We start from the raw sequence: 72089 nt of genomic DNA on the forward strand, positions 1-72089 counted from the left end.
CTAGCATCTCCCTTCTCCTTCTCCTCTCCTCCTTACATAAAATCTTATGAGCAGCAAATGTCATCTGATATCTCAGTAATGGGATAATCTGTCACCACTAAATACAGATTTTATCCCAGATAAAATTCAGAGCGAAAGATGAGTCGAGAAGAAGAAATACGTAGATCTCTCTGATAAGATATATTACAAAGTTACTTATATTCATGTGTACTATTGAATTATGAAATAAACATTAGAACGATGGTTACTCTTTAGAGTCATGTTCACACAAAGCAGAAAAGATGCATCTCCCCCCCCCACCCTTACATTTTCCTTTTGTGGTATTTAAGGCCTCATTCAGACATGCCTTTTTCACATACAAGGGCTATCCCTGTTTTTGACGGATAGCACTTTTACCTGTGATAGTCTATAGGGTCATTCACATGTCCGTGATTTCTCACGGACCAAGTGGAAAATCACAGAGACATGTCTGATTTTGATCCGAGGGTCAGATCAAAAATCAATAAGTCTATGGGTCCATGAAAAAAAATTGGACCGCACTCGGATGACATCTGAGTGCGGACCGATTTTCGCGGACTGTCAGGATGGAAAAGGTGGAGGATTTTTTTTTTCTCCATATACGAGAAAAACTGATGATACAACGACCAAAGTCTGATCCAAGTGAAAAAAACGGACGTCTGAATGCCGCCTGACAGTTCAAGCAAAGTGGAAGTGATTTTATCAAAAACTCCTGTCCTCCGTGCGTTTAATGACCCTGTTGAACTGTGCAATTTTTTTGGGTGCATTTTTTTTTTCCCCTATAGGTTTCTATGTAGAGCCTGAAAAAATGCATTTAATAAACGCAGTTGTGTTTTTAATTGCAGAATCCCAGCGTTTCTGCACTAAAAAAAAAAAAAAAAAGTGCTTTTAAAAAAACGCTGCATTCAATCTGCACCGAAAATTAAATAAAAGGGGAAATGCATAAAAAAAAAATGCAGCAAAAAGTCACTGATCAAAGCAGATTGCTATTGTGTCTTTTGGCGATGGACACCTACAGAAAAAAGCAGAGGAAGAAAAGCAGGGTGGGAACATGGCCTGATACATAATATGGGTGAAGCAATAGTATTAAGCAGCTGATTTTGGGGTCTTTTCCTAGCAGAAGGTATTCAGGTGCAAACGTTTTACATTAGATACTACGGGAGCAGCTATCGCCGCAATGTATTGCATTTTAACTCAATTACGACAAAACAGCGGGCAGCGACGTATTTTGAATTTTCGGAAGGTTTTAATAATAATTTCCTAAATTGTAAGCTTTTTGTATCACAGAATTTTTTTTTTTATTTCTACACTTCTAATATATCCCCCCTATTCATCCTATTAGTTGTACTCTGTTCTAGCAGTTGCTGGTGTTTTGTAGAAGCATGTGATTTCTAACCCCCTTCCCCCAGCAAAAAAAAAAAAAAAACATGGATCCACTGCTCCCCCTCCTGGATTGTGGAGGAATGGTTCAGTCCGGCAGGCTGCTGGATGTTGCTAGAATTAAGCATCATTGCTGCTTGTCCAGAGCTGAGCGGAGCGTCCGGCACACGGAGGTACCCCGGAGCGCAGCATCATGACCCAGGGAAAGGTAATAATCAGTGCGTTATACCATATACAGCTTAAATAGTGCACGGATCACCGTCACTGTATATACACACAGCTGCACGCCTTACATAAGCCATTATATATCTGACAATCTATAGACATTCTGCCAAACTATCATTTCATTTTGCAGCCGGAGGATGTCGCTTATAATCAGATATATTTCATTAATTAATATTGGATAAAACAGCTGCTGCTGAAATGGGGTAACTTAAGAGGAGCTGAATGCATGAATTATGCAATATATAGTCACTTCTAGAAAGGTGCTGGAGAGGACAGTAATACTGCGTCACACAGAGGACTACAAGACGGGATACAGAGGCCCAAAATACAAGGGTTAACCCTGTCGTGGCACAGTAACCCCTTTATTGGAATTAGCATTTATACCAAATATTTTACGATGAATGTAATGAACGTGGAATCTATATTAATATCTATCTATTATCTACCTATCACATATCTATCTGTCAGTCTATCATCCTTCTATCTATCTGTACAAACTTGCATACATTCTAAAAATATGTTTAATATTTTCATCCACAAAAAAAACAAAAATCAAAAAATGTGCCACAATCGACAGTTTCTACACTGACCCATTTTATTCTAAGTGTAACAATATCATCTACTTTGGGATCCCAGAGCCCCCGCTACACAACAAAAATGGGTCCTATGTAAAGCTGTAGGATTTTGCATTGTAGGATTTCTATGCTAATAATTATTCTAAATTTGAGACCACTTAGGCCTCCTTCACACGTCCGTATAAAAAGTATATGTGAAAAACAGGTACCGGTGTCAGTGTCCGTTTTCACTATCAGTATGTCATCCGTGTGTCCATTTTTACCATCCGTGTGTCCGTTTTTACCATCCGTGTGTCCGTTTTTACCATCCGTGTGTCATCAGTGTGTCCGTTTTTAGCACCCGTGTGTCATCAGTGTCCGCTTTCACTATCAGTGTGTCATCCGTGTGTCCGTTTTTACCATCCGTGTGTCATCAGTGTGTCCGTTTTTACCATCCGTGTGTCATCAGTGTGTCCGTTTTTAGCACCCGTGTGTCATCAGTGTGTCCGTTTTCACTATCAGTGTGTCATCCGTGTGTCCGTTTTTACCATCAGTGTGTCATCCGTGTGTCCGTTTTCACTATCAGGCTGTGTGCCCACGTAGCGTTTTTCAAGCGTATATGCTGCGGAATTTCCGCAGCGTAAACGCTTGAAAAACGCATGTATATCCGCACCCCATGGTCCCCAATGGCATTCCGCAATGTCAATGCCCATGCTGTGGATTTTTCCGCAGCGTATATGCTGCGGTCAAAAATCCGCAGCATGTTCATTAATTTTGCGGAAGCGCAGCGGAATCAATGTGCGGATGGTACCCAAGTCTGGATGAGAGGAGACTCTCCTCCAGACCTGGGTACCAAAGAACCTGTAAAAAAAAGAATAAAATAAAGTTTATACTTATCTTCTGATGTTTTCCCTCCGTCGCACTGTTGTCTGAAGGACCTGCCACGTCATTGAGTCATGTGACCCAAAACATGACTCAATGACGTCACCGCAGGTCCTGCACACAACAGCGTGAGCCGCTCAAGACTCCGGACGGGGCAGAGAATGCATCGGAAGGTGAGTATAAAGTTTATTTTTTTATTTTTTACCATTCTGAACAAGTTGTCAAGCACTTTTCCAAGTGATGCTTGGAGAAGTGCTTGATAACCCGCATGCGGAAATGCATGCAAAGACGCCTCACAAACGCTTCTACCTGGCGGGAAAACCGCATGTAATATCCGCATGCGATTTTCCCGCCAGGGAGAAGCGTAAAAAATATGCTTCATTTCCGCAACGTGGGCACATAGCCTCAGTGTCCGTTTTTACCATCCGTGTGTCCGTTTTTACCATCAGTGTCATCAGTGTTTTCCGGTATGGATAAAGAAAGAAATAAATGATAAAGCTTCTACTATACAATGTTAAACATGGACAGCAGACATATTGTACACTGACGCCATCCGTGCGCTGTATGTGTCTTTTACGACCCATAGACTTGTCATTCGTGCAGCCGGAAAAAAGCAGACATGTCTCCGTGTGGTTTACACAGACTCACGGTCTATGTATAACCATGGACACGTGCATAACAGCATAGGTTATAAAAGGTACGTGTGGTATCCTTGAAAAGAAATGGATACTACACCTACTGAAAACACGGATGTGTGAAGGGGGCCTTACGCCGGTTTCACATATTCGACATTCACAATCTGAGTAAGGGCAGATGCAGACGACCGTATTTTCGCTCCAAGTGCAATCCGACAAAACATTGGATTGCACTCGGACCAAAGTTTGTCCATGAGGTTGTGCACATGTCCGATTTGTTGCATGCCTGGGTTTGATCCAAAATTCAGATTGCACTCAGCCATGCAAGTCAGTGAGTGCATGGGAAACACTGGACTGCACTCGTATGACATCTGAGTGCAGTCCGATTTTCACTTCCGATTTCCATTTTTTTTCCCATTTTCTCCTCATCCGAGAGAATCAGATCACACTATGCTCGCACTCTGATCAGAGTTTAATCAGAGTGTCATTTGCATAATTGGCCCTATTCTCTTGGGCCCTAAGGACGGCAATGTCTGAACCAGTCACGGGTCTCCTGCTCTAATCACACCAGCTTCATAGACACATGTGAGGGTGTGACTTTTGGGTCAGAAGACCCGTGGCCAGTCTGGACATTGTGGTCTATATTCAGATAGTGTATGTTGGACATGTAAAATTGACTTTGGGGAATATTTAAGGGAAACCTGTCAGCTGATTCATGCTGCCCGATCAACGGACTGCAGGAGTGAGACACTGCCTCAGATAGACCTATCAGTCATGAGCGGAGCGGGAAGAAGCCACAGGGGACCTGTCTTGGACCAGTCAGCCGAGACGCATAGTCCTTAGTCGGGTTTTCAAGATATGTTTCATCTGATGTAGGTACATCTTTCTGATGTAGGTACTTCTAGTAACTAGTGGGCAGTCGCAGTAAGAGAGTTCCAGGACCCTCATCAGCCTGGTGAAGACATCTGCATCCTTCTAGGTTGCTCTCCAACTCATCACTGACCCTACCCAGTCCAACTGGGGCAGGCCTGAGCACTCCCCTTAGCTGCACCCTATTAACCCCTCTAGTTGCTGGATGCTTAACAACATCATATGCATTATGCAGTATCTACCAGTCACAATGATCTATCCTTTTGCCTTCAGGGGAATAAGTTGCGGTTAGAGTTGTCCGGCAGTAACTCTCCCCAATTCAAAGCACATGCAAACTCGGCTCAGCCTAGTGTATGTGTGGGTCAGGAGAGACAGCTCATAGCTATTTAATGTGTATGACCAGCCTTAGATTTCAGTCATCCAACTATACTTTTGGAAGAACATTACGAATGTTTCCAAATATTCTTTTTAAAACATTTGTTAGTAAATGGAAATTTCCATTCAGGACCCTCATCCATTACCTAGAGCGCAGCTGTCTCTCTCCTTGGATGTCTTTGCATTACTTTCAATAAAATTGATTTCAATGAGAAATGTGTAATACTTCACTGTGATATCGCAAGAGGGAAAGTCAACACTCACTACTGAGTTCCTGCACCATTTACAGGTGATCACTGGCTAACAGTACGTATTGTAACCACTTATCTGAACCCGCGTGCTCCTTTTTGTAGTAGTAGTTCTACTTGAGCAATAAACACTTTCCCTGAAGTTAAAGTCTCCATACTCATTAGATAAAATTTGGCCAAACCCATTGATTTCATTTGGATCCACCAATCTACCATGTTTCCCCAAAAGTAAGACAGGGTATTATATTATTTTTTGCCCTGAAAGATGGATTAGGGCTTATTTTTAAAGGATGTCTTATTTTTTTTCCATGAGGAACAATCCACATTTATTCTTGAACAAAAAAAAATCAACATTCATTCAAATACAAACATGTTATCTCACACACACTGCACATACACATGTATCTACACACACACTGCACATACACATGTTATCTCACACACACTGCACATACACATGTATCTACACACACACTGCACATACACATGTATCTCCACACACACTGCACATACACATGTATCTCCACACACACTGCACATAGACATGTATCTACACACACACTGCATGTACATGACGCGCCCCTGGGCCTGTGTCGCGCTGCGTTGCGCACGCGGGAGCTTACCCGGAGCCGGATCTCTTGAGGGTTGTAGTCTCGTGGCGGTGACCCGGTCCGTGCCCAGGGAGTCAAACTGAGCGGCGATGTAACAGCGGTAGATGTAGGACGACTACACCACCCGTTGAATGCAGCTATGGAGCTGCCGCTGCAAGACAGTCCGCTGAGGCCGGTGGATGGATGGTGCAGCGTAGATAGTATAACCCCCAACGGGAGGGGTATGGCCTCAGGGCAGCAGATGTGGATGATGGGGGTAGCAGGAACCACTCAGAGACGGTGCGGTGTAATTCAGGGTCTTTACTGGTAACAACGATAGACCCTCCCGGAGTACTTGCTAGTGAACGGGGCCTGGTCAGTCCTTGAGCAGATGGGATCTCCCCTGGCCAGGCGGAGTTGTAGGCCTCCCAAACTGACTGTACTCTTCTGGCTACCTTGCTAGAAGCGGATATAAGTAGCCCACGTCCCTGAGTGTACCGTGTGGTGCTCACCCGTATGGCCGGTGACTCGGGGCCTTCTAATGGCTTCCGCTCCACGATGGCGGTGCTGGTCCCACGCGTGTGACCGTGCCTTCGGGTTTCTGGGCCAGAGGACCTGAAATCCCCTGCCGGTCGGCTTCTGCTGCTGGGTAAGAGTTAGTCCCCACAGCCTCGGACGCCGGGTCCGGTAAGAAAGCTTCTCAGTCAGGGCGAGCTCTGCAGCTGCCAGCCCCTGACTCGTAGTAGTATTGCTTCTGCTGTTTCTTGTCTCTACTCTCCTTGACTGCTAACCCTGCTTCAGCCCCGGGTTTATCTAGGGGAAGTTCTTCCCCTCCCAAGACTGGGCAGGAGGTGTGGCATGCACAGGATCCCTGACCAAAGGACCTCCCACCTGCTCTCAGACATAATATCTCTATCACTGTGGCAACCAGACCCCTGGGGTGTCACATACACATGTATCCACACACACACACACACACACACACACACACTGCACATACACATGTATCTACACACACACACACTGCACGTACACATGTATCTACACACACACACACACACACACACACACTGCACATAGACATGTATCTACACACACACTGCATGTACACATGTATACACACACACACACACGTATCTACACACACACTGCACATGTATACACACACTGCACATACACATGTATCTACACACACACACACACTGCATGTACACATGTATCTTCACACACACACACGTATCTACACACACACTGCACATGCACATGTATCTCCACACACACACACTGCACGTACACATGAACTACACACACACACACTGCATCTACACATGTATCTACACACACACACACACACTGCACATGCATCTACACACACACACTGCATGTACACATGTATCCACACACACACACACACACACGTATCTACACACACACACTGCACATACACATGTATCTACACACACACACACTGCACACACACACTGCACATACACATGTATCTACACACACACACACACTGCACATGCACATGTATCTACACACACACACACACTGCACATAGACATGTATCTACACACACACACTGCATGTACACATGTATCTCCACACACACACACACACATGTATCTCCACACACACTGCACATACACATGTATCTCCACACACACACACACTGCACATACAGTACAGACCAAAAGTTTGGACACACGTTCTCATTTAAAGATTTTTCTGTATTTTCATGAGTATGAAAATTGTACATTCGCACTGAAGGCATCAAACTATGAATTAACACATGTGGAATTATATACTTAACAAAAAGGTGTGAAACAACTGAAAATATGTCTTATATTCTAGGTTCTTCAAAGTAGCCACCTTTTGCTTTGATGACTGCTTTGCACACTCTTGGCATTCTCTTGAAGAGCTTCAAGAGGTAGTCACCGGAAATGGTTTTCACTTCACAGGTGTGCCCTGTCAGGTTTAATAAGTGGGATTTCTTGCCTTATAAATGGGGTTGGAACCATCGGTTGTGTTGTGCAGAAGTCTGGTGGATACACAGCTGATAGTCCTACTGAATAGACTGTTAGAATTTGTATTATGGCAAGAAAAAAGCAGCTAAGTAAAGAAAATCGAGTGGGCATCATTACTTTAAGAAATGAAGGTCAGTCAGTTCGAAAAATTGGGAAAACTTTGAAAGTGTCCCCAAGTGCAGTTGCAAAAACCATCAAGAGCTACAAAGAAACTGGTTTACATGAGGACCGCCCCAGGAAAGGAAGATCAAGAGTCACCTCTGCTTCTGAGGATAAGTTTATCCGAATCATCAGCCTCAGAAATGGCAGGTTAACAGCAGCTCAGATTAGAGACCAGGTCAATGCCACACAGAGTTCTAGCAGCAGACACATCTCTACAAAAACTGTTAAGAGGAGACTTTGTGGAGCAGGCCTTCATGGTAAAATAGCTGCTAGGAAACCACTGCTAAGGACAGGCAACAAGCAGAAGAGACTTGTTTGGGCTAAAGAACACAAGGAATGGACATTAGATCAGTGGAAATTTGTGCTTTGGTCTGATGAGTCCAAATTTGAGATCTTTGGTTCCAACCACCGTGTCTTTGTGCGATGCAGAGAAGGTGAACGGATGGACTCTACATACCTGGTTCCCACCGTGAAGCATGGAGGAGGAGGTGTGATGGTGTGGGGGTGCTTTGCTGGTGACACTGTTGGGGATTTATTCAAAATTGAAGGCATACTGAACCAGCATGGCTACCATAACATCTTGCAGCGGCATTAGGTTCCATCCGGTTTGCATTTAGTTGGACCATCATTTATTTTTCAACAGGACAATGACCCCAAACACACCTCCAGACTGTGTAAGGGCTATTTGACCAAGAAGGAGAGTGATGGGGTGCTACGCCAGATGACCTGGCCTCCACAGTCACCAGACCTGAACCCAATCGAGATGGTTTGGGGTGAGCTGGACCGCAGAGTGAAGGCAAAAGGGCCAACAAGTGCTAAGCATCTCTGGGAACTCCTTCAAGATTGTTGGAAGATCATTTCCGGTGACTACCTCATCAAAGCAAAAGGTGGCTACTTTGAAGAACCTAGAATATAAGACATATTTTCAGTTGTTTCACACTTTTTTGTTAAGTATATAATTCCACATGTGTTAATTCATAGTTTTGGTGCCTTCAGTGTGAATGTACAAATTTCATAGTTATGAAAATACAGAAAAATCTTTAAATGAGAAGGTGTGTCCAAACTTTTGGTCTGTACTGTACACATGTATCTCCACACACACACACACTGCACATACACATGTATCTCCACACACACACACACTGCACATACACATGTATCTAACACACACACTGCACATGTATCTACACACACACACACACACTGCACATGCACATGTATCTCCACACACACACACACACACGTATCTCCACACACACTGCACGTACACATGTATCTCCACACACACATGTATCTCCACACACACACACACACCCACTGCACATGCACATGTATCTCCACACACACACACATGTATCTCCACACACACACACTGCATCTCCACACACACTGCACATACACATGTATCTCCACACACACACTGCACATACACATGTATCTCCACACACACACTGCACATACACATGTATCTCCACACACACACTGCACGTACACATGTATCTCCACACACACACACTGCACGTACACATGTATCTCCACACACACACTGCACGTACACATGTATCTCCACACACACACTGCACATACACATGTATCTCCACACACACACTGCACGTACACATGTATCTCCACACACACACTGCACATACACATGTATCTCCACACACACTGCACATACACATGTATCTCCACACACACACTGCACGTACACATGTATCTCCACACACACACTGCACATACACATGTATCTACACACACACACACGTATCTCCACACACACTGCACATACACATGTATCTACACACACACACACATGTATCTCCACACACACTGCACATACACATGTATCTCCACACACACACACTGCACATACACATGTATCTAACACATACACATGTATCTACACACACACACACACACATACACACACACATACACACACGTATCTACTGTAAGGCAGCGCTAGTCATCACGCTGCGGGACACTCGCTTCACCGGGTCAATTTAAGCACACATGCAACGTCTTTCCGGTATTTCACAATCCAGCAGTTTATTATTTATCATAAACCGCTCATAACCGAGTCCATCTCAGTGGCTCGCCGACATACTACACATATAATGTCCAAGAGCCTTTCCAGTGACAGACATGTCCACTTGGCTCCAGATACAGCCTTCAGCAAGGTGCAAGGTAACAATATAAATGTCCACATCAATCAGTGTTTTTACCTTTGCCGGGTTTTAGCTGCTTCAGTCAGATTTGTTCTGCCACCGCTGTGGCTTTACGGCTTCCCAGGTGGGGGTCTCCAGCCCTCGTACCTTCAAAGGCTACTGGTATGTTTACACACATAACATCCAGCCTCTGCCTTTCAGGCTTCACCAGGCCTCTCCAGGCCAACGGTGTCCCACACAGGGAACAGGCCTCACGCCTTACACACCTGTCTCAAAACTACCAGGGTTTATATATCTTCCAGTGCACACAGGACCTGTGCTGATGTCACAGTCATGTGATCAGTCACCTGAGGGGGAGGTACATGGTCAGCCAAAACACACCCTGGACCATTACAGTAATGCCGCAAGCCACTGCATTACACTACACACACATACTGCATGTACACATGTATCTACGCACACACTGCACATACACATGTACAGTCATGGCTAAAAGTGTTGGGACCCTTGAAATAGTTCCAGAAAATGAATTATTTCTCCCAGAAAATTATTGCAATTACATGTTTTATTATAGACGTTTATTTCCTTTCTGTGTATTGGAACAACACAAAAATGCAGAGAAGAAAAGGTAAATTGCACATAAATTCACACAAAAGCCCAAAAATGGGCCGGACAAAATTGTTGGCACCCTCAACTTAATATTTGGTTGCACACCCATTGGAATAAATAACTGCAATCAATCGCTTCCTATAACCATGAACAAGCTTCTTACATCTCTCAGCTGGAATTTTGGAGCACTCTTCTTTTGCAAACTGCTCCAAGTCTCTTATATTTAGTGGGCGCATTCTCCCAACAGCAATTTTAAGATGTCTCCACAGGTGTTGAATGGGTTTTAGATTCGGACTTATTGCTGGCCACTTCAGAACTCCCCAGCGCTTTGTTTCCATACATTTCTGGGGGCTTCTTGAAGTACATTTGAGGTCATTGTTCTGCCTGGAGACCCATGATCTAGGATGCAAAAGTAGTTTTTCGACACTGGGCACTACATTACTACGACCCAAAATCCTTTGGTAATCTTCATCTTTCATAATGTCTTACAATCAAGGCACCCAGTGCCAGAGGCAGCAAAAGAAGAAAAAAACATCTTTGAACCTCTACCTTGCCTAGTTCCTCTAAAACTCCTGCAGTTAAAGGACCTTTGGTGACATCATGGTCACATGACTGTGATGTCACCAAAGGTCCTTAAGCAGTCTTATACTCGTAATAGAAATGCTGGGGACTCCTAAGAGAGTGGGGGTTCTGAAAAATTTCTCAGTACTATCCCCTCTAACGCCGGCCTTGCAAACCAGCCTGTCTCCTTTTCCGTTCCTCTAGACTCCCGCACAAGTAAAGGAACTCTGGTGACATCATTGTCACAAATCATTAAGCAGTCTTAATCTCGGAAAAGAAACGCTAGGGGCTCCTAAGACAGTGGGGGACCAGGGCAATTGCTTTGTTCCATCCCCTAACACAGTCCCTGGCTGTAACCAGGGCTTATTTTTGAAGTAGGTCTTATATTTCAAGCATACTCCAAAAATACTGTAAAAATCACACTAAGGCTTATTTTTAGGGTAGGTCTTATTTTTGGGGAAATGTGTATGGGGCCTCATCACTCTCCGCCAACATCATCTGAGAAGAGAAGAAATTGGAATTTCAATGAATGATCTTTTTGTTCCTTACGGAGAAGAGTCTGATGATGACTCTCATTGAGAACACAGAACTGAGCAGGCCTGTGTATGGGAGAGTTGGGAGATGTTACCGTGTAATGTGTATGGGGCCTTTAGCTTGGGATGGTTCAGGCATTTTCTGTGGTGGGTCAGAAAGCTTTGCTTAAATTTCTATGGTTGCCGTGTCACTTCTTTCATGTTCCCTTACTAAATGTGAAATACTCACTCTTAATAATTGGTTTAGCAATAAGAGGCGGCACAAATTTGTACTTTTTGGCTTGTAAGATTGCAATTTCAGACCTCAATGGCCAAACACTGTGCTTCCTGTCATAAGATCTCCTCTACGTTTCCTCCATCTGTAGAGCGATAATGATTGCCACAGCTTTACTTTAAATGACTCTTAACATAATGTTTTATCCAAAATGCTGTATCCATGGATATGACGGCCTGTGACTAACAGCTCGGCTTCTGTGCAGAGGGGAGATAGTAATGTGTTTTTTGTGCCATATGACAACCACTCATTTTGTACTGTCTAAGACTTGTTTTGTGCTGTGAATTCGGCAGCCAACTTTATTTTGCTTATGTTTTATAATTTTATAATACTTGTTTATATATTATTCATTTACAGTCCTTTAGTGATTACATCATGTATATCATTCAGGTGACCGCTGCAGCCAATCACTGGTCTCAGCGGTGATGCTTGAATGTACAGCACATGATCATTAGAGCCAGAGCGGTCTCGTACGAGATGTTTGTGCCATCATCAATACAGAACAAACCAGAGCAGTAAGATGGAATATGAAAGCAAAGGCTACTTTATTATCTTAACACATTCCCTGCCAGTGCCCTTAACTCATTTTTTAAAAATCCTTGAATCCCCTTTAATATTTGTGTGTGATATAAAAACAAGAGAATGCCCATATGTCCCAGTTTCTGTGCCTCCCATAGTCGTTAGTGGGCCCAGACTCTGGATCGGTGGAGGCCACAGTAGTGGTAACACCACTATTCAGGCTATGGACATACAATAAGCATATGTACCTGGAAAACCCGTGTAAGTGGCTCTAGAACTGGATATTGAAGCATATGTTGCAGTCCCCAACTTTCTCAATGCCGCAGTTGCAGAAGTCCAGTGCTGAAATAGTTCCACCTTGTCTCAGTCATGTCTACTGTGTTTGGTTAGATTATTCCACCAATTGTATTTTTTTCTGAAGGTCTCTGTCAATAACAAGCCACCAGAGAGTGGAGGAGGTAGTATGGACGTGCAGCCAAGTACGCTGGCTCCCTCAGCACCTCCATCCTATGAGGAGGCAACAGCAGAAGATGGAAAGAAGGCTGGTTTTCTTACCACATCTCCAACTGTGACCCCATATCCCAACTGGATGCCGCAAGATGCCGGTAAATCTACATCCTTACCCATTAGAAATCACCTGTAATATTCTATTATTCTTTTTGCATTTTCTTTTAAACCTTTCAGGGTTCCCTCTCTTACGTATACTTATTTTAAACAGTATAACAAGTTTTTTTATTTTTATGACCTGTCAATTAGGTCAATTGGGTTTTCTACCACTGTCACCTCCTCTGTGTTACATTCCGCCCCAGCTCTGCTCCAGTGACTTTTGTCATATTTACCCTGCAGGCAGCACTGGTTGTAGAGGAGACATCACTGGAAGCCACATGTGCTGTCCAGCCAGGTATACTAGTGTGGCTGGGACCTATGGTACCTACAGTATCTATCTTTGCTGCAGACTTGCTCCTTCCGCCAGCAGCTACTCCGTGGACGCAACTCAGAGGGCCCCATTGTAAGTCCAGATCCTTGTAAAGAGGTCTAAGGGTAGAGGCAGAGATTCCCCTGGGACTTGCTTTACGAAATGGCTAGTGGCAAGTCTGTCAAAAGTAGGCTCTTTGAGCTGATGACATCTGACAGACAGTTAAAAAAAACAAGGGGCCCCCAATTTTTTTTTTTCTCGGCCAAAGAGTTTTTTTTTCTTTTGTTGCATATTAGTGAATAAAAGTACTTAAAAACTGTAGACTTCCAATCCTCATTTTGACAGTAGTTTCCATGTAAATTTGCCGTGTATGTACGGCCAACTCACCTTTTAAGGCCTCATTCATATGTCAGTTATTTTATTTGTATATTCAAAAAACAGACCGATTTTCATCAATATTTTGGATCGGATTTTCATCAGTGTTTTTAACAAAAAAAAAAAAATAATAATAATTATATATATATATAAAGCCCACCATTATATATATACACAAACATACACACACATACAGCTGTGCTCAAAAGTTGGTTTACATGCCCCGGCAGAATTTTTCCTTTCTTGGCCTTGTTTCAGAGAATATGAATGATAACAAAAAAATTTTTTCTCCTCTCATGGTTATTGGTTGGGTGAAGCCATCTATTGTTAGACTACTGTATTTTCTCTTTTTAAATCTTAATGACAACCAAAAACATCCAAATGACCCTGATCAAATGTTCAAATACCCAGGTCATTTTGGCCTGATAACATGCACAGAATTGGAGACAAATAGGTTTGAATGGCTACTAAAGGTAACATCCTCACTTGTGACCTGTTTGCTTGTAATCAGGGTGTGTGCATAAAAGCTGAGTGAGTTTCTGGGATCCAGACAGACTCTTGCATCTTTCATCCAGCCACTGACGTTTCTGGATTGTGAGTCATGGGGAAAGCAAAAGAATTGTCAACGGATCTACCGGAAAAGGTAGTTGAACTGTATAACACAGGAAAGGGATACAAAAAGATATCCAAGGAATTGATAATGCCAGTCAGCAGCATTCAAACTGTGATTAAGGCTATGTGCCCACAATGCAGAAATGCTCCAAATTTTTCCTGAGCGTTTCTGCATCTCCCTGGCAGAAAAAACGCATGCAGATTGTACATGCGTTTTTCCTGCCAGGGACAAGCGGATGTGAAGCGTTCTTCACATGCATTTCCGCATGCGGGTTGTCAAGTGCTTTCCAAGCAATTTTAGCATCACTTGGAAAGTGCTTGACAACTTGGTCACACTATATAAATCCATGCAAACAGCATGGATTTATATAGTGTGACAGTAAAGAATGGTAAAAAATAAAAAATAAATATCATACTTACCTTCTGATGGCCCCCGGCGTCTTTATCCGATGCGTCTTGGCTTGCCGGCAGCTCGCGGTACACTGAAGGACCTGCTGACGTCAGCGTCGCGTGACCCGTCACATGATTAAATGACGTCAGCGCAGGTCCTTGAGTCCACCGCGATCTGCCGGCAAGCGAAGACAAGCACTCCGCGGGCCATGAGAAGGTAAGTATAATATTTATTTTTTATTTTATTCTTTTTTTTACAGGTTCTATGGTACCCGGGTCCGGAGGAGAGTCTCCTCTTCTCCAGACCCGGGTACCATCCACACATTGAAACGCATGGAATGCGCATCTACAGATCCAGTGATGCGGATTCCATGCGTTCCAATGCAAGTCAATGGCGGCAAAAACGCAGCTCATCCACAAAATAATTGGTAGTGCTGCGTTTTTTTCCATAATGATAATCCGCAGCGGAAATTTCCGCAGCATGTGCACAGCACATGCGGATTATCATTGGGGAACATGGCAGGCTTTCTACCAAGTGTTTTTTAAGTGTTTCCGCAGCGGAATTGCCGTTTCAGAAATGCTTAAACAGGCATCGTGGGCACACAGCCTAACAGATGAAAAATTAGGGGCCCTGTAAAAACCAAACAATGGTCAGGTAGACCAACAAAAATTTCGGTCACAACTGCCAGGAAAATTGTTCGGGATGCTAAGAAAAACCCACAAATAACATCAGCTGAAATTCAGGACTCTCTGAAAACTAGCGGTGTGACTGTTTCAAGATGCACAATAAGGAGGCACTTGAAGAAAAATGGGCTGCATGGTCGAGTGAACAGAAGAAAGTTATTACTGTGCAAATGCCACAAAGTATCTCGCCTACAATACGCCAAACAGCACAGAGATAAGCCTCAAAACTTCTGGAACAAGGTAATTTGAGTGAGACCAAAATGTAACTTTTTGGCCACAACCATAAACGTTACATTTGGAGAGAGGTCAGCAAGGCCTATGATGAAAGGAACACCATTCCTACTGTAAAGCATGAAGGTGGGTCGCTGATGTTTTGGGGATGTGTGAGCTACAAAGGCCCAGGAAACTTGACAGATAAATGACCGTATCTAAAAAGGGCTGGATGATTTTCTCACAACAACTGGCATTGTAGGTTGTAAATAATCTAGCAATAGAGATTGTATAACTGCTGGAGACAGCTAGAACTTGATGGACCTGTGTCTTTTTTTCAGTCTGTATAACTATGTATTATATGTATATAGGCCATCTTCATATGTACAGCATTCTGGCATTAATGGTGCTCTAAAGAGAACCTGTCAGCAGCATTTTACTACGCAAGTACAAACAGGGCCACATTGGAGCTGTCATACTGATTAAAATAATACAGGTGAAGAAATACGTTTTGGAGATTTTCTTTACTCTCTCTTTAAAGTTTCCTTGTATTCATATCTTTGCTCATCGGGACGGGCCTGTGGGTGGGACTGAGGGTAGGCTCTTCAGCTTTGTTCCGTCACCACAGGCGGAGGTTGCGCAGACTGAGCTCTTGGAAGTCTTCAGTAAGATGGCGCCGGTAGCTGCACATGCGTAAATTGCTCAGTGCCACTGGCACCATTTTACTGAAGCCCACCATTAGATCAATCTGTGCAAGTGGCTAGGACTCACTCTGCGCAAGCGCTGCCCATGGCTGGGATGGCGCTGTCAAGACATTTTAAATAAAGAAGAAGAAAAGACACAGCGAAGAGGACAGAACAAAGCTCAAGACCCTACCCACAGGCTCGCCCACAGTTCCGCCAACAGTTCCGCCCACGAATATATGAATACAAAGACACTGCAAACAAGGATTTAAGAAAAATCTACAAAACTGATTTCTTCTCCTGCGGTATAATTTTAATCAGTATGACAGCGCAAATGTGGCCCGGTCTGTACTTTACTTAGTAAAATGCTTCTGACGGGTTCTATTTAAGATAAATAATAATAATGCGATTGCATGCTCGGTTCGGCAGAGCGTGCATGAATTTTCAAAGGGGAGAAGGGAATAAGCTGCAGCAGGACATCTCTTGTGGCGGCTTGTAGAACAAAAGGATAGAAGAAGCTGAAGTCCAACAGATTGATCCTTCTTTTCACCTGACATCTGCCATAGAGAAAAGTCAGGACACCAACATACACATTAAGTCAGCTGCTCCTGAGCATATGTCTGCTCCGTTAACATTACTGTAAAGCTGGGTTATCTGTCTCGTCTCAGCTTCTACAATTACACAAACTGGTTATTATCAAACCTCTCTCTGATCAAACACTGGGCTTCCCACAGTATCTCCTCTGGCCCCGTCCCCCTGTGCTGTGGGTCTATGTGATGTGCATATGACAGGTTCCCACAGTAACAGCAAACAAATAAGGGAAAAATATCCTGAGGTTCATCGCACCTCTCACTTATGCAAAGTTTCTTCGCAACAAACACTGGGATCCTTTTTCTCAAGGAATTAAGAGGAGTTCACCAGCAAACTAGGCCTTTTTAGTTTTTGCCATTGGGGCCTTAAAGGGAACCTGTCACCAGCAAAAACGCCATTAACCTGCAGATTTGGGATTAATCTGCAGAGTAATAGGATTACTAACCTGTCCGGCGCTTGCATGTAGCCAAACTCTGCTGGGAGAAAATAAACTTTATTCCGCCCAGCAGCATTCCGGTTTCAGTCACATAGGCGGCTACGGCGCTTGTTCAGTCACTGCTCTGAGTACAGAGAGCAGCAGCTGTAACCACTCCCCGGCCCTGACTGATACTTGCTCTGCATTGGGGCCGGCTGTCAGTCAGGGCCGGGGGCGCAGATACTGCCGCCGCTCTGTATACTAACAGCGGTGACTGAAACAGGGCCTGCGCCGCTCCCGTAGCTGATACCAGAACGTTGCTGGATAGAATGAAGTTCATTTTCTCCCTGCAGCGTTCGGCTAAGTGCATACGTCGGGTAGGTTAGTAATGCTATTAACCTTCAGATTAACCCCATATCTGCAGGATAATAGCGTCTTTGCTGATGACAGGTTCCCTTTAATGGTTTTTGTCACAGTACTGTCACATTTAACAATAAGTGCAGCTTTGATGGTAGTTGTATCAGAAATTATGTGGATCATAAACGTAAAGGGAACTTGTCACCATGAAATTCAGTCTAAGCTGCAGGCACCATGTTATAGAGCAGGAGGTGCGGAGAAGACTGATATGTAGTTTTGTGGGAAAAGATTCAGTATAAGCCATGGTTTCATCATTTAATCCCCTGCTCTTCCTGGGATTCTGGGTCCAGTGGGCGGGACTATCAGCGACTGACAGCAATCTCTGTATGTACTCTCATACAAAAAAGATGTCAATCACTGACAAGACCGCCTTCTGGACCCAGAATCCCAGGAAGAGCAGAGGATTTGTTTCAATAACCTTTGTCTCATCTTATGGCCAAACAATAACTAACGAAATTGTTAGTACCGGTACTTCAACCTAAAAAATCCCTGGAACTAAGTTTCTCTCTTCTGTCTAAATCGCTGTCCACGGCCTGCTGTCAAGCGTAATTGGTCTTTGGCATCGAAGAAGAATTACATGTACTGGGTGCTGGTCTTTGTCTCTCTGCGGTCAAACTGCATACAGGCATCGCAGAGAGGCAGGGCAAGCATTGAACAATGGCAGAGGCTACTGTATACGCTGGGAGGTAATGAAAGGAAGTTCCAGCACCTACATTTCTAACAGAAAGCTAATGAAGAGGAACAGTTCACTAAAAAAAAAAATTGGATAGCAGGTTACGGGACAGTTCCTGAACAAATTACTCTGGTATGTGCACCAAAAACAGTTAGAAAATGGATCTGTCAGCTCAGAATAACTGTTCAAAGTACAGGCATTCGGTGCACCCTTGGTGTGGCCAAACATTTAAGTACCTTCCCACCTATCTCCACCACCTTCTTCTTTGATTAACAGCTCTAGCTTCATAGAGCCTGAGAAGGGCAGAGATAGATAAAAACAAGTAGGTGGGGAGGAGCACTTATGTTTGGTCATGCGAAGGGTGCAACGAATCCTGTGCTTTGTTTGAACAGTTATTCTGTCCCTTTATCTTGTTGAAGAGAATGTGAACTGCAAGGCCATGATGTTACCCTGGTTTGAGTGAATTGACAGAGATGTTTTAACCTGTCTTCACTGGTTGATTTTTAATTTATGTTTTTTCGTACTATTTTTCCAAGAGCCATAACTTTTTTTTTTTTCCCCCATCAACATAGCAGTGTAATGGCTTGATGTTTTTGCAGGGCGTTGCAGTTTTGAATGACACAATCTATATAACCATACTAAAAAATGAGAAAAAAATTCCAAGAGGAGGGGTGAGATGGTGAAAAAAAAAAAATCAATTCCGCCACTGTTTCGTATTTCATGGAAATACGATTTTTCAGATCAGTTTGATTACAGCAATACCAAACTTATATAGTTTTTTATATATATTTTTGCAGCTGAAAAAAATCTCTAAGACAAAACTTTTCCGTTGCCATTTTTATTGTGTGAGGGTTCGTTTTTTTGAGTGCTGAGCTGCCGTTTTTATTGATACCATTTTTGGATAAATATGAAGTTTTGATTGCTTTTTATTGCAATTTTGGTGGACCTGTGGCCACCAAAATTTTTTTTCTCTTTATTATTATTATACGGGTCAATTAATTTTATGTTTTTATAAGTCAGACTTTTATAGTTGCAGCCATATCAAGTATGTTTATTTTATTACTTCTTTAGTTTTTAACTTGTAAGAGGGGGTTCATTCACACTTTGAAACATGTTTTGATCGCTACAGAATTGCAGTATACAGTAAAAAAGTCAGCTTCTGAGCCCGCTGCATACTCTGGCATTCGAATTGTGACTTACAATACGTCACATCTGGAAGAGGCTAAATAAGTGTAGAGAATGCATCCGAATGTTACCACTTGAGATAGCTGATGGCGAAACGCATGTCTGGATCTGAGGTGGAAGCCTTTTACTCTTTGGGTTTAGATCATAATTACTTAGTCTGGTTGGTACTATTGCCCCGATTCATCAAGGAATTTCTCCAAAATCCTTGAGGTTGTCCATAAATGTTCTGACTTTTGACGTCAGCTATGCCAAAGTCGACACAGCTGGGGTGTGATGGGACATGGCAAGGCACGTCCAACAAATTCACCATAACCAACACCAGAAGAGTGGCACATAAATTGAGTCAGAAATGTACGCCAGACCCTGACTGGAGAAACATTTCTGGCAGAGGCGCACAGTAGTTGTACGATGCACCAAATACATTTAAGGGTGCCCACTGCCCACCTCTTAACAAATTTGGTGCATTTTACTCTTCATCAAGGCTTTGTAGAAAATGCTAGTCTTAATGAATTATTGCCTAGATGTTCAATGTAAAAAAAAAAAGCTGGACAGGCACATCCAATAATAAAACTTCTTCAAGCTTTATTACAAATACATATTTTAAAAATCCATACAAGGTATCATGCAAGTTGAGGGAAAAACTAAGTGCAACATGAAGAGAGGAGGGAAAGAGAGCCCAGACACAAGGGAAAGGGGGAGTGGAGATCCCTAGATTGATCAGATATCACCCTGTCTCCCCTATCGTCCCTATATTGGTTCCTCACCAATCGCCGCACAGGAACCTAAACCCTGTATTTCCTTAGAGCTTGGCCCTACATAGGTAAGTGGGAGATATGAGCACTAGTCAGTCCCCACTAACAACTAAAGAAAACAAGGGAGACAAACATGGGGGAAAGTAATTTCGCTTGAGCCAGCTTCAAAGAGATTACACCACACATCCTCTTAGCACCAGAGAGAAAGCAGACTGCAATAGCTCCAAGCCTTCACAAGGGAACAGGTGAATATCACCGGCACCTCCCTGTAGGAAACAGAAAGTATTTAAACACCCAAGCCTGGGTGTCAATTAGCAGGAGGGAGGTAGCCGCTGGGTCGTAGAGTGAGACAGATCTAATAAGGTGTCTATAATGCCAAACAAAAAGATCTTTTGCAACCTACTACAGGGCGACTGTCTGTCACATCTGACACACCCGTGACACAAGGATGATGTGGTACATGAACCGCTCTGACGCGTTTCTGGCGCCTACTGCGCCCTTAGTCACAGAGCATTGAATGCTAGTCTTGAACTATTGCCTAGATGTGTTGAGGGTTCTTTAGATTTGATTGTTCTTCTAATCTCTGATGTATATTCATCTTGACATTTTATTTTCTCACTTTGTCATTGTTTCTGACCTATAGTTTTATATGGGCAATACTCATGTGTTACTGAACCGTCTTGGTATGTGCTATACTTTTATTTTTGTATGATTTTAGGTCGTATTGTTCAGTGTATTGCAGTAAATGATGATATTGACGATGTGTATATTTTCTGCTCATGGTGTACACGGCAGGATTTGTTACATACAGACAATAGAAGAAGGAATTTGATTTATTTCTGTACCACTGCGGCCTGGCAGACGTAGGCCTTTACATGCTTGGTCAGTGCAACAATGGATAGTAAACTGGCACTTCTCATACAGGCAGCAGCCCAGGCTACGGCAGCGGAGCTTATTCTGGAGACACCGAAATGCTGACCTCGATGAGCTGGGAGGACGACAGAGTGCGGCGGTCATTCGTTAGGAAGGTAAGTGTGAGGTCAGAGATGTTCACTGTAAAGTGATGTTGAGACGAAAATATATTTGGGAGGGGGAGGAAGACGAAGCTGTGTGCGGCCTGAACACAGGAGCCATTGTTCTGGTGGAGAGAACGTGACAATGGTGATATCATGGGCTTGTATCTGCGCTGTCAAGTGAACTATTGTTTTCTTCTTATCTTTCAGGTGTATTCAATCCTGTCCTTACAGCTGTTGGTGACTGTGGCAATTGTGGCTCTTTTTACCTTCTGGTGAGATAGTTTAGGATCACTGATCTTAACCATGAGATCATGTTTACTCTCAGTATTTTACATCAGTATTTGTTAGGCTATGTTCACACATCATGGTATTTTGAGCGTTTTTTGATGCGTTTTCGATGCAAATTTTCAGCTGCATAGCAGCAAAGTCTATGAGATTTCGGAAATCTCATGCACACATCGTGTTTTTTTTTGTTCAGGATTTTGTGGTTTGCATGTCATTTCTTTCAGCGTTTTTTCACCCATTGGAAGTAATGGGTGGTGAAAAAAAACCTGAAAAAACACATCAAAAACGCAGGTGTCAAGTTTTCAGCGTTTTGTTCAGCGCTTTTTGTGCATAAACCCTAATGAGACTTTTTTTTCACTGAATTTTATGTACATGCATAACGGAGACAAAAGGACAGTGAAAAAAAAAATGCTGAAAAAACGCACCAAAAAAAACAAACAAAAACGCAAGAAAACAGCAACATAAATCCGGAACATCCTCCTGGCAAGAGATCAGGTTTTGCTGCAGAAAATGAATGCTAAAAAAACCATGATGTGTGAACATAGGCAAAATCAAAAATGGAACAATTAGAGGAAAAGTAGAATAGAAACATGTCCTCATTTCTGCATTTATCACCCACTCCTGGCTTTGGCTTACAAATACTGATGTAAAATACTGAACAAATCAACGTGGCTTAATAAAGACAAACAGAGCTAAAATAAGCACACATATGGGTGAAAACCGCTTTCCATACAAATGTACAAACACATCAGTTTTTAGTATAAAAAAAATCAGCCATGTGAATAAGGCCTAAGAATCAGTACAAGTTTAAGCTTGTACAGAGCCACATTAATTGCAGTGTGCATGAGTCTTTTAACTAACGCACATAGACACATGAGCAGTCCCACAAGTAGGGAAGAAAAGAAGCCCCTTTGTGATTTATAGTAATTTGTGAGACACAATGTTTCTGCGTCTTGGTTTCCCATTTTCTAGCATTATTGAGGACTATGATATTAGGTAGAGTCGTAGACAATCCAAGGTATCAAGTTCACGACATCAATATATATTATAACACATAATTGTATCCTCTTGTCTTTTAGTGACCCGGTGAAGGAATATGTTCAAGAAAACCCTGGCTGGTACTGGGCTTCCTAGTGAGTAGAAGACCTCAGCTCTTATGCCACAGATCGTCATCAACTGAGTTTTGTTCTTCTGCCCTGAAGAAGTAACATCTCTCCCAACCACATTTTACAGTCATATAAAACCTAAGTAACTGGAAATAATTTGCTTTACTGTTAAAGATTTTTAACCATTTCATGCCACAATCTACAATAAACTCTTTCGAACTGGATATTTTGTAATCAACCTATAAGAAGTACACCCTTTACCGGCAGCTGGACTGTTTTCAGTTGGCCCTTTTGGGGGCCCATATTTGTGAGGACGCTCTTGTACTATGGGGGGGCTAAAAGGATGCTGCCCAATTTTTTTGAGTTATATGATTCACTCCTTCAAATGCCAAAATAGTGCCAAATATGGCTGCAAGCTGTAAAGGATTGTTATTAATAAATATAATAACATTCAAAAAAATGGTTCTCTGTCCATATTCAGATTATTGAGAAACTCTTGCTTTTTTTTTATCTTTAGTGCTGTCTTCTTCACAACATATCTGGTTCTTGCCTGCTGCAGTGGACCAAGGTAGGATTCATTTTCTGGAATCAGAGGAAGTTAAATTATATTAAGCTCAGAAAATGATGTCTGACGAGGTAGGAACAAAGGGAACCACTGTATGAAAGAGAAATGTGTTCAATCTAAATTGTGTCCCGACTTCTCTAACGTTATGGTATTGGTTACTTAAATATACAGGTACTTTCTGTATTTTCCACAGAACTGCAGGTTTCCACTTTAAGGCCACGGCCCCACTATCAGTTTTTGGTCAGTATTTGGTCAGTATTTTTTCTCAGGAGTGGGAGACAAAACCAGGTGAGGAACAATCAGAGAAAAGGTATAATAGAATCAAGTCACCAATTCTGCATTTATCACCCACTCCTGGTTTTGGCTCCCACTCCTGAGAAAAAATACTGACCAAATACTGATAGTGGGACCATGGCCTAAAAGAAAAAGTGGTCACCAATCGACAAGAGTCATATAAAATAACAAAATCACATAAACCTCATCTACCATCAGTGGCGATATTATGTCAATAGTGCACATCACCTCTGCAGCCAATCACTGAGCTCTGTAACTCATGCTGTGTTTCAGAAGAGCAGCTGAGCTCAGTGATTGACTGCAGCGGTGACGTGTGCGGCTGACATGACATCAGCACTGTAGCCAAAAGACTGAGAGAGGAGCAACAGCAAAGTGTCGGTGCTGGACCCCGAGACAGTGAGTATTATCTGATTTTGTTATTTTCCATTACAACTATTGTATGGGGAACTACTTTTTTAAAAGTGATAAGGCCCTTTAACATAATAATGTTAATAATTTTGGTGCAAAGTAAACCGTAAGACCACCTGTCTGCTCTCCGGACATCTCTGTTTTAGTAAATACTTGTAATCCCCACAACATGAGTATATGGGATCAATTTTTTTATAGGACTCCGTGTTGTGCAGTTTTGGTTATTCCTCCACCAAATTTATGATAAGATTGACAACTGGGTGTTACTGTTCACTTCGTCCAAGGGGCTTGTCCCTAACAAATCTGATACTGTCAGGGCTAATTGAACAGTGCCAGAATATGCAGGGACACCTCCCCCCCAATTTATTCATGAGGTTATAAGACTAAGTTCTCATGATGAGTTTTTGACACTGCATATTTTTGCTGCCCAAAAAAACTCAGCATCTTACAGTTTCAGCAAAGTGAATGGGATTTATAGAAATCTGATTCCCACTGTGCTTTTTTAACGCTGCGGACACTGAACTGCGATGCTTTTGAAATTCTCAACACATCAATTACTCTTGCCATAAATATGCGTTTTATTTGCAGACTTTCCCCACAGACTTGAATGAGATGAGGAAAATCCTCAAGTAAAAGAGATTCATATGCGATGTAAGGCTGCGTGCCCACGATGCGGATTTAGGCTAAGTGCCCACGATGCAGAAATACTGCATATTGTTTCCGCTTCTCCCTGGCAGGAAAAACACATGCGGATTTTACATGTGTTTTTCCCGCCAGGTAGAAGCGTTTGTCAAGCGTTTTTGCATGCATTTCTGCCTGCGGGTTATCAAGCGCTTTCCAAGCGATTTTGGCATCACTTGGAAAAGTGCTTGACAACTTGGTCACACTATATAAATCCATGCAACCGGCATGGATTTATATAGTGTGACCAAGTAAATAGTTAAAAAAAAAAAAGAATAAGAATGGTAAAAAATAAAAAATAAAGATTATACTTACCTTCCGATGGCACACTGTCTTTTCTCCGCTATGTCCGGTCTCTTGTACAGCCCGCGGTGGTGGAAAGGACCTTTCATGACGTCATTTATTCATGTGACAGGTCAGCGGTCGCGTTACCTGTCACATGACTAAATTATGTCATGGAAGGTCCTTTTAGACCATCGCGAGCCGTACAAGAGCCGTACAAGAGACCGGACGCATCACTATGGAGACCGGGGGCCATCGGAAGGTAAGTATAATCTTTATTTTTTATTTTAAATTCTATTTTTACAGGTTCTATGGTACCTGGGTCTGGAGGAGAGTCTCCTCTTCTCCAGACCCGGGTACCATCCGCACATTGAATCGCTTAATATCCTCATGTGCACATTTAGTGATGCGGATATTAAGCGATTCAATGCAAGTCAATGGCGGCAATTACGCTGCGTGTCCGCAAAATTAATGGACATGCTGCATATTTTTCCGCAATGATAATCCGCAGCGGAAATTTCCGCAGCACGTGCACAGCACATGCGGATTATCATTGGGACACATGGGGCACGTATTACCAAGCGTTTTTTAAGTGTTTTCGCTGCTTAAATTCCGCGGCAAAAAATGCTTGAAAAATGTATAGTGGGCCATAGTGGCCATTTCCACCGCGAAAACGCATTAAAAACACTTGTTAAGTTGTCTGCCATGTTTCCCAATGATATTCGTCATGTGCTGTGCACATGCTGCGGAAATTTCCACTGCGGATTATTATTGCGGAAAAATCCGCAGCACAACCATTAATTTTGCAGAATTGCGGCGAAATCGCCACCATTGACTTGCATTGGATCGCATAACATCCGCATGACTACACGTGCACATGCAGATATTATGCAATTCAATGCGCGGATGATACCTGGGTCTGGAGAAGAGGAGACTCTCCTCCAGACCCAGGTATCATAGTACCTGTAGTTCAAAAAGAATTAAAATAAAAAAAAAAAAAACATATACTTACCTTCTGATGGCTCCGTGTCTGCTCCCGGTGGCGCTGCTGGCTCTTCGGCTGCTCGCGGTGGTGTAAAAGGACCTTCCATGATGTAATTTAGTCATTTGACAGGTCACGCGACCGCTAATGTCATGGAAGGTCCTTTTTAGAGCACCACGAGCCGCCGAAGACACTGGACGCACCAGAGAAGGAGACCGGGGGCCATCGGAAGGTGAGTATAATGTTTTTTTTTATTTTTCAATTGCAAAAAGAACTTCGGCACTCCATATATGAAAATATAAGAAATATTATATCTAGACTAATGTCACTTTGAAAAATGAAGATTTTTTGCGCATAATTTGGCCAATTTATGTGTGCCCATCAACCACGACAAGGTCACCTTCGTATGATGGGAAACTACGCTACGCTACCACTGGATATGCCACTCTTGGGCTGTAAGCCTGTATGGACAATATGTCTCTGCTTGGGCTTTTAACCTACAATGTATGGGCTGGTAGAGCTAGTTAAAACCACTTGTGACTGAATGGGAGGGACACATGGTCAGAAAAAAGGCTGTCAAACTTCTAATAGTGTGAACACGTACCTGCTGCAATGCTCCAGGAGCGGGATCCCAAAAATGATTAATAGAAAAAAGAGAGGGGTCGCTCACTGGTCTATTCGGGTGCTCTGAAGAAAAAAGTCATCTCAATTGCAAAAAGAACTTCGGCACTCCATACTTGAAAATATAAGAAATATTGTATCTAGACTAATGTCACTTTGAAAAATGAAGATTTTTTGCGCATAATTTGGCCAATTTATGTGTGCCCATCAACCACGACAAGGTCACCTTCGTATGATGGGAAACTACGCTACGCTACCACTGGATATGCCACTCTTGGGCTGTAAGCCTGTATGGACAATATGGTTTTTTTTTATTATTATTATTTTTCAACATTTTTATTCTTTTTTTTTTTACTATTGATGCTGCATTTGCAGCATCGTAACTTGGTTACACAACATAAATCCATGCCGGTTGCATGGATTTATTTAGTGTGACCAAGTTGTCAAGCACTTTTCCAAGTGATGCTAAAATCGCTTGGAAAAGCGCTTGTCAACCCGCATGCGAAATCGCATGTTCAAAACGCTTCACAAATGCTTCTTCCTGGCAGAAAAAACGCATGTAAAATCCGCATGTGTTTTTTCTGCCAGGGAGATGCAGAAACACTCCGCAGCATTTCTGCATTGTGGGCACTTAATTAGAAGAATAGCCCAAATGTCAGAAAATGGGTGTAAGTGGGGGAACAAAATCCCCCCAAACACCCTTCTATACTGACTCAATAACAACATTTTTTTTTATCAAGAGAAGAACAGAGTCATCATGGTTTAGAAAAGAATACATATTTTATTGAAACATTCGTTTAAAAATAAAACCCAAAACATCAAAGTGAAAAGCAAGGTAGACAATGAGATATCCGATCTGGCCGAACGAGGCGTGCTCGAGTACTAGATATTTAATCAAGTTCATATAAATTTGCAAATAGAAAAAAACAAAACACCATAAAGATGAAAAGCAATGCACCCATAATTCCTGACAAATGAGGCAAAAGTTATAAAAATATATATAATAAGCCTATAATTTATTAAGAAGACACATGATAGTGTCAGGATTAACAGGCTATTATTAGACTGGCCATGTGGTGGCGCACTATGTAGTGCACTGCTAAGAAGCAGTCAGACAGAGCTTGTTATACAAGGTGCTGCGTGCATGTTTTCAATTAATATAAAGTTTTGCAAATGACGAAGAGAGGAAAGTACCCTCTATTCCCTTATTGACTAAGTAGCAGGGGAAATGTGTCATTAAGAATTGACATGAATGAAATGGTACTCTTACCAGGGGCTGCAGGCCGTGGGTCAGCTAGACAGATGAGAGTCTCAAGTACGGGGGACGTACTTGACACTCTCATCTGTCTTGCCGACCCACGGGGCATTCTCAAGTTCAAATTCAAACTGCAAGTTCAACTTGCTTTAATTAGTTAAACAGCATGAAAATAAGCAAGTTTGCAATTGACTTGCTTTTTCTATCTTCTTTCATTCTCCTGCAATGACAGCTTTTTTGTTATACAGCTGGATTCCATCCAGTTTGGCCTCCAGACCCTGATCAAAATTAGCAAGTAGTTACATTCCAGGAGAGTGGTTAACTCCTAACATCCCCGTCAACTCTCTCCAGCCCATTGATGTCTATACATCAGTTACTCTTCCTCCCTGTTATCTTCTGAAGAGATGCAGTTATCCTGCAGCTTTCACTGTAGGTCTCCTAATCTTGACACTCTGTTCTTGCTCTCCTGAGCTGTGTAATTGTTCAAATAATAACAATAATAATAATAATAATAATAATAAAAATGCCTAGTTATCTCTATGTGTAAATACAGTGATAATGTTAGAACAGCGCTGGCCTCCCTGCATGTGTCCCTTTCCTACCCCCTGCAGGGATGCCGGCGTGTTCACTTACCCTTCCGTGCTCCGCTGGCGTCTGTTTCCACGCAGGACCTGTGCATAGCATGCAGGTCTCCTGGGAGTGTGCTTAGGGCATAAGATCGCGTGCTCCCTGCCTCTTAAGAGGCCGGTGTGCACTGCTAAAAACATCCCCAGCCAATAGCTGGGAGACGTCTGATATTTAAGGCACCCTCCCCTATTGGGAGATGCCTTAGCATTTTCAGTTATCAGTATATATCCTGCTACCTAGTTGTAAGGTCCCAGTACCTGTGCTTTCTGAATCTTATTCTGTCTGTCCCGTTTACCTGACCCCAGTCTGCACCTGATCCTCTCTGTCCTGCTGTACCTATACCTGAACTCGTCCTGCCTGTGCCTATTCCTGCTCCTTCTGAATCAGCACTTGTGTACCTGCACCTGTGATCCCGTACTTGTGGCCATCCCGTGTTCCTGTACCAGTTTTGCCTGTGCCTGATTCCGCATCCCTGATGCTAATCCAGTTCCAGGCTGGTCCTGCTTCACTGCATCTTTGGAGTTCAGCTTCCACGGCTCCGGGATCTGTCCTGAAGTCGCACCTGGCGTCCACCTGGTTTCAAATCTAACCACAACATCAGGGCCTATAGTGAAGAACCAGGCGTTTGCTTAGTTAAGCCCCACCTGGCTTTCCCCGGACTGTGGCACAGTGGTTCCACAACGCACAGTGGTTCCACAACCACATGCGTAACAGATAACAGTGTACACTTTAGAACGAACCACTGATGACTAAATGTGCTACAGCAGAACTTGTGCTGAGCTTTAGAGGTTCAACTAATGCTACAGTTGTATTAGGCGGCATGTCCACTATGCGTTTTTCAAGCGTTTTTGCCGCGGAATTTCCGCTGTGGAAACGCTTAAAAGCTTGGTAATACGTGCCCCATGATCCCCAATGATAATCCGCATGTGCTGTGCACATGCTATGGAAATTTCCACTGCAGATTATCATTGCGGAAAAATACGCAGCATGTCCATTAATTTTGCGGACACGCAGTGTAATCGCCGCCATTGATTTGCATTGGACCGCGTGACATCAGCATCACTGCATCTGCACATGCGGATATCACACGGTTCAATGTGCGGATGCTACCCAGGTCTGGAGAAGAAGAGACTCTCATCCAGACCTGGGTACCATAGTACCTGTAAAAAAAAAGAATTTAAAATAAAAAATAAAGATTATACTTACCTTCCGATGGCCCCCGGTCTCCACAGCGATGCGTGCGGTGTGTTGGGCGGCTCGCGGTGGTGTGAGGCCCTGACATGACGTCATTGAGTCATCTGACAGGTCACTCGACCGCTGACGTCGGCGGTCGTGTGACCTGTCACATGACTCAATGACGTCATCGCAGGTCCTTCACACCACCGCGAGACACCGGGGAGACCGGACGGAGCAGAGAAGGAGACCGCGGGCCATCGGAAGGTAAGTATAATCTTTATTTTTTATTTTTCACCATTCTTATTCTTTTTTTTTTAAATATTACTTGGTCACACTATATAAATCCATGCCGTTTGCATGGATTTATATAGTGTGACCAAGTTGTCAAGCACTTTTCCAAGTGACGCTAAAATCGCTTGGAAAAGCACTTGATAACCCGCATGCGGAAATGCATGCAAAAACGCTTGACAAACGCTTCTACCTGGCGGGAAAAACACATGTAAAATCCGCATGCATTTTTCCTGCCAGGGAGAGGCGTAAAAAATATGCAGCATTTCTGCATCGTGGGCACATAGCCTTATTTACCAGAGCTGTCACCCAAGGAGGAGAGCCCTCCCTGCTAGAAACCAGGCAGTAAGGAAACTGTAAGCAGACTGTATTGCTCTAAACTGTTCAAAAGACAACTTAAGAATAGCCCTTTAAATGACAAATTCAATTCTGTCCAGTGCGTAGTAAAATCTAATTGTCCACATGCATCATCCCTTACAGGAGGCGTTTTCCATGGAACCTGATCCTCCTCAGTGTCTTTGTAAGTATAACCAATCAGAACTTTCTAGAATGGCTAACTGAACTGATTGTGTTTATTGAAAAGGAGAAGAACATATAATAAACCACATTTTAATCCATCAATACTTCCTTAATCCTATACTTCTGCTATAAGTCTTGCAACATTGTTTTGAGATCTAGCGGTTGTTTAACCATCTATCAGCGTGACCAATCTTTGTGGTCCATTTGTGTAGTAATCGGCTGAGTGGTCTATTAGATCATAGTATTATCTCTGGTGATATTAAAATATATATATATACAGTACAGACCAAAAGTTTGGACACACCTTCTCATTTAAAGATTTTTCTGTATTTTCATGACTATGAAAATTGTACATTCACACTGAAGGCATCAAAACTATGAATTAACACATGTGGAATTATATACTTAACAAAAAAGTGTGAAACAACTGAAAATATGTCTTATATTCTAGGTTCTTCAAAGTAGCCACCTTTTGCTTTGATGACTGCTTTGCACACTCTTGGCATTCTCTTGATGAGCTTCAAGAGGTAGTCACCGGAAATGGTCTTCCAACAATCTTGAAGGAGTTCCCAGAGATGCTGTCACGGGTGTGTCGCCACGAAGATCGTCACGTTTACACAGCCTGACTTCTCGCAGCTGGCTTTTTGGTGCTTTGTGTTTTTCGGCAGTGAGGGAGTTAATTCTCTCTCTCTCTGTGCTAGATGAGGTCCTACCTCGCCCAGCTGCAATCAATGCTGCTGTAGTGAGACTCCTTCAAATGCCTGCTGGTCTGTTAGGGAAGTGTCGGTGAAAGCATTTCATGCAGACTAACAGAGCGGATCGTGGTATTTGGAGTTTCAGAGATAAGTGTATTTGGAGTGTTTTTTCCCTTCCTCGCTTTATCATTTATCTCCTTTCCCGTTGGTGTTCCCTCTGTTGTAGTTGTGTAGTTTTTGTATGCAAGGTGGTTTTGGTTTTTCCCTTGTACTGTCTCGTTCGTCTAAGTACTGTGTGTGGGCATATTATTACTTGTCCCCTTTTGTTGTGATCGGGGTCCTTCTCAGGACTAGATTACTTAGGTGCAGGGATCCTCAGGAGGTAGGGGTTACGCTGGCGGCCTGGACCTCTGTACCTTTAACAGTACCTCCAGGTTGAGGGATTAGTCAGGGCCCCAGCTTAGGGTCAGCTTAGGCCCCCTACCTCCAGTATACAGAGACAGCGTGACAGATGCTTAGCACTTGTTGGCCCTTTTGCCTGCACTCTGCGGTCCAGCTCACCCCAAACCATTTCGATTGGGTTCAGGTCTGGTGACTGTGGAGGCCAGGTCATCTGGCGTAGCACCCCATCACTCTCCTTCTTTTTCAAATAGCCCTTACACAGCCTGGAGGTGTGTTTGGGGTCATTGTCCTTTTGAAAAATAAATGATGGTCCAACTAAACGCAAACCGGATGGAATAGCATGCCTCTGCAAGATGCTGTGGTAGCCATGCTGGTTCAGTATGCCTTCAATTTTGAATAAATCCCCAACAGTGTCATCAGCAAAGCACCCCCACACCATCACACCTCCTCCTCCATGCTTCACGGTGGGTACCAGGCATGTAGAGTCCATCCGTTCACCTTTTCTGCGTCGCACAAAGACACGGTGGTTGGAACCAAAGATCTCAAATTTGGACTCATCAGACCAAAGCACAGATTTCCACTGGTCTAATGTCCATTCCTTGTGTTCTTTAGCCCAAACAAGTCTCTTCTGCTTGTTGCCTGTCCTTAGCAGTGGTTTCCTAGCAGCTATTTTACCATGAAGGCCAGCTGCACAAAGTCTCCTCTTAACAGTTGTTGAAGAGATGTGTCTGCTGCTAGAACTCTGTGTGGCATTGACCTGATCTCTAATCTGAGCTGCTGTTAACCTGCGATTTCTGAGGCTGGTGACTCGGATAAACTTATCCTTAGAAGCAGAGGTGACTCTTGGTCTTCCTTTCCTGGGGCGGTCCTCATGTGAGCCTGTTTCTTTGTAGCGCTTGATGGTTTTTGCAACTGCACTTGGGGACACTTTCAAAGTTTTCCCAATTTTTCGCACTGACTGACCTTCATTTCTTAAAGTAATGATGGCCACTCATTTTTCTTTATTTAGCTGCTTTTTTCTTGCCATAATACAAATTCTAACAGTCTATTCAGTAGGACTATCAGCTGTGTATCCACCTGACTTCTGCACAACACAACTGATGGTCCCAACCCCATTTATAAGGCAAGACATCCCACTTATTAAACCTGACAGGGCACACCTGTGAAGTGAAAACCATTTCCAGTGACTACCTCTTGAAGCTCATCAAGAGAATGCCAAGAGTGTGCAAAGCAGTCATCAAAGCAAAAGGTGGCTACTTTGAAGAACCTAGAATATAAGACATATTTTCAGTTGTTTCACACTTTTTTGTTAAGTATATAATTCCACATGTGTTAATTCATAGTTTTGATGCCTTCAGTGTGAATGTACAATTTTCATAGTCATGAAAATACAGAAAAATCTTTAAATGAGAAGGTGTGTCCAAACTTTTGGTCTGTATTGTATATGAGTGTCCAAACGTTTGGTCTGGACACACCTTCTCATTTAAAGATTTTTCTGTATTTTTATGACTATGAAAATTGAACATTCACACTGAAGGCATCAAACCTATGAATTAACACATGTGGAATTATATACTTAACAAAAAAGTGTGAAACAACTGAAAATATGTCTTATATTCTAGGTTCTTCAAAGTAGCCACCTTTTGCTTTGATGACTGCTTTGCACACTCTTGGCATTCTCTTGATGAGCTTCAAGAGGTAGTCACTGGAAATGGTTTTCACTTCACAAGTGTGCCCTGTCAGGTTTAATAAGTGGGATGTCTTGCCTTATAAATGGGGTTGGGACCATCAGTTGTGTTGTGCAGAAGTCAGGTGGATACACAGCTGATAGTCCTACTGAATAGACTGTTAGAATTTGTATTATGGCAAGAAAAAAGCAGCTAAGTAAAGAAAAATGAGTGACCATCATTACTTTAAGAAATGAAGGTCAGTCAGTCCGAAAAATTGGGCAAACTTTGAAAGTGTCCCCAAGTGCAGTTGCAAAAACCATCAAGCGCTACAAAGAAACTGGCTCACTTGAGGACCGCCCCAGGAAAGGAAGACCAAGAGTGACCTCTGCTTCTGAGGATAAGTTTATCCGAGTCACCAGCCTCAGAAATCACAGGTTAACAGCAGCTCAGATTAGAGACCAGGTCAATGCCACACAAAGTTCTAGCAGCAGACACATCTCTTCAACAACTGTTAAGAGGAGACTTTGTGCAGCAGGCCTTCATGATAAAATAGCTGCTAGGAAACCACTGCTAAGGACAGGCAACAAGCAGAAGAGACTTGTTTGGGCTAAAGAACACAAGGAATGGACATTAGACCAGTGGAAATCTGTGCTTGGGTCTGATGAGTCCAAATTTGAGATCTTTGGTTCCAACCACCGGGTCTTTGTGCGACGCAGAAAAGGTGAACGGATGGACTCTACATGCCCGGTTCCCACCGTGAAGCATGGAGGAGGAGGTGTGATGGTGTGGGGGTGCTTTGCTGGTGACACTGTTGGGGATTTATTCAAAATTGAAGGCATACTGAACCAGCATGGCTACCACAGCATCTTGCAGTGGCATGCTATTCCATCCGGTTTGCGTTTAGTTGGACCATCATTTATTTTTCTACAGGACAATGACCCCAAACACACCTCCAGGCTGTGTAAAGGCTATTTGACCAAGGAGGAGAGTGATGGGGTGCTACGCCAGATGACCTGGGCTCCACAGTCACCAGACCTGAACCCAATCGAGATGGTTTGGGGTGAGCTGGACCGCAGAGTGAAGGCAAAAGGGCCAACAAGTGCTAAGCATCTCTGGGAACTCCTTCGAGATTGTTGGAAGACCATTTCCGGTGACTACCTCTTGAAGCTCATCAAGAGAATGACAAGAGTGTGCAAAGCAGTCATCAAAGCAAAAGGTGGCTACTTTGAAGAACCTAGAATATGACATATTTTCAGATGTTTCACACTTTTTTGTTAAGTATATAATTCCACATGTGTTAATTCATAGTTTTGTTGCCTTCAGTGTGAATGTACAATTTTCATAGTCATGAAAATACAGAAAAATCTTTAAATGAGGTGTGTCCAAACTTTTGGTCTGTACTGTGTGTATATATATATATATATAAAACCTCTTCAAACCACCAGAGATAGTAGAAAACATTCCTGACTGATCATCTGTTAGTTAGAAATAACATTTTTGTTCTATGATGTTATAGGGTCAGTATTAATACTCCTGGTGGTTTATTGGTCTATGATGCTTGTAAAAGCATTTATGTCCTGACGTTCATTTACAGATATTAGCACAAAGCTAACTTTAGATTTCATTATTTATAATGATGCATTTCTGTTTGTAGACTCTTTCCATGGCGTACATCACTGGGATGTTATCTAGGTAACGTTCACTTCTATGTTGTGGTTACTATTTCATAATGCTAAATAGATACCTGTAAGAAACAGACTTATGACTTTACTTCTTTCTGTTCAGCTACTATAACACCACGTCTGTGATCTTGTGTCTCGGAATCACCGCTCTTGTCTGCCTTGCCGTAACCCTGTTCAGCTTCCAAACTAAGGTAAGAGATTTTTATGTTTGCATACTTGTAGTCATGTGCAGACTAGACTTCTACACTTCTCTTAATTCTTTTCTATTAAAAATAGTTAACACGTGACTGCAAGTATAAAACGAGCGTACATGTGGTCATGAGCCTGCCCACCCACCCACATGGGGAATATAGTGGAATCCTGATAGTGTGGACATGCTATAGATTACTGAAAAGTTTGTATTAGGTTGGACCGGGGCCAAATATGACCCTTTGTCATTGTAATATTATACTGTCCATTTTAATGAAATATTGATGGCCAAGCCAGTGACCCTTGTGGTAAAGCGGCTTGCTTGGTTGTAGACGGAGGTAGACATAAAACATTGTCTCTTTAAATTTTCTGGTTAGTTTATTAAGTGTCATAAACTAACCTGGAATCCATAAAGTAAACACAGCCCATTCGGCATAAAGGCAAAACAAAAATACAAATATGCGGCACAGTCCGTATATCAGCCGGTGTCCGGCCACTCAGGGTAAACACCTGCAAGCTCCTCTCTGAAGCAGGTTTTCTCCAGACACTGACTACCTCCTGAGTCAAAAGGATGGCTCTTTATAGCCCCAAACCATGCCCTGGAGTGGAGATATGGTGGATGGCATCCCTCCCAGCACTTAGCCATCCACCTGTACAGCATGCACTTGTAAACCTGGCTCATTAACCATCTCTGCACCTAATGTGCAGGAGAAACTTCCATGTTTCACATCACTGAAGCCAATAGTCTCAGTGAAACATATCTCCCCTCCAGTATTCTGCCAGTGACTTTGTCACACCCTAGACTTCAAAAGAGATAGCCAGACACATTTTTGGCCACCTCTTCTCAGCTGGATATAATTTTAGAACAACCACCATGGGCATAATTGGAAGTAGTATTGAATATCAGGGGCATAACTAGTAAATTTTGGATGTGATGGATTGCAAGAATCTACCAGATGAGGGAGGATAGTGGTGAGAGAACCACTAAATCTGCTAAGTGGAGATGACTATGAAGAATGTGCATGGTAAAAAGATATCCAAGATATGAGAGATGCATATCCCCATCCGGTACATTGTGGCTGACTCAACTCTTTCATTGCTAGGTTGTAGAAAACAAAAGCTCAAAAGGTACATAGTTTTGACTTCTATGTCATACTTGTATGGTGACTTCTAAGATTCTATATAGATTCACAAAATTTGGTTCTGGTCGATTCACTCAATTCATGGGGGAAATTCAATTTGTATGAAATAAATTTAATGCAGACAGAATCGCTCAGGAACTGGTTAAACAAAATGTTATACACATATCTCCTTGTCCCTCCTCATACCTCTCCTGCCACCACCAGTCCTTTGATAAGCATTTCTATCTTCGGTCTTCTTTTTTTATCTTTCCTCTGACCAGGTCTTCCATTCACTAAGCCCCACGTCATCACATGTACATCATTTACATGCCGAATATGATCACGTGGGGCCTAGTGAATAGAAGACGAGACCAGAAGGAAAAGAGAAAGATGATAGAAAAGCCACGGAGAGATGAATATAAGATTTTTTTTTTTTTTTAACCCATTCCCAGCCCTCTGAAATCCAGTAAAATGGCGACCAGTCGGCTCCTATTTTGCTACATTTGCTTGAAGTGAATCACGAAAAAATTGTAAAATTTGAGTTCAATTTTCTCATCTCTACTGAATGTTTTAAAATGTTATAGCCACATTTTTTGGGTTTTTGGAGGAGCTCACAAATGATATTTCCTCTGAAAAACGTATCCATCAATTGTGGATAGACATACTGTCAGTCAGGAAAATGACTGTACTCCTTTCATTTCACAGGTTGACTTCACCTCTTGTCATGGCGTCCTCTTCACTCTGGTCATGGTGCTTCTTTTCAGTGGACTTTTCCTAGTGATCTTAATTCCATTCCAATATGTAAGTGTTTAACCGACGCGTTTTTCAGTTTTTATAGACCAATATGAAACTCATGTGCATCGTGAATCATTCACTTAGTGACTGATAGTAATTCTTTCATTGTTCCTAGTCTACAAAATGTCAATGTATTTGCTTTACATAATAACTAAATGTCTTTCCAGGTGCCGTGGCTTCACGTGGTCTATGCTGTTCTTGGAGCCATAGTATTTACCATGGTAAGTGTGAGAATTAAATAGGTATATATCAGGTACGGTCTTAATATGATATGATGTTTATATTAATTGGATAATCTCCAATTACTTATAGTACTTCCTTCGCGCACCGTGCCGTACATGTATGTCACGGTAATGGTGCAGAAATATGGAGTGGACTCAGGAGCTGTACCCGTTCCATACAGGGCAGATGCCGGCTGAAATACATGGGACCAAACCAGATTGCGGCTGTTTCACTATTTCAATTCTTCTCTCAGTCTCAGATAGCGGCATTTAAATAACATGACTGCCATTGGGCATGCTCACCGCAAAGCGATCAAGGGGGGACAGATGAGTCACATTGGCAGCCGAAGGCATGCTGAAGGCCCCCGTCACCACCATATTTCTACTCCATTCAAAGGAGACAGCAATTTATACTATACATTGCGGTATTTCAGTGAATAGAATTAGTGATCAAAGGATCACAGGTGAAAGTCCCCTAATGGGTTATTAAAAAATGTAAAAATGTAAAAAAAAAAGTTAAAAAAATATAAAAATGTAAATCACCCATATTTTCCCAGTTTTAAAATTAAGAAATAATAAAAAATAAAACATATTTGGTATCCCTGCATCCATAAAAGTCTGATCTATCAAAGCATAAAATTATTTAAAATATAGGTTGAACACCAAAAACAAAAAAATCAAAACACAGGTTTGCATTGTTCAGTGACCGTAGTTCTCCCAAAAAATGCAATAATAAGTGATCAGTATATCGTTTGCACCCTAAGATGGTATCAATTAAAAGTATAGCACGGCATGCAAAAAACAAGCATTCACAAAGGGAAAATTGTAGGTTTTTCTTAATGTTCAGAAATTGCTGTAGACTAAAAAAGAGTGGGTTCAAGAGTATCTTGTCTCCACCTATTTCATTCATTAAGTGTTTCTGAGCCTAGAAATGAAATGCAAATAAGCAAGGTCAAAATCTGAGGAAGACAACTAATCTTTCAGTGGTCTGTTGTCCAATTGATAAAAATATTGGGCTCAGTCATGACCAGTCGACTTTTTTTTCATGTCTCGTGTTCCTCCCACCTCAGATCTTGTTAGAAAACATGACCAACATCGGTCAACGCAATGTAGAGCAGTGAGTTCATCTTTCTGCTTTATCATTTCCATCAATTATTTTTTTAATGAACATTCACAGAATGGAGGAAGTAAAATAATCTGAGTGTAGAAGTAGCGGTAGCCTAATTCCTCTGGCCCTACTGTGCAGAAGAAGATGATGATTCCCATTCCTAATGGGGCAAAAGAGATTGAGTGGAGAACTGTGGAGTGGCTTCCTGCTGTATTACAGGAAAAACAACTCCCACCACCCCTAGCCCCCTGACGCTGACTTCCCTGTAGGCACCATCAGCATAGAGGAACTTGATTTTATAGGAGCAATAGTGCAATATAAAGTCCATTCACAATAGTGCTTATGGATTTCCTTGAACAGCCTGCTGAACAATGGTGCGGACTTCAATTTTGTGCTGGCCTTTCTGTGCTATTAATGAGCTATCCTGTGATATATTCTAGTTGCTTCATATTATTAAAGGGGATGTCTCACAAATACAGTTTCTTATACATAGAAGCAAGCCTGGCAATCAGTTGACTACCACTGATCCAGCTTCTCTAAAGATGGCTATACACATGTGATAGCTGCTGGCCAGGTGCTCATTCACCAGTCAGCTCTCTGTTTTGACTCCCTTATACACATGATCATAGTGGAGAATGTCATAAAGCTCTGAGAGCGGCTTATTTCCTTAAGAATATACCAGGGTTTAAAATTCAAGCTGCCCGACTCTGTCAGGGAAGAGTCGTGAGGCCTCTGCGCACATCAGACTCATGGCCGATCCTGCCGATATTGTCCTTTTTTAGTCTAGTTTAATGTTCATGTGGTCTTTAACCCTACAGAATCAGCTGTTACGATATGGATAGTCACTGGGACTTATTCATGAAGACTGGCCTACAACACGTTCGCGATACGCCAGTCTTGGTGGAGTAGAAGGTGACAATTTAATTTGAGGCACACTCCACTTAATGAATTTGGGGTTTCTTCTGAGTTCGGTGCTCCTGCGCCATTCATTGAGTACAAAATGCAGGCACTCTTGATGAATATGACAGGCGGGCCACACCACATCTTGCCAATGATCTTCCCCAGCTTTTTCCCATTTAGGCGAAGCTGATTCAAACTGGCGTGAAAACGCCTAAAGTCACAGCATTTTTGTGCAACAAAGAACTGTGCCAAAATTTTTGTGACTTTCCAAAGCTTTTACGCCAGTTTTCTACGGGATTGCCTAATTGTTTATTAAAAGAGTGGTCATTTTTACATTTCTTTTCCTCTTTTCTGCAGTTTTTGGCATTTGACACGCAGATGTTGATGGGAAATCGACGATATACACTCAGTCCTGAAGAATACATTTTTGGGGCACTGAACATCTACCTGGACATCATCTACATCTTTTCATTCTTCCTCCAATTGTTTGGCACAACCCAAGATTGAAGACTTGCAGTAAATAAATACTCGGTGTACACAGATGTCTGCCAGGAACTCATTCATTCTTCTGGGCGTTACAATATGGCACTACACACCGAGATTTGCACCGTAACATACAGGCACACACATAAATGTTACCTAAATGCAATTAGCAGCCAAGCACTCGCTTGTCGAAGACTTGACTACCACCATAAATATTCAATGTGATCAGGAGACTCGGTAACACGTAAATGACTTGAATTCATTGGAGAGGCGCAATTTACACATTTGGCTTATTAATAAATCAGTTAGAAGAGTGGAAATGGAAGTTACCAAGAGCGATTACTGAATGACATTACGTCTTCTAGCAGTCGTGGCTTCATAGTTAATAGGGGTGTAAAAGACTATACAACATGGCTATTATCCAGACGTATCGTCACCGTTATCCATTGGTTGTATGTGGAATTGAAACTCAGTATCTTTTAAAGGGATCTGATCTGTGGACAGCATGGCATACAGAGGGAGAAGCTGAGTAGAATTATATTTAGGTTTGTGGTAGAAATTTAGAATAACTTGCATTTTTTTCATTGAAATCCCAGGTGTTTGTATGTATATGAGTCCAGTGGGCGGTCCTACTAGTGATTGACAGCTATCATGCATGCACAGTCATTCAGGGAAGACTGTCAATCACTGAATAGGAGCGCCCACTGGACTCATATGCGTACAAACACTGGAAATTGCAATAAAATGCTAGTTGTACTGAAACTTTTCCCACAAAAATGTCTATCAATCTGATCAGCTCTTCCTACTCAATAACACCCTGCCTGCAGATCAGAGACCATATTCAACGTGATAGGTTCCCTTTAAGAGAATATACCCAACACAGCCCAATGGACAAAAATGGTGCAATTTTCGGTAGAAATCAGCCATGTTTATCTTGTACCTGGTACATCCCTTTTAATTGCTTTCTAATGTTGCTTTCTAGGTTGATAATTAGTTAGTCTCGTATTTCTTGTCCTGGTCATTGACTATCACAGCAGCACGATAACATGTGCATGATGTCTATTTTTGTATCCCATCTGAGCTGTAGTTACAGTGAATTACGGGCTGACATGCAGATTGATACAATAAAGTCTTATATTCTTCTGTGTTTGTATTGTGTCTTCTGACATTCTTTAATAGTCAATCCAAGGTAGGGCCAACATGTGGTCCTAATGCCACGCCACTAGATCACAACTAATGATCATTGAAGGGAATCTGTCAGGTCATTTTTGTCTACCCTACTAATAATATCCTAAAATTGGATTTAGGCAGCCCTTTTAGGATACGTAACTTTTATTCATGTACGTTACCCCATTGTGTTGCTGTAAGCCCCTGAAAATGTAATAGTCACGCTCCGGCTAGTCAGATGTACGTTAATGCCAAATGAATTTGGCATTGCAGTATCCTGCAATGTGTATCATCCATATTCATCAATGTGGGAGGTGGTGTGATAAACATGGTAATCCATCGCCTGTTCCTGAATATGTATACAAGCGGTGGATACCGTGTTCAGGGTACTATTAGTAGGGTAGGAAAAAATGACCTGACAAATTCCCTGTAACGTGGTCCCACTGCAACTAATCAGTTTCCATGTAGACAACCAGACACATTCTTTATTATTAGCTGTGACTGGCAGCACAACTTTGGCATTCTTGCAGTCGTGCATGTACAAGCCTCTCTACTAGCCAAATATTGGCCCTCATATGGGTCAGATTCTCCTAGGCACAGTGGCTATTATGACCACATTTCCACCTCTCATTGTCTGGGATAATGATGACCGCAACTACGATGCAAAGTACAGTGGGTACGGAAAGTATTCAGACCCCTTTAAATTTTTTACACTTTGTTTCATTGCAGCCATTTGGTAAATTCTAAAAAGTTTTCTCATTAAAGTACACTCTGCACCCCATCTTGACTGAAAAAAAACAGAAATGTAGAAATTTTTGCAAATTTATTAAAAAAGAAAAACTGAAATATCACATGGTCATAAGTATTCAGACCCTTTGCTCAGACAATCATAGTTAAGTTACATGCTGTCCATTTCCTTGTGATCCACCTTGAGATGGTTCTACTCCTTCATTGGAGTCCAGCTGGGTTTAATTAAACTGATAGGACTTGATTTGGAAAGGCACACACCTGTCTATATAAGACCTCACAGCTCACAGTTTATGTCAGACCAAATGAGAATTATGAGCTCAAAAGAAACTGCCCAAGGAGCTCAGAGACAGAGTTGTGGCAAGGCACAGATCTGGCCAAGGTTACAAAAGAATTTCTGCATTACTCAAGGTTCCTAAGAGCACAGTGACCTCCATAATCCTTAAATGGAAGAAGTTTGGGACCACCAGAAGTGTTCCTAGACCTGGCCATCCAGCCAAACTGAGCAATCGTGGGAGAAGAGGCTTGGTGAGAGAGGTAAAGAAGAACCCCCAAGATCACTGTGGCTGAGATCCAGAGATGCAGTAGGGAGATGGGAGAAAGTTCCACAAAGTCAACTATCACTGCAGACCTACACCAGTCGGGCCTTTATGGCAGAGTGGCCCAAAGGAAGCCTCTCCTCAGTGCAAGACATATGAAAGCCTGCATAGAGTTTGCTCAAAAACACATAAAGGACTGCCAGATTATGAGAAATAAGATTCTCTGGTCTGATGAGACGAATCTAGAACTTTTTGGTGATAATTGTAAGCGGTATGTGTAGAGAAAATCAGGCACTGTTCATCACCTGCCCAATACAATCCCAATAGTGAAACATGGTGGTGGCAGCATCATGCTATGGGGGAGTTTTTCAGCTGCACGGACAGGACGACTGGTTGCAATTGAAGGAAACATGAATACGGCCAAGTACAGAGATATCATTGATGAAAACCTCTTCCAGAGTGCTCTGGACCTTAGACTTGGCTGAAGGTTCACCTTCCAACAAGACAGTGACCCTAAGCACACAGCTAAAATAACAAAGGAATGGCTTCAGAACAACTCTGTGACCATTCTTGACTGGCCCAACCAGAGCCCTGACCTAAACCCAATTGAGCATCTCTGGAGAGACCTGAAAATGGCTGTCCACTAACGTTCACCATCCAACCTGACAGAACTGGAGAGGATCTGCAAGGAAGAATGGCAGAGCGTCCCCAAATCCAGGTGTGAAAACTTGTTGCATCATTCCCAAGAAGACTCATGGCTGTACTAGCTCAAAAGGGTGCTTCTACTCAATACTGGGCAAAGGGTCTGAATACTTATGACCATGGGTCCTCAAACTACGGCCCGCGGGCCACATGCGGCCCGCGGAGGATTTTTATCCCCCCCGCCGGGCTGTGGGTGGAGAAGAGCGGTGTCAGCGCCAGCTCCCTCCGGGCCCCGGCAGCTGGATACTTACCTCTCCCCGTGCCTCCGCAGATCCGCTGTCTTCCTGGTGCGCGCTCCCTGTGACGTCTCAGGTCAGAGGGTGCGGTGACGTCTTTCCGCCGCACCCTCCCCTGAGCCGTCACAGGCAGCGCAGAGCGGGAAGATGCCAGCGACGCTGGAGTCCGGACCCAAGCAGCGGCAGCAGGTGAGAAGTGAGGTGAGTATTGGATTTTTTTTTTTTTTAATGTATGGAGGCATGGGGCATAATATTAGGGGTGACATCCTGCATGGGGCATTATATGGGAGGGTGGCATCCTGCATGGGGCATTATATGGGGGGGTGACATCCTGCATGGGGCATTATATGGGGGAGTGACATGCTGCATGGGGCATTATATGGGGGGTGACATCCAGCATGGGGCATTATATGGGGGGTGACATCCTGAATGGGGCATTATATGGGGGGGTGACATCCTGAATGGGGCATTATAAAGACAGGGGAGTGATATCTTGCATGGAGCATTATATGGTGGGAGAAAGGGACATCCATCCTGCATGGGGCATTATATGGGGGGTGACATCCAGCATGGGGCATTATATTGGGGGGTGACATCCTGAATGGGGCATTATAAAGACAGGGGAGTGATATCCTGCATGGGGCATTATATGGGGGGTGACATCCTGCATGGGGCATTATAAAGACAGGGGAGTGATATCTTGCATGGGGCATTATATGGTGGGAGAAAGGGACATCCTGCATGGGGCATTATATGGGGGTGACACCCTGCATGGGGCCTATGCTGCCTATTGGGGACATTCACCTGCCTATTGAGGACATTTACCTGCCTATTGGAGACCTATGCTGCCTATTGGGGATATTTACCTGCCTATTGGGGACATTTACCTGCCTATTGGGGACCTATGCTGCCTATTGGGGACATTTACCTGCCTTTTGGGAACATTTACCTGCCTATTGAGGACCTATGCTGCCTATTGGGGACATTTACCTGCCTATTGGGGACCTATGCTGCCTATTGGGGATATTTACCTGCCTATTGAAATACCGGTTGATTTAACTTTACTTGTTCTTCATTTTAAATATTGTATTTGTTCCTGCATTGTTTTTTTACTTCAAAATAAGATATGTGCAGTGTGCATAGGAATTTGTTCATAGATTTTTTTAAAAACTATATTCCGGCCCTCCAATGGTCTGAGGGACAGTGAACTGGCCCCCTGTTTAAAAAGTTTGAGGACGCCTGCTTATGACAATGTGATATTTCAGTTTTTATTTTTTAATAAATGAGCAAAAATTTCAAAATTTCTGTTTTTTATCAGTCAAGATGGGGTGCAGAGTGTACTTTAATGAGAAAAAAATGAATTCTTTAGAATTTACCAAATGACTGCAATGAAACAAAGAGTGAAAAATGTAAAGGGGTCTGAATACTTTCCGTACCCACTGTACATACTATTGTAAGAGAAGATCCAGCTTCACTGATATAAAATCTTCGTGTTTATTGGTAAAGTTCTAAAAACATTTTTACATCCAAAGCTTGCTCCATTAGTGAAAACACCAATGCGTTTCCCGTGCACCCAGCAGCTTTACCCATGGGTTATGCGTTCCCCATTCACCTACATTAAGCTTGATGTAACTGTGACACGTAGCGATCTGTGACCTCTTGACCTGTGTCGCACCCAAAGTTGCAGCGTAGCCCCCAATCTAAACAACCCCCAAACTTTAGTGGCTAAATCTATGGTCCCGATTCATTATTTGCTTTATTTTTTAAGTCTCTTTTCTTTTTTGTCTCGTGCTATTTGCTTCTGTTTTTCTCCGACAAATTTATCAAAAAGGCCAACCCAGTTTTCGCAAAGAAAAAAAATTGCCCTTTACTTTTTTTTATCAAATTTTAAGCGCAAACAGTTGCATGTTTAACTAAATGGTACAAAAATGTTGTTAAAATAACTAGCATATATAAAATCGATTCTGGGGGAGGCTGGAGTACATTTGCATCAAATTTTGTGACTTTTTAAAAGTTCAGAATTGATGAATAAGTTGAAAAAATCTGGACATCCCAAACCAGACCAACAATGGCGAACATAAAGGTATAACAAGCGAACAAATAGAAAATACTTTAAAAAAAGGTGCAAATTAATAGAAGAATTGTGCAATAATGAAAATCGCCAAAACCTAGACAAAATAAGTTCAAATGCAATAATAAATTGGCCCCTATGTGCACACAGAGATTTTGAGGAGGATTTTTAAAGTGGAACAGCTCCAAAAATCCTCCTCAAAAAAACACTTTAAGGCTATGTTCACACTAGGTGTTTTTTTCAGCTTTTTTATGCATTTTTATGCAAATTTTCCACTGCATTTTACAGTACCAGCAAAATCTATGAAATTTAAGAAATCTTTAGTTTTTGTGTCATCAGTATTTTGTGCTTTGCATGGTTTTTTGCACAATAGAGCATGTCACTTCTTTCAGCGTTTTTTTTCTGTGTTTTCACTCACTGAAAGTAATGGGTGGTGAAAAACCGCTGAAAAAAAAGCTTAGTGTGAACATAGCTAGCAGGTTTTGCTGCGTTTTTAGTGAAAAAAAAAGTACAGCAGTATGTGAAACTCATTTATTTTTGTGATTTTACCATCTTGTCTTTGTCACATGAGATGGCATTTGGATTAGGACAGTTTAATTAAATTAGTTATGTGTAGAATGTAAACATTGACTGACCTAGGTGTGAGATTGAGCAATACCTGTGGCCACGGAGGTGTGAAATTGAACAATCACTGAGCAACTCAATGGCAGACCCAATAGTGTGAAAATAAATAGTGTCCTACAAACTCAATGCACTGCCAGTGTCTTAGAAAAACTATTCCTGAACAATTCACCTCCCCCACTGTACATTTGCACTTCTGGTTAATTTGGTTTCATATATGTCTTGCATTGGTAACCTGTGCTCATGCTTCTCTGGTGGAAGCAAAGCTGAACTTTGGGATCCTGAAAAATGCACCAAAAAATGCACCAAAACCTGCATTTTTGACGCAGCTTCTTTTCTGCCAAGAGATCAGGTTTTGCTGCAGAAAAAATGACAAGTGTGAACATAGCCTAATTGTTCTGTCAAATCTCTTCTTATTCAATATAAAATCCAGTTTGCTTTATTTTACTCTTTTTTTTTACCCTTTTTCTCCAACAATGTTTTGAACATTTTGCAACATCATTGTTGTAGTGTGACGTCCAGGTCAGCTAACAAAAAGAAGAGCCAAGGTAGGTAGGTAGGTAGCAGGCAGTTCTCAGGGCTCCCGTCCAGCAGCCACAAATTATTGGACAGGGTCCTGCAAACTGATTTGCACCATCGCTAAACAAAAGAACGCTCCAGAACAAATGCCTCCAAAAAAATAGATTTCCTAAAATGGAGTTTGTAGCGCCGGTGTCTCTGCCTTCTGCTTCCCTCCTCCGGAAGATGACTCACTCACTGCCGCAGTCCCTCCACTCCCTTCCTCCTCGGCTGCTGCCCAGGGTCTGTGCACTGCTCGCAGATCCCTGGGTACTGTGCTTAGGGCGCGTGATCCCACCTTCTTAAAAGGACAATGCGCGCCATCCTAAAGTGTCCCCAGCCAATGGCTGGGAGACTCTTATTATTTAAGGCACCTCCACCTGATGGGAGGTGCCTGTGCAACGTTGTTTCAAACACACTTGCTAGCTCTCAGGTCTCATTGCTCGTATCCCGGTATACCTGCCTATATATTCACGCCTGCCGTGCCTGCCTGTTATATTCTTGTCTTTCAATCTACCTTCCTGCCTATTCTTCAGCTGTGCCCGTCTGTGCATCAGCCTTACCCGCCAGCACCTTCCCCTTTGTGCCGTGCTCGCCAGTACCTGCCCGTCTGTGCATCAGCCGTGCCCGTCAGCACCAGCCTATCTGTGTATCAGCCGTACCCACCTGCCTGTTTATATCAGCCGTGCTATCCAGTATCTGCCCGTCTGCACTTCTGCCGTAATAGTCTGTCTGTACTTCAGCCATGCCAGTCAGTACCTGCTTGCCTTTGTGTCAGTCACCATACCAGCCATGTCAGCCAGTACTAGCCAAGTCTACTATTCCTGGCTGTTCCTGCCTCCTGTCCCTTGGAGGTCAGCTGCCATCCACCCCAGGTCATACCTGGTGTAGAACTTGGTCCCGCTGTGCACCCGATGTCGGACTTGGTGTGGCACCTAGTCGGCACAGTGGCTCCACCATCCAGTCTGTTACAGAGTTCTATTGAAAAACTCATTGGATTTTGTGCCTTAAAAAACCTCCTCAAGCCTAGACTAATGGCTTTTTACCCACTAATATCAAGCCTTAGTAATTTTCCTTAAAGAGAACCATTCACCAGTTTCATGCCTTATAAACCATGCCCATCACCTTAAGGGTTCGCAAACACTAGCGCATAAATCGGACAAGTGCAATCTGCATCATGCTACGGTTTCACTCCGAAATTGGTAATGTGCGAGAAAAAAAAATCGCATGCCATACGGACCAACAGTATGGCATCTGATTTTCACGGAAACATTACAATTCTGTAACATACTAAACTGTAAATGGTCTTATAAGTGATTTATACCTGCTGAGTAAAAAAACAGATTGTATATGGACAGCACACGGATGACAAGTGAGAAAAAAATTGTCCCACTCTCCTGGATGAGAATGGTACCGATTATACGCTAGTGTGAGTGAACCCTTAATATCATGTAAATGGGGTTCCTACAACCCCTTCATACCCTCAGAGGCATATCGCCAAAAAAGTGCTTTATACATGTCCCACGCTGCTGGAAATTATATGGGTGAATCCAGATTGCAATCAACGTTGACCTGGTCGCTTGAAACACCGCCTCTTCTATCCTGATGGAAGTGGATCACGTCTCTACATCATCCTCACAGTGCTTGAAGTCTTGTGCCTGTGAAGTGGAATTAGAGGCTCAATAAAACACACAACACGAATACATAGATTAGAAATTCATATGTCAACAACACCTCTGAAAACAGGGTCAAAGCATATAACAATGTCCAGGTAATATAATAATAAAGGAACAATCTCACCGACGGTTCGAGGTGCTGTTAGTCAGATCCAGGTCAGGTCCCCTGTATCAAGTCAGGTCATATAAATGGTCAGAGTTGCAGAGAGAAAGATGCTCGGAGTGGGGGGCAGCGACCACAGTCCACACAATATCCCCAACCAAACTCATAGGAGCCGAAGGGAACCTTAAAAATCAATGCCCCATAACGCTCCCTACGCGTTTTGTTTTAAACTCATCAGGGGAGACAAGGGGTTAGCATAACCGAGGCATTAGCAAGGGCATCAATCGCCCAAATGCAAACGATGAAGTCAAAATACCTGGTCGACCAGGGAGCTGGTGACGTAGAAATTAAGACGGCGGCTGAGTATTATGTCGGCCTCTGATTCCACTGCACGGCGCGAGACTTCGGACACTGTGGGGATGACGTAGAGTCGTGATCCTCTTCCATCGGGATAGAAGGGGCGATGTTTGAAGCGGCCGCTGATCACAATCTGGATTCAACCATGGAACCGGACCACACAATTTGCATGCAGCGTGAGACATGTATAAAACACTTTTCCGGAGTTAAGCCGGGGGGGGACGTACTAAACTGCATATTGGGATGATGGGATGATGGGATTATGGGCTGCAATGCTAGACTCGACCACTAGATGGCAGCACATTTTTCAAATGCAGACCAGGAAATTACTTCTGGCCTTGATACTGGATTAGAAGAAGCAGCAGTTTTTAACTCTTGACCTGTAATATAGAAAGAAATCAGAGGGAATTCAATGGAAATACTAAAATGAATCAGAGCATCCACACGGCTGGATTAAAGTTTAATAATAGAACCAGGGAAAACAGATTGTAACTATTTGAGATTATGTGTAAAATATCGGGGTTACACACGCCTGGTGATATATCTCATCAACATCTCATAGGAATATAGGTAGAATTATTGTTCTGTATGGGGATTATGGCTAAAATACCACAAATACACATGCCCAGGAACATACTTCATCTACTTCTGATAGGAATATGGGTATAACTATTGTTCTGTATGGGGATTATGGTTGAAATATCACAAATACACATGCCCAGGAACATACTTCATCTACTTCTCATAGGAATATGGGTGTAACTATTGTTCTGTATGGGGATTATGGCTAAAATATCACAAATACACATGCCCAGGAACATACTTCATCTACTTCTGATAGGAATATGGGTATAACTATTGTTCTGTATGGGGATTATGGGTGAAATATCACAAATGCACATGCCCAGAAACATATTTCATCTACTTCTGCTAGGAATATGGGTATAACTATTGTTCTGTATGGGGATTATTGGTGAAATATCACAAACACACATGCCCAGAAACATATTTCATCTACTTCTCATAGGAATATGGGTATAACTATTGTTCGGTATGGGGATTATGAGTGAAATATCACAAATACACATGCCCAGGAACATACTTCATCTACTTCTGATAGGAATATGGGCATAACTATTGTTCTGTATGGGGATTATGGTTGAAATATCACAAATACACATGCCCAGGAACATACTTCATCTACTTCTCATAGGAATATGGGTATAACTATTGTTCGGTATGGGGATTATGAGTGAAATATCACAAATACACATGCCCAGGAACATACTTCATCTACTTCTGATAGGAATATGGGTATAACTATTGTTCTGTATGGGGATTATGGTTGAAATATCACAAATACACATGCCCAGGAACATACTTCATCTACTTCTCATAGGAATATGGGTGTAACTATTGTTCTGTATGGGGATTATGGCTAAAATATCACAAATACACATGCCCAGGAACATACTTCATCTACTTCTGATAGGAATATGGGTATAACTATTGTTCTGTATGGGGATTATGGGTGAAATATCACAAATGCACATGCCCAGAAACATATTTCATCTACTTCTGCTAGGAATATGGGTATAACTATTGTTCTGTATGGGGATTATTGGTGAAATATCACAAACACACATGCCCAGAAACATATTTCATCTACTTCTCATAGGAATATGGGTATAACTATTGTTCGGTATGGGGATTATGAGTGAAATATCACAAATACACATGCCCAGGAACATACTTCATCTACTTCTGATAGGAATATGGGTATAACTATTGTTCTGTATGGGGATTATGGTTGAAATATCACAAATACACATGCCCAGGAACATACTTCATCTACTTCTCATAGGAATATGGGTATAACTATTGTTCGGTATGGGGATTATGAGTGAAATATCACAAATACACATGCCCAGGAACATACTTCATCTACTTCTGATAGGAATATGGGTATAACTATTGTTCTGTATGGGGATTATGGTTGAAATATCACAAATACACATGCCCAGGAACATACTTCATCTACTTCTCATAGGAATATGGGTGTAACTATTGTTCTGTATGGGGATTATGGCTAAAATATCACAAATACACATGCCCAGGAACATACTTCATCTACTTCTGATAGGAATATGGGTATAACTATTGTTCTGTATGGGGATTATGGGTGAAATATCACAAATGCACATGCCCAGAAACATATTTCATCTACTTCTGCTAGGAATATGGGTATAACTATTGTTCTGTATGGGGATTATTGGTGAAATATCACAAACACACATGCCCAGAAACATATTTCATCTACTTCTCATAGGAATATGGGTATAACTATTGTTCGGTATGGGGATTATGAGTGAAATATCACAAATACACATGCCCAGGAACATACTTCATCTACTTCTGATAGGAATATGGGTATAACTATTGTTCTGTATGGGGATTATGGTTGAAATATCACAAATACACATGCCCAGGAACATACTTCATCTACTTCTCATAGGAATATGGGTATAACTATTGTTCTGTATGGGGATTATGGGTGAAATATCACAAATGCACATGCCCAGAAACATATTTCATCTACTTCTGCTAGGAATATGGGTATAACTATTGTTCTGTATGGGGATTATTGGTGAAATATCACAAACACACATGCCCAGAAACATATTTCATCTACTTCTCATAGGAATATGGGTATAACTATTGTTCGGTATGGGGATTATGAGTGAAATATCACAAATACACATGCCCAGGAACATACTTCATCTACTTCTGATAGGAATATGGGTATAACTATTGTTCTGTATGGGGATTATGGTTGAAATATCACAAATACACATGCCCAGGAACATACTTCATCTACTTCTCATAGGAATATGGGTATAGCTATTGCTCTGTATGGGGATTATGGCTAAAATATCACAAATACACATGCCCAGGAACATACTTCATCTACTTCTCATAGGAATATGGGTATAACTATTGCTCTGTATGGGGATTATGGGTGAAATATCACAAATACACATGCCCAGGAACATATTTCATCTACATTTAATAGGAATATGGGTATAACTATTGTTCTGTATGGGGATTATGGGTGAAATATCACAAATACACATGCCCAGGAACATACTTCATCTACTTCTGATAGGAATATGGGTATATCTATTGTTCTGTATGGGGATTATGGTTGAAATATCACAAATACACATGCCCAGGAACATATTTCATCTACTTCGGATAAGAATATGAGTATAACTATTGTTCTGTATGGGGATTATGGGTGAAATATCACAAATGCACATGCCCAGAAACATATTTCATCTACTTCTGCTCGGAATATGGGTATAACTATTGTTCTGTATGGGGATTATTGGTGAAATATCACAAACACACATGCCCAGAAACATATTTCATCTACTTCTCATAGGAATATGGGTATAACTATTGTTCGGTATGGGGATTATGAGTGAAATATCACAAATACACATGCCCAGGAACATACTTCATCTAGTTCTGATAGGAATATGGGTATAACTATTGTTCTGTATGGGGATTATGGTTGAAATATCACAAATACACATGCCCAGGAACATACTTCATCTACTTCTCATAGGAATATGGGTATAGCTATTGCTCTGTATGGGGATTATGGCTAAAATATCACAAATACACATGCCCAGGAACATACTTCATCTACTTCTCATAGGAATATGGGTATAACTATTGCTCTGTATGGGGATTATGGGTGAAATATCACAAATACACATGCCCAGGAACATATTTCATCTACATTTAATAGGAATATGGGTATAACTATTGTTCTGTATGGGGATTATGGTTGAAATATCACAAATACACATGCCCAGGAACATATTTCATCTACTTCGGATAAGAATATGAGTATAACTATTGTTCTGTATGGGGATTATGGGTCAAATATCACAAATGCACATGCCCAGAAACATATTTCATCTACTTCTGATAGGAATATGGGTATAACTATTGTTCTGTATGGGGATTATGGGTGAAATATCACAAACACACATGCCCAGAAACATATTTCATCTACTTCTCATAGGAATATGGGTATAACTATTGTTCTGTATGGGGATTATGGGTGAAATATCACAAATACACATGTCCAGGAATATACTTCATCTACTTCTGATAGGAATATGGGTATAACTATTGTTCCTTATGGGGATTATGGCTAAAATATCACAAAAACACATGCCCAGGAACATATTTCATCTACATTCAATAGGAATATGTCTATAACTATTGTTCTGTATGGGGATTATGGGTGAAATATCACAAATACACATGCCCAGGAACATATTTCATCTACATTCAATAGGAATATGTGTATAACTATTGTCCTGTATGGGGATTACGGGTGAAATATCACAAATGCACATGCCAAGGAACATATTTCATCTATTTCTCATAGGAATATGGGTATAACTATTGTTCTGTATGGGGATTATGGGTGAAATATCACAAATGCACATGGCCAGGAACATACTTCATCTACTTCTCATAGGAATATGGGTATAACTATTGTTCTGTATGGGGATTATGGGTGAAATATCACAAATATACATGCCCAGGAAAAGATTTAATCTACTTCTCATAGGAATATGGATATAACTATTATTCTGTATGGGGATTATGGGTGAAATATCACAAATACACATGCCCAGGAACATATTTCATCTACTTCTCATAGGAATATGGATATAACTATTGTTCTGTATGGGGATTATGGGAAAAATATCACAAATACACATGCCCAGGAACATACTTCATCTACTTCTGATAGGAATATGGGTATAACTATTGTTCCTTATGGGGATTATGGCTAAAATATCACAAATACACATGCCCAGGAACATATTTCATCTACTCCTCATAGGAATATGGGTATAACTATTATTTAAAGATTTTTCTGCATTTTCATGACTATGAAAATTGTACATTCACACTGAAGGCATCAAAACTATGAATTAACACATGTGGAATTATATACTTAACAAAAAAGTGTGAAACAACTGAAAATATGTCTTATATTTTAGGTTCTTCAAAGTAGCCACCTTTTGCTTTGATGACTGCTTTGCACACTCTTGGCATTCTCTTGATGAGCTTCAAGAGGTAGTCACCGGAAATGATTTTCACTTCACAGGTGTGCTCTGTCAGGTTTAATAAGTGGGATTTCATCCCTTATAAATGGGGTTGGGACCATCAGTTGTGTTGTGCAGAAGTCTGGTGGATACACAGCTGATAGTCCTACTGAATAGACTGTTAGAAGTTGTATTATGGCAAGAAAAAGCAGCTAAGTAAAGAAAAACGAGTGGCCATCATTACTTTAAGAAATGAAGGTCAGTCAGTCCGAAAAATTGGGCAAACTTTGAAAGTGTCCCCAAGTGCAGTTGCAAAAACCATCAAGCGCTACAAAGAAACTGGTTCACATAAGGATAGCCCCAGGAAAGGAAGACCAAGAGTCACCTCTGCTTCTGAGGATAAGTTTATCCGAGTCACCAGCCTCAGAAATCGCAGGTTAACAGCAGCTCAGATTAGAGACCAGGTCAATGCCACACAGAGTTCTAGCAGCAGACACATCTCTTCAACAACTGTTAAGAGGAGACTTTGTGCAGCAGGCCTTCATGGTAAAATAGCTGCTAAGAAACCATTGCTAAGGACAGGCAACAAGCAGAAGAGACTTGTTTGGGCTAAATAACACAAGGAATGGACATTAGACCAGTGGAAATCTGTGCTTTGGTCTGATGAGTCCAAATTTGAGATCTTTGGTTCCAACCATCGTGTCTTTGTGCGATGCAGAAAAGGTGAACGGATGGACTCTACATGCCTGGTTCCCACTGTGAAGCATGGAGGAGGAGGTGTGATGGTGTGGGGGTGCTTTGCTGGTGACACTGTTGGGGATTTATTCAAAATTGAAGGCATACTGAACCAGCATGGCTACCACAGCATCTTGCAGCGGCATGCTATTCCATCCGGTTTGCGTTTAGCTGGACCATCATTTATTTTTCAACAGGACAATGACCCCAAACACACCTCCAGGCTGTGTAAGGGCTATTTGACAAAGAAGGAGAGTGATGGGGTGCTACGCCAGATGACCTGGCCTCCACAGTCACCAGACCTGAACCCAATCGAGATGTTTTGGGGTGAGCTGGACCGCAGAGTGAAGGCAAAAGGGCCAACAAGTGCTAAGCATCTCTGGGAACTCCTTCAAGATTGTTGGAAGATCATTTCCGGTGACTACCTCATCAAAGCAAAAGGTGGCTACTTTGAAGAACCTAGAATATAAGACATATTTTCAGTTGTTTCCCACTTTTTTGTTAAGTATATAATTCCACATGTGTTAATTCATAGTTTTGATGCCTTCAGTGTGAATGTACAATTTTCATAGTCATGAAAATACAGAAAAATCTTTAAATGAGAAGGTGTGTCCAAACTTTTGGTCTGTACTGTATATATATATTTATATATATATATATATATATATATATATATATATATATATATTTATCCATCCCAAATAGTCATGCCCAATACCACATTTGATGAATTTCCCATAATAATATGCATATAATTATTCACCTACATGGTAATTCAATGTGAAATATTATATTTACAGAGGCCAAATAATTTTTCAGCTTTGTTTGAAAAAATATCTTTAAAAACTTGTGGGCACCTAAGCTCCATAATAAATGAAAACCTATATGTACATTTATATTACAGCGTCAAATAGGCTAAGTAATTTCCTTTTAAAGCTTCGTAATTCTGCATTCAATGGCGCTGTAATAAGTCAGTATAGGCTGTTTATTGTCTCTATATGACGGCTTTTCATTAATATTGCGAAAACAGTTTGAACTATTAATTTGAAAATATCAGCATTGATTTCCTGAACATCTGCAGGGTTTATACGCTCAGCGATGCTGAAACAGGCCTGTAAAGACTGGTTTAACAAAGTTTTTGCTTTTTTTTTCAAGATTGTGAAAACTGTCTGAAGCATTGACTTGAAAATAGGTTTTGTGACTTTATTGATATATTTTGTGGTTGTACGTCAATGTTGCTGAAATAAGCAAATGAAGGCTGATTTAAGAGACTTTTGACTGTTTATCTTCAGTACTGAAAAAATGGCTTAAAGCTGACCTGTCATCACATTCAATGCCACCAAGCCGCAGCTATGGTGGCATAGCTGACAGGTCCAGCAGTGTGGACAGCCCTCTATCCGCCTCCCTGGTGCCTCCTCACTAAAATATTACACTTTATTCCCCTCGGCGGGCACCACTGGAAGCATGAAGTGTCTGTATCGGTCCGATGGAGTGTGAACAAATCTGCGCTATCTACAATGCACTGCGTCATCAGTTGCTGGGCAGGAATTTTTTTACTGCTGTAAGGCAGCGCTAGACATCATAATGGGGGATACTCGCTGCACCGGGTAAATCAAAGCACACCAGCAATGTCCTTCCTGTATTTCACAACGCTGCAGTTTATTGCACTTCATAAACCACAGTTCACCGGGTCCAACTCAGTGGCACGCCGACACACACATATATATATATAATGTTCACGAGCCAAGTGGCAGACCGGCCCACTTGCTCCCGGTACAGCCTTCAACAAGGTAATAACATAGCAATGTCCATATTAATGTCCATATAACACAGGGTATTACCTTTGCCGGGTTTAGCTGCTGCAGTCCATTTAATCAGCCACCACTGTGGCTTTGCGGCTTCCCAGGTAGGGGTCTCCAGCCGTCGTTCCCTCAAAGCCCACTGACATCCACACAGGATCCAGGCTCTGCCTTTCAGGACTCTTAATCCGCCACCACTGTGGCTTTGCGGCTTCCCAGGTGGGGGTCTCTAGCCGTCGTTCCCTCAAAGGCCACTGACATCCACACAGGATCCAGGCTTTGCCTTTCAGGACTCTTCCTCAAGCCTCTGCCTTCCAAGGCCACTAGCATCCACACAGGATCCAGTCTCGACCTTTCAGGCACCAGGCTTCACTCGGCCTCACTAGGCCTCAAACGGTCGGTGTCCCACACACACGGGAACAGGCCTTACGCCTCTCTCACAGAACACACCTGTCTCCGATCAAGCAGGGTTTATATATGCATCCCGTGCACACACACACACACATACTGACAGGACCTTGCTGATGTCACAGTCATGTGATCAGACAGACATTCTGTGCGCGCAGGACCTGTGCTATGTCACAGTCATGTGACCAGTCACCTTAGGGGAAAGCTACATGGTCAGGTAAAACACATCCTGGACCATTACCGTAATGCCAGCAAGTCGCTGCATTACATATCCCCCCTCTGTTCAAACTTGTGGGGTTGAACACATAATATACACAATGACATTATAACCCTCAGTTCACATAGAGACCATGTACTTTACAATTGTGCTACTCAACCCCTGGAACTATGGTCAACGACATTAGCCCATTCCTTAGGGACATACCATTTGTCACTGTCACTGACTTCGTCAGGTCATCTTTCCGGGTCGTAACCTTGTCAGAGTTCCCCCGCTCCCAGCGGTCAGTTGTAACCTTGTCAGGTCTCCCTTGCTCCCAGCAGTCAGTCATAATCTTGTCAGACCTTCCCCGCTCCCAGCGGTCAGTCGTAACCTTGTCAGGTCTCCCCCGCTCCCAGCGGTCCGTCATACAGCGGTGTGACTCACATACCCTGGTATCTACGGTCCGGTCCGACTCCGTACTGTCCTGTCCTCTATTGGGTCGTTTGTATGGGCTTCTCAAACCTGAGTTACTGGAGGTCTCAATACCTCTAAACCCACGCCCACTACTCTCAGGACATCTTGAAAGGTCCCTAACTCCAGCTATAGCTGTTCTGTTATTTAGGGGGCCCTTTCTTTGTCTGGTCTCATAATTTCTAGACGGCTGCCATCTTCTGCTACTCAGATGATGCTGTCTATCCACTCTCAGTCTAGCAAGATTTAACTGTTCCACCTCTCGCAGGTAGGTCACTCGGTACTCTAACAGCATGCGCATATAGCCCAGGCTTTCTTCTGTTCCTACAGCGGAGAATGATACCATGCCGTCTTCATCTGGTATCCAGTCCTGACGATCACGTGGACTGCTTACTTTCACCACACCAGACTCCTTGACCATCATCTGCATGGCTCGACCATTTCTCCCGACGAGCTTCCTCACCAGAACATGAGGCACCCGGATGACCTCTTCACGCATCCTGTGAGCTTTCCTCATCAACTCCAGTTGTCTAACGGCTTGCTCCGTCTTCAACCGGAGAAACCGCTTTGTGCGAATACATCGCCAGTGCATGTCACTTAGGATAGCCACCCTCTTCACTGTGACTTCGGTCATGGACAGGACCACCAGCTGTTTAGCTTCTGAGGTCAAGTACACCTTACAGGCTCCCACGGCCTTCTTAAACTCCTCATGCACGGACTCACTGGTGCATTCTTCCCTCAAATCCTCGGGCACATCTACGAGGCACTTGTACCAAGACGTTTCGGTTTCACCAGTGGTTTCCATACGATCAACCAGCTCAGGGTTCAGGGACAACTGACTTTCAGCTTCTTCCCCCTTTACGCTTCCCCTGAGCTGACTCACAGCTACAAATTCACCAATTTTCGTCTTGACCACTTCCATCTCATATTTATCTGTGGTTAACACTCTCTTAGCTCTCCTCAGGTCCGCCTTCTCATGGTATAAGGGAGTGAGTGCAAAGTGTTCGCCCTTTTCCTTCTCCAAGAAGGCCTCGTTCACTGAGTGATACTTTGTCAGGCGACTTTTGAGCCCGGAAACTTCTTCCTCTAGCTCCGCCACTCGCCTCTCAGCGGCCCGTCTCTGAAGCTCTTCCTGCTTCAACTGCTCCTCCAGCAGCAGAGCTCTCTCAGACCTCTCCGTCTCCAATGCGCCCACTCGGCTCTCAATAGCCAGTCTCTCACGCTTCTCTTGCGTCCACTGGGTTTGTAGCAACTCCTTGAGCTGCTTGATCTCGGCTCCGACATCCACCGAACCCTCCGAGCCCACATCACTCGAGGAGGTATCTGCTTCATATCTCCCATCACCAGCGGTCAACTCCTGGCCCTGGTCTGTGGCTTTTCCGATGGACTCCTCCATCCTCTCTCGCTCAGCTTCCATCTTGCTGACTGTTTCCTTAAGGTACATCTCCGCCTTCTGGAGAGTATCATAGGACATCTGTAGCTCCTTCACCTGAGCTTCCAGATCTAGGGTCTTTCCCCGGAGATCATCATTCTCCTCACGGGTGTCTTGCAGAGTGGTGTCAACCACTTGGCGCACTTGCTCTGCACCCGCCTTATCCTCCTCTAGTTTTTCCTTCACCTTGAGGAGATCCTCATAATCTCTCTTACTCTGTTGCAGTTCCCTACTGCGTTCACCACACTCCTTCTTGGAGTCACACAGCTCCTGGTTGAGCTGTTTGCGCAGTCGTTCTAGGATTTGTTCACGTCCAGAAACCATCCTGCCGCGCCTCCTTCTCAAGCTTCAACTGCAAAACCTCTTCTTTGATTTTGCGGCGGTCCTCCTTAATTGCGTAGAACATTTCCTTCCACTGGTTAATTTCCACGTGGCTTTGCTCCACGTCTCGCTGCCAGTTCCTCATAAGCTGGTGTATTTTCTGCTGTTCAGACTCCAGGATCAACTGGTCTGAGGACACGTTCCCCAGGTTTTCACATAATTGCTGCACGTCACTCTGACCCTGCTGGCCGATAGGCTTCAGCTCTTGGTCACGACTGGTCGCCTCCTCTTTCAGGGCTGTCAGATCCTTCTGCCTCGGTACTGTACCGGAGGTTGCTACAGGTAACGTCACCTCCTCTTCTACCGCTAATGGAGGATCCACACTTGAAGCAAAGGCACACAGTACTACATTCTCTTTATTTTCATTTTCAGCCAAGTCTACAGGAGCAACCTTTTTGTGGCCCTTGCGCCGTCTACGAGATGGGGACTTTCTCACCTCGTCTAGCCCCTCCTGACTGACCTCTCCTTCTACTTTCGTAGTGTCACCGTCAGCTACGGGGTCTGTGTCACTCCCCATGGTGTTGTGGACTAGCCGGTCACCTCCCACTTTGACGTCACGCCCTTTACTGGAGCTACCCCATTATCAACGGTCACATTGTCATTTTTAGGAGGTACCAACCCACCACCAGTAATTTTTTTTGATTTTCTATCCTCCACGCTGTTTTGAACAACCGCCCCTTTTTTAGACTCCGCCCCCTTTTTAACAACCACACCGGCAGGGGAATTTTTACAAGAAAAATCAACAATAGTCTTAGGACTCAGTTCACAACAGCTCTTACCACCTCCCCGGGCAGTCTGGGACAACACTGGCGCCCCCGGAGAGTTCATATAATGGTCCACTGCCGCCATTCCATATTGTGCCCACAGCTCCTGTGGTTCCTGCACCATGTCCAGTTTCATGTCCAGTAGACGTTTCTCAAATACCTGCTCCGGTTTTAACAGGCACTTTAATCGCTCTATTCGCTCAATAGCTTCAGACTCAGTTGCTGCTCCCTTCAGAGCCATTTTTATCTGCTCCTGCATTTCCTCAGGACACTATTCACACACCGCTCTCCCCGGAAAAATTTTCGTGGCCCCGCTGAGCCACAGCAAAACCGGATTTGAGTGCGACGACAACCTTCGCAACCCCGCCGAGTTGCAGCCAGATGCTTTAAACTTCGTGAGCCCCGCCGAGCCACAGCAAACCAGGTTTGAGTGCGACGACAATCTTCGCAACCCCACCGATTTGCAGCCAGATGCTTTAATCCACACTCGTCGTCCTGTGCCGTTGCCCCTAGCAACCGGGCTGCAGATGCCCCTAGCAACCGGGTTGTCGTTGCCGCTAGCAACCGGGCTGCAGTTGCCCGCATTCTCGAACCATATGTAAGGCAGCGCTAGACATCATAATGGGGGATACTCGCTGCACCGGGTAAATCAAAGCACACCAGCAATGTCCTTCCGGTATTTCACAACGCTGCAGTTTATTGCACTTCATAAACCACAGTTCACCGGGTCCAACTCAGTGGCACGCCGACACACACATATATATATAATGTTCACGAGCCAAGTGGCAGACTGGCCCACTTGCTCCAGGTACAGCCTTCAGCAAAGTAATAGCATAGCAATGTCCATATTAATGTCCATATGACGCGCCCCCTGGGCCTGTGCTGTGCAGGGGATACCCGGAGCCGGATCTCTGGGGTTTGTAGTCTCAGTGTGGCGGAGACCCGGTCCGTGCCCAGGGCGGTCAAACCAGTGGCAGTCTTAGGTAATAACAATGTCCGACTACGCCACCCGTGGATTGCGGTCAGTGGGGACCGCCGCTGCGCTGCAGACCGCTGAGGCTGATGTTGTTTGCGCAGCCGAGTATGGGATAACTCCCCATGGGAGAAGTATTGCCTCAGGGCAGCTAGTGTGGAAGATGGGAGTGATGGTGTAAGCGTCCCAGTAGTAATGGTGCTGGTGCGGCGATGAAACACAGAGACGTGTGGTGCAGTTCAGGGTCTTTACTGATGGAATAACGCAGACCCTCCCGGGAGTACTGGTTAGCAGTAGGGGCCTGGTCAGTCTGTAAGCAAGTAGGATCTCCCCTGGCCAGGTGGAGTTGTAGGCCTCCCCGACTATCTGCACTCTTTCCTGGCTACCTTGCTCTATGCGGGTAGAAGTAGCCCACGTCCCTGAGTATACCGTGTGGTGCTCACCCGTATGGCCGGTGGCTTGGGGCCTTCCGTTAGCCTCCGCTTCACAATGGCGGTGCTGGTCCCTTGCTTGTGACCGTGCCTCCGGGCTTCTAAGGCCAGAGGACATGGAATCCCCTGCCGGTTGGATTCTGCTGCTGGACCTGGATGTCCCCACAGCCTCGGACTCCGTGTCCGGGTTTAGTGTCTTCAGCCAAGGCGAGCTTTCTAGCTTCCAGCCTCTGGCACTAGCTCCTGCTCCTACAGAGCTCCTAGCTCTTGCTTTCCCTGTGTCTGGAACTGACTTAATCCCACCCCAGACCCAGTTTATAAGGGCAGATTCCTCCCCTCCCAGGTCTGGGTGGGCCGTGTTGCATGCTTAGGGCTCCTGACCAGAGAAACCTCCCACTTGCTCTCAGACATAATATTTCTATTACTGTGGCAACCAGACCCCTGGGGTGCCACATTCCCCCCTAGTAAATTTTAGTACTCCGGGACTAAACACATTTTTAAAGAAACATAAATGCAGGGTATAACAATAATACAATAACATATTTACAAGAAACTTTAGTTCTTTAAAGGTTACGGCGTGTCCGTAACCGGGTGTCCATATCACCCAAGGTGAAGTTTGTGAAACCAGAGGGCGTCCATGTCACCCAAAGTGAAGCTTTAAGCGAAGTAGGGGATCTGTCCAAAGCAAACCCCTTGTGTTGGCCTTGGGCGTGGCTGCAAGGCTGGAGCTAGCTACTTAGGACCGCAAGGAGGCCAGGCCAGACAGGTTTTCTTTTCCGCGGCCGTCTTCGCAAGAGGCACAAAGTTGCAACTATCTACAAGAATTGTTCCGGTTATCCAGCGTCCATATCCTGTTAGTCCAAATAAATCTGCAGGGTAACTGAGAAACATAATTAATAACTAGTGTTGAGCCACCCCCGTAGTGTTCGAGTTCGGTTCGGTTCGTCGAACACCCGTGTGTTCGCCGAACTGTTCGTCGAACTGTTCGTCGAACACCTTCGAACACCGTTAAAACCAATGGCAGGCAAACAAAAACACATAGAAACACATAGAAAACACCTTCAAAGGTGTCCAAAAGCTGACAAACTGCTCAGAAGACTTAACTAACACATGGAAAAGTGACAAGTACATATAGTCATGCGAAAAGAAAAGAGGTGGAGGAGTAAAAGGAGGGGGAGACACAGATATAGGCATGTCATGCCCTTCTAAAATCCAAAAAGTGAGAAGCCGACACGGCCAGTCCGCTCCTGCCCGTGCCACCTCCGTGTCGCCGGGTTTGTGCCAGAGCCGCGGTGAACCCTGACGGCCAGCCCCCCTCTCCCAATACTGGTGCCTGTCCGCTGGTGGGTCGAGCGAGCCCCCCCTGTGGTGGAGGCAGCTCTAAGCTTTTTAATTTAAATTGTCTCTCTAATTTGAATGAATACACTTTAAATCCATTTACAAGGATCTATTGGAGGGTAAGTCTCATGCCAGCAGCCGCGTAATTCCAGCTCCAGTAGCGTCCACTAAAGCTGCTGCAGTTAAAAAGCTTTTATAAGGATCGAGCTCGGCTGTCCACCGCAAGGCATACTACTGCCAGTCCCAGCCCCTATGCCTTGCGGTGCCTCCTGATGCTCTTCACTGAGTATCCCGTGGTCCCGAAGCATTTCCTTTGAAAAAATTAAGTGTCCAAACTACAGGTGGTGTAGCTTGCTTAACAGCCGGGATAATCCGCTGACTAGCAGACACTGCTACTAGGCACAAAGTATTTCCTGGGCTAGATGCAGTTAAAAATTTGTAATTAGATACTCTCGTTGGATGCTGAGAAAGCATTCCATAGAGTCTCCTGGCACGCCATATATTATTCTCTTAAAAAATTTGGGGTAGGGGTCTAGGGGACCCTTTTATAGCCAAAATCACGGCCCTGTATCGCACCTAGGCTGAAGATAAATGGAACTGTAGCACCCTGAGGGCTCGGTTGCTACAGAGGTATTGCACCTCACCCAGAGGTGTGATATCTCACTCTCAGGTTAGGATGGAGTGTGGATCAGGACCCGACACCTGCATGCATTACACCACATTGCCGTGGGGCAGGGCGACCAATATGCCCCTGAGATGGGCACGACAGTCCCTGTCCCTGGCTGGAGTGGGGGGAGGGAACACTGAGGAAGGGGAACCCTGTAGTGCAGGAGCAGGGAGGAAGCAGTTCCTTGGTGCATTGAGAAAGCAGTATAAAAGGTGGGCACCATCTTAGTTCAGTGCAGAGAAGTCTGAGCAGAAGTGACAGGGTGCAGGGGCTCTTCATGAGCTCTGCTCCGGAGGCGGGCCTAGTAACAGAGGCCCAGGCCTGGAAGAGGGAGAAGCAAGGAAGAGGAGCGGAGAAGGCTCCAGGAACGATGAACGAAGGGATCCCAGGGGTGCGGACGGGCGAGTCGCCACCGCACGCCCGAATCCACCTGCGTGGAGGGGTCAGGCCAAAGGGGGAGACAGGTCCCAGAAACTAGTGGAGGCGGGAAACGACCCTCAGCTAGAAACCAGAGGCTGTGACATTTTATGTGGCGCAGCCCCTCGCTACACGCGCTAGGAAGGCACCACATAGGGTCAGGGAAACTGGCGCCAAGTTTACCAAGAGGAGGCCCGAGGCAGCCGGACAGAAGGGTTGGTAAGAAAGGCCAGACAAAGGACACACAAAGGGGGTCCTGTGAAGCGCTCCAAAGTTATCTGGGAGTTGTCTGAGCCCCTCACCTGGTGAGCACAGTATGACGTGGGCAGCCGTTACCTGCAGACGTGGTCTGGATAATAAGAACTGTGAGTAAAGGCCCTGGACTGCATCACTGACTCCGTGTCGTTACTGCTGCTGCCCTGCACCATCACCCCCATCCTCCGCATACACTGCCCTGAGGCTATACTCCTCCCGTGGGGAGTTATGCTACGCTCTGCTGCACCCACACCACCAGCCTCAGCGGTCTGCCCTGCAGCGGCGGTTCACTCTGACCGCAATCCACGGGTGGCGTAGTCGGACATTTAAACATCAAAACCACATAAATAGTTCCGCCACTGGTTTGACCGCCCTGAGCCACGGAACCGGGTCGCCGCCACGGAGAATACAACCACCAGCATCCACCAAAAAGGGTCCGGCTCCGGGTGTCCCAAGGCCCAGGGGGCGCGTCAGAACATTTTCATCACCTTTCATAATCACCAATGGGACAAGGCAGGGATGTCCTCTGTCCCCTCTCTTATACATCCTAGTGACGGAGCACCTGCTCTCATCAATTCGCCATAACACCAATATTAGGTGGATTGAGGTGGGAGGCACCGAGTACAAGTGCTCTCTATTTGCTGATGATGTCCTAGTATATATCACTCAATCACATATATCCATCCCTGCTGTTATGGCTGAAATAGATCAATTTGTTACATGGTCAAATTTTAAAATCAATGCAGCGAAGTCTGAGGCCCTCGATGTCTCCCTCCCCAAATCCATACAGGATTCCATCCAGTCCAACTTTCCCTTTGCCTGGCCCTCACAGGGTATCAAATACTTAGGAATTCCTATTCATAGAGACCTCTCCCATCTATGCTATCTTAATTTTGGGCCCTTTATTGAACAACTCCATACAGACCACGGTTGGCAAGTTAGAACTGTAATATTCACTACGTGAACCACTGGTGTTTTGTGGAAAAGCACATGTACACTGTGTTACAAATTATTATGCAAAAAGTGTTTAGGAGTGATAAGGGAAGAATTTGTTTGTTTGTCAGTTAAACTCATTGATGGTGATGTGTGTCGGGGCTCTTTATATCACTGTAAGCAATTGCAGACACCTGTGCTAATTAGTTGGCAGGTGTGTCCAATGAAAGGCAAAACTACTTAAGAAGGCTGTCCCACATTATTAAGCAGCCTACATTTTCTGCCAAAATGGGAAAGAAAAAGGATGTGTCGGCTGCTGAGAAGCAACAAATTGTGGAGTGTTTAGGTCAAGGCATGACTACAATCAACATTGTGCGATGATCAGGATGAAGTGTCTTGGCAATCAAGAAGTATGTAGCTGATTCACAGTACACACGTGTACGTGCTGATAAGGGCAAATTGAGGACTCTTTCCTACAGGCAATTACGTCAGGTTAAAAGAGCAGCGGCAAAAAAGCCTTGTCATAGCAGCAGACAAGTTTTTGAAGCTGCTGGTGCCTCCAACGTCCCCCGAACAACAAGATGCAGGGTCCTTCAGAGGTTTGCAGCTGTGCATACGCCATCCTGTCGACCTCCTCTATCCACTTCACACAAGCAGAAACGGCTCCAGTGGGCCAAACATTACATGAAGACTGATTTCAAAACTGTTTTGTTCATGGATGAGTGCCGTGCAACGCTCGATGGTCCAGATGGATGGAGTGGAGGATGGCTGGTTGATGGACACCCCACGCAAACACGGCTACAGCGCCAACAAGGAGGAGGTGGAGTAATGTTTTGGGCTGGAATCATGGGGAGAGAGATTGTCGGCCCCTTTAGGATCCCTGAAGGGGTAAAGATGAACTCCATAATGTATGTGGAGTTTCTCAAACAGCACTTCCTGCCATGGTTCAAGAAGAAGAACAGTGTATTCCACAGCAAGATCATTTTTATGCATGATAATGCACCGTCTCATGCTGCACATAACACATCTGCATCTCTGGCTGATATGGACATAAAAGGGGACAAACTTATGGTGTGACCCCCATGCTCCCCTGACCTCTACCCCATTCAGAACCTCTGGAGCATCATCAAAAGGAGTGTCTATGATAGCGGGAGGCAGTTCACATCTAAGCAACAGCTCTGGGAGGGTATTCTGTCCTCATGCAAAACAATTGAAGCAGAAACCATCCAAAACCTGACAAATTCAATGGACGAGAGAGTTCAGAAGCTCCTTTCGAACAAGGGGTCCTATGTGCAAATGTAACATCACCTAGAATAAAGTTTTGAGTTGAAAACTGTTTGATTTCAGTTTCTAATAACCTGCTAATGCTTATAATTTCAAAAATGACCATTTTTTTGGTCTTTATTAAAATGAAAAGGTTGATCGAAGAGTGTGGGGGATCTAAGAGTGTGGCAACCCAGTAGTCAGGATTACTTCGAATTCTGACAATCTGAGGGTCATGTTGCAGGTAGGGCAGCAAGAAGGCACTTATGTGTCTTGCGCATCTCGGAGCCCCAAAATTATTTTCCGGGCTAGATGCAGCTAAAAATTATTATTAATTTTAAATCTGGTGGAGCTTAGTATAGATGGCCTAATAGAATCTGTACTGCACACTGCTACAAAGCCCAAATTATTTTCCAGCCAAGATACAGATAAACATTATTAGTAATTTTAAATCTGGTGGAGCTTAGTATAGATGGCCTAATAGAATCAGTACTGCACACTGCTACAAAGCCCAAATAATTTTCCAGCCAAGATACAGATAAACATGATTAGTAATTTGAAAGCTTAAAATGGTTGGTGAGGTGATTTTAACCAATCATCAAGCTTTTACTCTCCCCAGGATGACACAGGGGTATAAAAGTCGTTTCGGATCCATGATTTGTTCATCTTTATAAAAGTGAGTCTGTCTACATTATCAGTGGAAAGCCGCGTGCGCTTATCTGTCAGCACACCACCAGCAGCGCTGAACACACGTTCAGACAGAACGCTGGCTGCGGGGCATGACAAGATCTCCAAGGCGTAAGTGGCTAGCTCCGACCATTTATCCAGATTGGAAGCCCAAAAAGAGCAAGGGTTCAGTGACACAGTCATGGCTTCAATGTTTACTTGGAGATACTCCTGTACCATCGTCTCTAGGCGTTGACTATGTGTCAGACTTCTTGTCTCCTGTGGCCTTGCAAAGGATGGGCTAAAAAAGTGGTGAAATGATTCCGCAAAATTGATGTTACCAACAGATACTGTGTTTCGGTTACGGTTTGAGTGCTGAACACTCGACGGTCCCACGGTTGGCAAGTTGGAACTGTGAGATTAAGTACGTGCACCACTGGTGTTTTGTGGAAAAGCACATGTAAGATTCTGCAACAGTCTCTGCTGATACTCCTGCATGCATGCATCCCTTTCTATGGCAGGAATAATTTCTGCAAATTTACTTTTGTACCGGGGATCTAACAGTGTGGCAACCCAGTAGTCAGGATTATTTCTAATTCTCACAATTCGAGGGTCATGTTGCAGGTAGTGCAGCAAGAAGGCACTCATGTGTGTTGCGCATCCAGGAGCACCAAGTCCCTGTTGTGTTGGTGGCGAGGAAACAATCATGCTTCCTTCCTCTGTCCTCTCCCCCCAACCTCGCACAACAGAAATGTGATCAAGGTCTCCCTCATCTGATGAGTCTTCCATCAGTTCGTCCTCCACTTCTTCCTGGGCTCCTGCAACTTCCTCACTAGTTTGGCTGTTACCATGCGCCCTGGTAAAACCATCTCCCCCACCCTCACATGCCTGCCGCCTTGGTGCTGCCGACCGTCTGGACCTTGCAGATGTTAGCCCTTCCGCATACAACTCCTCCTCCTCTACTTCCTCCACCTCCTCTTGTGCCACCACCTGACTCCGAATTCTGTTTAACATGTGCTCCAGCATGTAAATCACCGGAATAGTCATGCTGATAATGGCATCGTCAGCACTAAACATCTTCGTCGCCATTTCAAAACTGTGCAGAAGGGTGCATAGGTCCCTGATCTGAGACCACTCCTCCAGCGTGATTTGCCCCACCTCTGGATCTCGTTGGCCCAGGCTATACGTCAGAACGTATTGCATCAGGGCTTGTCGGTGCTGCCACAGTCGCTGCAACATGTGCAGAGTTGAATTCCACCGGGTAGGCACATCGCATTTTAGCCGGTGAAGTGGCAGGCCCAACGACTTCTGTAGAGATGTAAGTCGCTGAGCTGCAGGATGCGAACGGCGGAAGTGAGCACACAGCGACCGTGCCCTCTGCAGAAGGCCATCTAGTCTGGGATAGTGGGCTAAAAATTGCTGGACAACCAGGTTCAACACGTGAGTCATACAAGGCACGTGTGTGACATTGCCCCGGCGTAGGGCCGCACCCAGGTTTGCAGCATTGTCGCACACGGCCTTCCCTGGTTTCAGGTCCAGTGGAGACAACCATTCATGAAATTGGTTCTCCAGAGCTGACCACAACTCCTCAGCTGTGTGACTCACATTTCCCAGACATTTCAAAGTAAAAACCGCCTGATGACGTTGAGCCCTACTGCCAGCTTAGTAAGGAGGTGTGGAGGATCCCTTCTGCGCAGTTAGAAAGCTTGTGGCATGACCAGACAGGCTTTGGGTGCAGGTGGAGGACCGAGAGGAGGTTGAGGAGGCAGAAGCAGTGGAGGAACTTTGAGATAAAGAGGATTGACGCACAACTCGTGGGGACGGCAAGACTTGGACAGCAGCCCTTTGTCCTGCTGTCACCATAGTTACCCAGTGCCCAGTCAGCGACATGTAACGCCCCTGTCCATGCCTACTCGTCCAAGTGTCTGTGGTGAAATGCACCCTGTCACAAACAGAGTTTCTCAAAGAAGCGGTGATGTTGTGTGCGACATGCTTGTGGGGCACTGCGACGGACATAAGGTCTCGAAAATCCTCTGTGTCCACCAGGCGGAAAGGCAGCATTTCTGTAGCTAAGAGCTTGCAGATGGTGAAATTCAACCTCTTAGCTTTCTCATGGCTAGGAGGAAATGGTCTTTTACTTGTCCACATTTGAGGGACCGAGGGCTGGCTATTGTGCTTAGACGGGGTTGATAAGGGTGTCCCCGGCAAACTGCCGGTCTGTGAGGAAGATGCAGGCGGACATGTTAGGTTGCCTTGATCCAAAGGTGGTGCTATCGATGTCGGACAGCGCTCAACACCAGCTGGTGTTACCACCGCCAAAGAAAATGATGATCTGCCAATCACGCTGGCTGTTGCGGGTAAAGAGGTGGCAGGTCTGCGCCCCAAAACAGGTGTGACTGCTGTCCCCCCAGTCACAGAGGATGAAGAAGCCGCAGATGCACAAGATATGGCAGACGGTGGTTGGCCCGGCCGGCTAGGCCGCATTGTAGCACAGTGAGCTTCCCACTGCAACTTATGCTTCATGTCCATGTGCCGGTTCATGCATGAAGTACTCAAACTATGTATTTTTTGGCCTCTACTTAGCTTTTGCTGACAAATGTTACAGATAACACGAGTTGGGTCATCTTTATCGATCTGAAAAAATCCCCAGGCTATGCAAGGCTTAGCACCCATGCGACCTGAAGAGCCACCACGACTTGTGGTGAGAGGCAGAGTTGTGTTTGAGGATGCAGTTGTTGACGTGCTTCCAGTACTACGTCTCTGTCCAGGAAGGCGCAACCTGACCTCGTCGTCACTAGCATTCTCCTCCACCTCCTCTGCTAACCTCATCTCTTGGCTGACTGTGGGTTGACAGTAAGTGGGATCTCCAACCTCATCATCATCACCCTGTGCGTTATCACACCCGTCGTCCTCAGAGCCAACCTGTTCCTGCCCTGACAAAAAACTAAAGTTGTCGCTCCAATCAGGTATTTGAGTCTCATCATCGTCTTCCTCATTGTCTCCACCAACAGGAGTTACAGTTTGGGAATGAGGGTCTACATTATGGTCAGAACCTTCAGCGTCTGGTCCTGGATCCGACTCATAAAGATTCTAGGCATCAGTGCAGATCATTTCCTCGTCTGGATTCACAGAAGCACTGGAGCCGACCTCTGATTCCCAGGCTATAGTATGAGTAAACAGCTCTGCAGACTCAACCATCTGTTGTACCTCATACTCAGACGGGCAGCTGAAGATTTGGGAGCTTTGAGGAAGCAAGTGCGATTGGGGTGACACCTTTGAGGACTGGAGTATTTGTGATGTTGAAGTTGATGTGGAGGAGAGCCCACTTAAAGGAACACTTGATATCCGTTGAAGCACCTGCTGTTTTTGTGCCTCATCTGGAATTTGTAGCGATTGGCGTGGCCGTAAGAAAGGGATCTTATCACATTGTCCGCTAAAAGAAGTAGACATTTTAGTTTGGCTGGAAGATGGTCTTTCTTCTGCAGATGTTACTGTTGCTTTAACACCTACCCCACGGACACAACCTTTTTTCCCCTTCTCAACACGCCTATTCCCCTTTCCACCAGCAGCAGGCCTTTTTCCACTCATTTTGGTGGTTAACTAATTCACAACTCTGGAGTTGATTGCACAAAAAAACAATGGATGGGAACCGAGCAGAGCTGAGTGGCCAAACTGTGGTATTAGGCCAAAACTATTGGCTGGGTTAGATGCAGAAAAAAATTATATTCAATTTGCAACCTGATGGAGGTCAGTATAGATGGACTAGTAGAACAAGTCCCACACACTGCTAGAAGGACAAATATTTTTTCAGAGCTAGATGCAGATAAAAATTATTTTTAATTTGAAACCTGATGGAGGTCAGTATAGATGGACTAGTAGAACAAGTCCCACACACTGCTAGAAGGACAAATATTTTTTCAGAGCTAGAAGCAGATAAAAATTATTTTTAATTTGCAACCTGATGGAGGTCAGTATAGATGGACTAGTAGAACAAGTCCCACACACTGCTAGAAGGACAAATATTTTTTCAGAGCTAGATGCAGAAAAAAATTATATTCAATTTGCAACCTGATGGAGGTCAGTATAGATGGACTAATAGAACAAGTTCCACACACAGCTAGAAGCCCAAATATTTTTTCAGAGGTAGATGCAGAAAAAAATTATATTCAGTTTGCAACCTGATGGAGGTCTGTATAGATGGATTAATAGAACAAGTCCCACACACAGCTAGAAGCCCAATATTTTTTCAGAGGTAGATGCAGAAAAAAGTATATTCAGTTTGCAACCTGATGGAGGTCAGTATAGATGGACTAATAGAACAAGTCCCACACACAGCTAGAAGCCCAAATATTTTTTCAGAGGTAGATGCAGAAAAAAATTATATTCAGTTTGCAACCCAATGGAGGTCAGTATAGATGGACTAATAGAACAAGTCCCACACACAGCTAGAAGCCCAAATATTTTTTCAGAGCTAGATGCAGACAAAAAATTATTTTGAATTTGCAACCTGATGGAGGTCAGTATAGATGGACTAGTAGAACAAGTCCCACACACTGCTAGAAGGACAAATATTTTTTCAGAGCTAGATGCAGAAAAAAATTATATTCAATTTGCAACCTGATGGAGGTCAGTATAGATGGACTAATAGACCAAGTCCCACACACTGCTAGAAGCCCAAATATTTTTTCAGAGCTAGATGTAGAAAAAAATTATATTCAGTTTGCAACCTGATGGAGGTCAGTATAGATGGACTAATAGAACAAGTCCCACACACTGCTAGAAGGCCAAATATTTTTTCAGAGGTAGATGCAGAAAAAAATTATATTCAGTTTGCAACTAGTGTTGAGCATTCCGATACTGAAATATCGGGTATCGGCCGATATTCGCGGTATCGGAATTCCGATACTTAATTCTGATACTTTTACAATATCTAATACCGGAATCGGAAGTTCCCATAATGCCCGCGCTCTGCAGTGTCTCTGATGTATGACAAGCTGGATGGCAGCGCTCAGCTGAGATCCAGCCTGTCATCAGAATGCCATCCCAGCGTGGGAGAATTCTCCTGATCGTTTAAAAGCCGGCGGGCGGTAAAAAGCCGCCGGCTTTTAAACAATCACACACCCCCATACTGCTTCCCC

At 43.7% G+C, this 72089-nt stretch overlaps 1 protein-coding gene across 1 annotated transcript; it reads left to right on the forward strand.

The window, feature by feature from the left end:
• Positions 1-1451: 1451 nt before the first annotated feature.
• On the forward strand, positions 1452-41053 carry LOC141197786 (protein lifeguard 2-like). Its single transcript, XM_073662872.1, has 12 exons — positions 1452-1606; positions 13052-13235; positions 21458-21561; positions 21757-21821; positions 22914-22967; positions 23458-23508; positions 30600-30639; positions 35060-35097; positions 35191-35278; positions 37103-37198; positions 37360-37413; positions 39779-41053. Exons 1-12 carry the CDS (start codon positions 1592-1594, stop codon positions 39926-39928), a joined length of 939 nt encoding a protein of 312 aa, XP_073518973.1. The 5' UTR covers positions 1452-1591; the 3' UTR covers positions 39929-41053.
• Positions 41054-72089: the final 31036 nt, after the last annotated feature.

The sequence above is a fragment of the Phyllobates terribilis genome, unplaced genomic scaffold, assembly GCF_046119375.1.
Source record: "Phyllobates terribilis strain yellow unplaced genomic scaffold, ASM4611937v1 Scaffold_2__4_contigs__length_985480577, whole genome shotgun sequence".
NCBI classification, from domain to species: Eukaryota; Metazoa; Chordata; class Amphibia; order Anura; family Dendrobatidae; genus Phyllobates; species Phyllobates terribilis.

What these genes read in the sequence shown, in the direction of transcription:
- LOC141197786 (XM_073662872.1), top strand. An exon ending in ATCACTGGGATGTTATCTAG is followed by an intron (nt 35,098 to 35,190) that starts GTAACGTTCACT and finishes CTTTCTGTTCAG; the next exon opens with CTACTATAACACCACGTCTG. An exon ending in GAGCCATAGTATTTACCATG is followed by an intron (nt 37,414 to 39,778) that starts GTAAGTGTGAGA and finishes TCTTTTCTGCAG; the next exon opens with TTTTTGGCATTTGACACGCA.